The sequence below is a fragment of the Homo sapiens genome, chromosome X (genome assembly GCF_000001405.40).
Source record: "Homo sapiens chromosome X, GRCh38.p14 Primary Assembly".
Taxonomy (NCBI): Eukaryota; Metazoa; Chordata; class Mammalia; order Primates; family Hominidae; genus Homo; species Homo sapiens.
The window spans coordinates 134,368,505-134,429,452 of NC_000023.11; the positions used below are offsets into that span (position 1 = coordinate 134,368,505).

Genomic DNA, 60,948 nt, shown 5'->3' on the forward strand with positions numbered 1-60,948 from the left:
CCTGCCACAGTTGCTAGTTTCCTGAGCTGTGTCTATACCATACCCAGCCTCAAATTGCTAAACAAGGAAGAGATATCAACAACAAAGTACATCAGAGTCCCCAGCTCCTCAATTAGGTAGCTGAGTAGTTCCATAGGCTGGATAGAATTAAGAATGTTGACAGGGCACAGTGGCTCATGCCTGTAATACCAGCACTTTGGGAGCCCGAGGTGGATGGATCATCTGAGGTCAGGAGTTCGAGACCACCCTGGCCAACGTGGTAAAACCCCGTCTCTACTAAAAATAAAAAAATTAGCTAGGCATGGTGGTGGGCACCTGTAATCTCAGCTACTTAGGAGGCTGAGACAGGAGAATGGCTTGAACCTGGGAAGCAGAAGTTGCAGTGAGCCGAGATCGTGCCATTGCACTCCAGTCTGGGCAACAAGAGTGAAACTCCGTCTCAAAAAAGAAAAAAAAAAAAAAAGAATGTTATAAAGCCTCACCAATACAGTAAGTGAAAATTAAAAAATAAACAACAAAAACTAAGTAGACGCTGGGAACCAACACACTAGTAGGTAGATCAATCAGATGATATGACAGTTAAGGGATATATTTCAAAAAACCATCCTTCGTATTTGTTGGGACAAGAACATTCACAATCATCATTATCTCTCTTGTGTCTCATAACAACCTTGCAATTCTCATTTAATTGATGTGTAAATTAAAGCTAAGTGCAGCAAATGAATCACCCAAGTAACCTCTGCTAGTTAGTGGCAGGCCAGTGATTAATACTCAGGACATCTGAATCTTATACAGCATTTCATACAAATAAATAGCTTTTTTTCCCCCACAGAAACATTTAAAATGCTTAGTCCATCCACTTGAAAAATAAAGAATAAAAAATACAAAATGTATTCCATATACAAAATGCAAATACATAATACTTCATTTTCTTTTTGTATTTGTCATGTTTGCAAGTTTACATTTGTATATGTGATTACATGATTTAGGCCCATCTCCTCTACTACACCAAAATGAATCATATCAATTTTTATCTAACACATAGTAGGTGATCAACATGTATTTAATGAATACATGAGTGATCTATTGGTGTTGATTATAGCCAGGAGGCCACATGTAGGTGAATTTAGTTGTTGGTTTAAGCAGGAGCAGAAATGCTAGTGGTATCTTATACGGAAACACTGAAAATGGGCAAAGGAGTCACTTCCTAGTTGCTGAAGAGAATGATTTGCATGTACTGGAGTTGGTGATTTGAAGTCAAGAGCAGGGCTGATCTAAGCAGAGCAGATGCAGTTGCTAAGCATTGGTTTACAGGGTAGTGAAAGTCAAGAGGCTGTCTGAATCTAAAAAAAAAAAAAAAAAAGGCGGGGGCAGTGACAAAAATTCTGCACGTATAACAAGCTCTGTAGGTAATTCTCACTTCCAAAGTTTAAGAACTACTGGGCCTGGAAGGTCTAAGACTGTATCTGGGGAAGGGTCAGACTTATATTAATATTATAAAGTAAGAAGAAGAGAAACCTATGAAAGAAAAAAAGAGCAGCCAGAGAGCCAGAGTCAGGGCATTGTTGTTATGAGTCAAGGGGGGTGAAAGTTTAAGAACAAGTAGATGGCCAAAAATGTCAAATGTAACAGAGATGTCAAGAATGAAGACAGACCAGCCTAGGCAACATGGTGAAACCCAGTCTCTACCAAAAACAAAGTACAAAACTTAGCTGGGCGTGATGTTGTGCCCCTTAGTCCCAGCTATTCAGGAGGCTGAGGTGGGAGGATCACCTGAGCCCAGGAGGTCGAAGCTTCAGTGAGCTGTGATTATGCCACTGCATTCCAACCTACAGAGCAAGACTTTGTCTCAATTAAAAAAAAAATGAAGATAGAGAAAAGCTGTTGAATTTGGCAAAAAGATCAACTGTGGCCTTGGAGTATATTTTTTGTAAAGTTGTGATGATAAAATACAGATTTTTCTGGGCCCTGACCTGTCCTTCAAGACTCAACTAAAAACATTGCCTCCCAGTGATGTATTTCTTGGACTGAGTCCACCAATCCCTGTGGTAGATAATTCTATTATAGCAGTTCACCTATTATACTAAAATTCTGCTCACCTGTTTTTCTTCCTGATTAGACTGAGAATTTATTGAAGGCAGAAGCTGTGCCTTTTTTTTTTCATCTCTTTCTCCATCCCCAACCAGCTTTATTGAGATCTAATGGACAAATAAGAATTGTACATATTTAATGTATACAATTTGGTGTTTTGATAAGAAGCCATATCTTGTTCCTTTTCAAATCTCCAGGGTCTGGCATAATACCTGGCATACAGAAGATGTCTGTAAATGCCTGCTGAATGAATGATTGGAGAGCAATTGGAGGCAAAGGAGCAACTGCAGTCTGGCAGTGAAAGAAGATGAATCCCATAGTTTGAAGGCAAATGAGAGCAGGGCAGTAGATGCTGCTGGAGCAGGTAATAAGCAGGGAATCAGATCCTCCAGAGCATGGAAAAGATGTAATTAAAAGCACAGCTTTGAAAAGCTTTAGAAAGCAAGAGGGACAGCTCTTTCTCTGAGTATTGAAGGCAGCATGAGAGGGTAGGTGTATAAGATAGAGTAGCTTAGCTCAGATGGCCCTTTGCTAAATTAAGTCATAAAGTTAATGCCTTTGCTGAGAATGAGGTGGAAAAAGTGAGATCTGGAGCCTGAAGAAAAAAACTGGAAGAGTGTTGGTGAGAGTGTATTGGTGAATCAGTAAGAGATGACTAGATCTCATGCTATATCCCCAGGCATTAAGGGCATGTTATCACAATCCAATTCCTTTCTGTAGGCCTTGAAATAACAGGCTGCATCTATCAGCCATGCTAATTGGGACTGGCTACCAGACTTGGGGCCTGGAAGTAACTGGAGCCACTGATATCTCCCTCTCCTGAACTCTCTCTGCACTTCCTTTCCACCTTTTAAGGCACTCAGTGCACTTTATCTCCTATTGTAACTATCTTTTTCTTGGTAGACTGTAAACAATTGAAGGCAAGGGCTGTGTCTTAGTTACTGTTGTGTCATACCTCAGCATAGTGCTTTGTACATAATAGGCAGAAGATGTCTGTACCAGCCATAGTCTGTAATACAGCATTTATCACATCATACTGTGTATGTTTGCTTGCCGTCTCTTCTTTTTGACCATGAGCTCAAGGGCAGGGATTGAGTTGTATTGATCTAGGTCTCCATTGTGTTTGGAACTTAATAGTTTTGCAAGTGTTTATTGAATCAAAGTTTGTTGAAATGAATGCATGGATGAAATAATGAATAAAAGATAGCAAAATGTGGGGATTTGGGGGGAAACTTAAAAAGATGGCATACTGCATAGGCATTGCATTTTGTCAGTTACACAATCATCTGTCTCATCCTGGCATCAGTAAGTGTGTAAAGCTGGTAGAAAATGATGCTGGGGAACCTGTCTTCATATACACCATAAATGTTTGGAATACACATTCTGGATCTTCTTATGCAAATCTTTAGCCACTCCCTTTCACAGCATAGGGCCTTGGGTTAAAGGGCTAAGGGTTCCTTGCAGCTAAATGGCTGATTTGTCCACCCTTATTAGGTATCTATTTGAAGAGTTCAACGTCACACCACCATGGTCACTGTTTGCTTGGGAACTTACACTTTAAAGTTGACATTGCAGAGAAAAGTAAAAAGATTGACGAAACAGTATAGAAACAGCATTGGATCAAGACCGTGGAAATCCACCGCCACTACAGGAAAAATGGCTCTTGAAGAGCATCTTTAAATTTTCACTGGTTTAAGGCTTTTTTTTGTTGTTAAAGTCTGTGAAGCCCATAGAAAATAACAAAAGCTAACCCTTACATAGGGCATACTATGTGCCTAGGCATTATTCTGTGTGATTTACATATACTATCTCATTTCTCACAACTACCTTTTGAGACGAATACTATTATGATCTCCATTTTGGACAGGATGAAACTGAGGGACTGAGAGGTAATAGAAAGCGATCAAGGTCATAGAGCTAGAAGTGGCAGAGCTGGAGTTCAAACCCAAGCATGGCTCCAATACACCAAAGAGGAAAGCACTCGTCTAGGTGTCTGGTTTACATGTATAGATTATAAAGAAAATCACCCTATCTTTTCTGATTGTGATAATCCCAGCATTTATGGAGAGTCTGTTATATGCCAGGGATGCTAATAACACGCTTTAGTTGCATTATTTCATTTCTTCCTTACCACAAACCCGTGAGGTACTATTTTTATCCCCATTTTAAAGACCAAAAAAAAAAAGGTATAGAGGTTAAAACGATTCGCCCAAGGATTGAAATGCAGGCAGGGTGACTCCACTACAAGCTTCTCAGTCATTCCTGGCAATAAAACGAACGGAGGACCTCAAAGAGATGCCATGAGAGTACAATGAAATAATGGATGTGAAAAGGCCTCGGCGAACAAGTGCAAGGGATAAGGCCTGTCTACGTGAATCACTGTTGTGAACTGGTTACCCAGGGCCCCTGTCCAACGGTTTCCGTCCCAATCCTGCCCCTTCTCCGCCCAGCCCACAGCGATATCTTTGAATCTCTTTCTCTATCTCCTCTGATCCTGCCCCCAAACACTCGGCGGAGCGGCGGAGCGGAGAATAGAAGGTCCGCGCGCGAACAGGAGGCGGGGCCTGCCGCCTTCAGTCGTACAGGGGGTGGTTTCTGCACATGCGCTGTGGCTGTGCGGCTTCAGCTGCCCCCTCTCTGCGGCCAATCAGGGCCCGCGGCGCGCTCGGGACGTATCAACGCTCTGTGGGTCGTGTGCGTGCGAGGGGGGCGACGTAAGGGCGCTCCGCGAGCCCGTCTCTCCTCGAATGAAAGGAAACAACCTCCGGCGACAGAGCCCCGCTCTCAGGCACTGCTGGAGAACCGAGACCGACTTCTTTCTCTTTACCCTCATTGGCGCTTCTCTCCTGCAGTCCGCCTCTGGGCCCTGCCGGTGAGTCCCCACGGAACCCTGGGGCCCCCCATTCTCTCCCCGGCGGGAGAAGACAAGGAGGATGGCGGTGGCCAGGCCGCCGCCCCTGCCCGTTGTTAAAGGGGACTCTTGGTGGTCTCGCTTTATTGTCAGGGACCCCAGAAGCGCCGCTCATTGTAGGCGCTTGGCGGAGAGGCTGCTGAGAAAGTGCTTTGGAGGTGCAGAAGGAGAGGTTAGGCTTACGCCTAGACTTCGGGGGAGGGGGCGCAACATTTGAGGAGGGAAAAAACTGGGAATTTTTAGTTTTTGCCATTGCTTAGAACATATTTGGGAAAGAGGGAGACTCCCAGTTTGGGAAGAGTAAGAGGAAGAATTGTTAGGATGGCAAGAGAGAGAGCCTTACGGAATGAGGAAAAACTCCGGGGTGGGGGGAATTAGGGGTGAAACTGAGGTATAAGGGGAAGCTTACAACGAAGACTGTGAGAGGGCTAACTCTTGGGGGAGGGGGCATAAAGAAAGTGGTAGGATGATATTTTCCTAGATTCGGGAGGATTGGAAAAGGACGATTAGGGGACCCTGACTTTACGACGGAAAGGAACCTGCTGAAGTGTTTTAGGGGAAGATAGTTTTGTGACTTTAGCGCTTGATTAGAGGGAGATCTTGGGAGTCTAGTGTGTATTGGGGGAATAAATAACGGAGAGGATCCGGTACTTTATGTGTACCGTCTTTCATTATATGGATGAACACCACGGTATTCTTTTCCAATTTCCATTCGTTTTGATATTCTGCGTGGAAGTTAAAAAATCTTTTGTTTTTAGAAAATCTTTTATTTTCATCGCCTTACTACCTAATGTCAGGTCTTATTTATACTGTTCAAATTCTTTCTCTACCCTTGGGTTTGAAACAACTGGAAAATTCCTTTAGTTTCCTTTTGAATAACCGCAAAAAGCAGTGCGAAGCATGTAATAATATCGTGCAACCAAATTCAGGTGCCCTTCCGGTACATCTTATTCGTTTATTTCTGTCCACTGTAACTTTCCTGTTAGAAATACTGCTTCTTTGGGGAATCACGTTTGTTATCTGTTTTGATTTGTATATTTCAGCTTGCTTTCGCGTGGAATGTTTTAATCTTCCGGAACTGCAGTTTTTGTTGTTTTGTTTGTTTTTCTGTGAAAATGCTTTTTCAGATACCAGGCATTGATGAGCTCTGGAGTTGGTTCTTGAATGCTCTCTCTGATGTTTCAGGTTATTTCTACCTTGGTGCTTCGCAGCATCTTGGAAAATCAGAAATGCATTGATTGCTTCAGCTTAACTAATCTAGCTTTTATTTTTTTTCCAGGCATTTAAATTATGTATTTCACGCTGTTATTGTTGCCTCTTTATTTCTGCTTTGTAGTATTTTCCATAATGCGATGTTTCTTTTAAAGAAAAGCCTTCATTGTTGCGTGAAAGCATCAAACTTTGATCTCCGCATGGCCTGAAAAACCTTTTAGACTAAAATTAAAATGCCATATAGCTGTGGATCATTATGAACCCCTTAGTATTGGTCCTTGGAATGCCCTTATTCTGCTTAAGTAGAGACCACAAATGTGACAACATTAGATAAAAATCTGTACTTTTATGATAAAGACATTTTTGCTAGGAGTCATTGTTTCCATGATGTTCTCCACTTCATGTTTTACAAGGAGACTAAAAAAATTACCAAGATATGCGCAGATGTATTATTTGAATTTTAGTGGAAAAATCCATTTAGTCATTGCACATTGGGGAAAGTTTTTAATTGGTTTGGTGCACTTTTTTTGTGGCTCTTCTTACTTTACAAATTAAATTTAAGCTGATTACAGAAAAAATACACTAGAATATTTTTTAATGCAAAATAAAGTGTACCTTTTTTCTCTTTTAGATTTTTGGGGTCTTTGATATCTAGAAAAGCAGGTTCTCAAAATTAGGATGAGAAATTAGCCTGTTTATAAATTGGAAGAGGCAGAATTAAATATAGACAGAATTTTGGGGATGCCATTTCGGAATTAATTTTAAGAATACGAAGTGATTTTTTCCATTCTAGAAATTTTCTTTATCTTAAGCCAGCTTTATAGCCAGTGCTAGGATTGTATGGAAATTACACATTAAAGATGTCTGTACGGGATTTGATTTATACTGTGCCATCCTTTCAACTGGCCAGGATGACCGGGAGTAATGCTGAATACATTATTATGGTGATTTCAGAGTGCGTACTATTCATTGCATAGTAGTAAAGAAACTAATTTAGAACTCAAAATATAATAGCAAATTCTGATGCTATTTATGAATTTTGGTATTTTGCATAGTTAATTCTAAAAATTTGGGCAGGTATACTCTTGATAAAGCAACCGAACACAGATACTTGCCTGAGCAAATGCAAACACACTTCCCTTTTGTTTCTTTTGTTTCTCTGTTATGTCCTTTTTTTTTCTTTAATCCTAAAAGTATTTGCTGCCTGTTTTCAATCAGTTTCACGGTTTATAGCCAGTGCTATGAATACAGTACTATGGTAAAGTATCCGTTGTCATTTGGACGACTGAGATATTTAAAATTATAGATAGCATTAAGAGTTTGTTAAACCTATCAAAGCAGAGACTGTCAGGGCCTTTGAAGTTGTGTTAAAAAGAAAATTCTAGACATAAATGGATGAGAAGACATGTTTTCTTTGTGGCTTCAGGTGAAATTTTGATTAAGTATCTGAATTTTATATTGAAAAGCACTGAATAGTTTGTAGATATTACCTTCCTAGCATACAGCTGCTACTGTTCTTGTTGGTGAACGAATGCTTCTCAGCTGCAATGTAGTGTTAGACAATTTTTTTTCAACATAGTATTATGAAACTGTTCAAATGTATAGACAAATTGAAACAATTTAGTAAATTAATTTTAAGACAAAAGTTTGAGATTTTTCTTGATTGTGACGTGTGTTGTGGCAACCTGGATCTTGAACTGCTTAGTCCTGTTGATTTGGGAAAACTGTACAAATCAAGTAACTGGTTTTAAATTTCTTCTGAAGAATCCATATTAAGATTGATGATCTAAATCTGAAACCTTTCATGTTAGAGCTTTCCTTCCCTTTTTTTGACTACACTGTACTACCTATAATTAAAATGTGACCAAATTTAAGGCTCATTCAGAAAAAAATTTCTTCCTTTACACAATATTACTAATTTAAGTACGGAAGTTACTACATTTAGAAGACCACTATCAGTTTGTGACTTTAATTGATAAGCAGGCTTGGAGTAAATCTTAGTCATATAATATGGTTGTTTTATAAATAATTGGGTCTTAAAGTCTGCATTTTTAAATAGACTGTCAGAAGCCTAACTTTTTATTTACTTGAAAATGGAATAGAATAGCAAAAATTAATTTATTAAAGACATATTCCTGATTTTTTTAAACTCAGAAATAATTTTTAAAGTGCACCAAAGTCATAGTTAGGTAAATTCGTTTTACTTTTATTGTTTTATCAATATGTGAACTTTAAGAAATTGTTCAATTACAGAATTCTGTTCCCACGGAGTATTCTGAAGTTTCCTTAGTAGCTTTTACCGTGTTCTTAAGAGGTATAATTCTTTATCGCCTTGAAAGGGCACCTAGTTACACATGAAAATATTTTACATTAATTATGCCAGCAGGGGATAATTTAATATTATACATTGTACATTTCTCTCCACACAGAACTAGTGTCAGTTATTTCACATATCCTCCAATTTGGAAGCAGTTTGATTTTTCTCAATTACTCTAAACTTCATTTAGCTGTCTGTTATCTATCTATCTGTATTTATTACGGAGGCATCTTAGGTTTTAATGTTAATTTATGTATACTAAATAACCATTTAAAAATGTATATATTAAAACCTATGTCAAACAAACAACTTACATGAGTATGTATAAACTGATTTTAAAACAAAATGAACTTTGTTACCCTTCTTATTCTCTGTAGCATTTCTTGGGGCTTAGAGTGGCTTAATTTGTCTATACTAAATAAACATTTAAAAATGTGTATATTAAAACCTAGGTCAAATTTTTAACAACTTTCATGAATATGTATAAACTGATTTTAAAATAAAATTAACATTGTCGCCCTTCTTATTCTCTGTAGCATTTCTTGAGACTTAAAGTGGCATTCTAAAGGCAATTTAAAAATCATGTCAAGCTCAGTTGAACAGAAAAAAGGGCCTACAAGACAGCGCAAATGTGGCTTTTGTAAGTCAAATAGAGACAAGGAATGTGGACAGTTACTAATATCTGAAAACCAGAAGGTGGCAGCGCACCATAAGTGCATGGTAAGTATACCGGCAGCAACAGAGACCTTGAAACGATTCATGAGACTCTTAATAACACATGAATGTTCCTGAATACTAAAAAAAAAAACAAAAACCAAAAAAAACTCAGTTAAATTTTAAGAAATGGTTTATCACTAATGCTATGCCATTTTTACTAGAAAATTACCATTTAAATTTGACATCTTATTTACTGTTTTACTGTGATTAATTTATATATGAACCTTAATTTTTTTTAAATGTAATTTATAGCTCTTTTCATCTGCTTTGGTATCATCACACTCTGATAATGAAAGTCTTGGTGGATTTTCTATTGAAGATGTCCAAAAGGAAATTAAAAGAGGCACGAAGCTGGTAAGTTGGTATTTCTGCCTCTTGAGAATAAAAATTATTTAAACTCATTAAAGAGGAAATTGCTTATTTTAGAGTGTATTGCATTATTAACTGAGTATAATTTTAAATTGCAGGCTTTTCTTTTTTTTTTTCTCTGAGCCAGCAAAATCCAAGGCCGGGTTTATCTTATTTACCACTCAACAAAAAGGAATGAGTCAATATTTATACTATTCAATTTTTTTTGCTTTTCAAAGAGAATTAAAATCTTTTTGGAGGCTGTTTACTTAGAAAACAAACAGTTTGGTTAATTTGAGTATATATTGTGTTAAAGTCTTCATTCAAGTTTATTTTTCATAATTCTGATATGTTTTCATCTCCATCATAAAGTTATGGTCATTACAAATGAACATGACAGTAGCCTCTCAAAAGGAAAATATTAGCACTTGCTGAACAAAGTATTTTACTGTAGTTCAGCTGTATAACACAACATTTATGACTTTGGATAACTTTCAGTGAATTTCACAGGAGCTTTTCTGAAGCTGCGTTAGAGTAATGTTCCCGTAGTTGTCTTCACTACCAATAACCATATTAGTAAGATATTACATTGCTCTGTTGGAATAGTAATGTCATCTCAGTTGGTACTTATGACACATTATGGTTTACTTTGAAACGATTATTTTTTGTCTTTTTTGTTTCCTTCCTTTTTGTGGAGAACGGGATCTCGTTATATTGCCCAGGTAGGTCTCGAACTCCTGGGCTCAAGCTGTCTTCCCGCCTCTGCCTCCCTGAGAGCTGGGATTACAGGCGTGAGCCACTGTGCCCGGCTACTTTGAAACAATTAATGGGAAGATTTATTTTTATTTTTCTCATTTGAACACTTTATTAAAATTACATCCATAAATGCACCTTTAATAGCTTTGCTATCCAGTTTCATTTTTTAAAAGATGCGTTTTGCCAAACATATAACTGCGTTTGTAGTTACTAAATAACCTCTTATTTCACAAAGACTCTGAGATGGTAGTTTTTGGATGAAATGGTAATAGGAAGAGGGGGGCTATCATTTTGATGATCAGGAATAATATGTTTTGAAAAGTAGTCTTCTATTAATCGTTTTACATAAAAAGCAATATGAAGAAATATGGGCTCAAAAATGACATTTGGGATTTGCTTTAGGATAGTCTCAAATCCTAGTATCAGTATTAGTACAAATGAGAATTCAGAGGTCAAACCATTTCTGTTGTAGTGAGACCTTAACTGTGAAAATGTTTATCTTCCCCATCCCCAAAACTGTAGATATTAATAGAAAGCTCTGGGGTTTTTTTTTCCTTTTTCTTTTCTTTTCTTTTCTTTTTTTTTTTTTTTTTTTTTTTTTTTGAGACAGAGTTTCACTCTCGTTGCCCAGGCTGGAGTGCAGTGGCGCAGTCTCAGCTCACGGTAACCTCTCTCTACTGGGTTCAAGTGATTCTCCTGCCTCAGCCTCCCAAGTAGCTGGGATTACAGGCATGCGCCACCATGTCTGGCGAATTTTGTATTTTTAGTAGACACGGTGTTTCACCATGTTGGTCAGGCTGGTCTTGAACTCCAGACCTCAGGTGATTTGCCCAGTTTGGCCTCCCAAAGTGCTGGGATTACAGGTGTGAGCCACCACGCCCAGCCTAGAAAGCCCTGTTTTTCAAATGTGGATTTTATTTGGTGGTTTTAGGTTTCTTCACGTTACTGTGCTGATTTCTGAGAACCATAGCACTATGTTTTTATTTCCTAGTCCTTAAAATAAATGCAGATATAAAAAAGAATGATACTTACTTGAAAGTGATTGTGCTGTAAACCTTATTACCCCTTTATTTATTGCTTGACATTATGACTATCCCTGGAAAATATTTCTGTATCCTGACTTGTTAGCATTTTGTCACTTGACACAGCTTGTATAGTCAGAACAAAAGCAGTTTTGGTCCCTAATGTTGAAACATTATTAACAAATGCAATGCCTAGTGTTACACTACATGAAGCAACAGCATACATCTGTCAATATTGCGAAGTTCAGTGGAGATTTAATTTATTTGGACCTTTTTTTTTTTTTTTTTGACAGAGTCTCGCTCTGTCGCCCAGGCTGGAGTGCAGTGGCGTGATCTCGGCTCACTGCAAGCTCCACCTCCCAGGTTCACACCATTCTCCTGCCTCAGCCTCCCAAGTAGCTGGGACTACAGGCGCCCATCACTGTGCCTGGCTAATTTTTTGTATTTTTAGTAGAGACGGGGTTTCACCTTGGTCTCAATCTCCTGACCTCGTGACCTACCTGCCTCGGCCTCCCAAAGTTCTGGGATTACAGGTGTGAGCCACCGCGCCCGGCCTTGGACCTATTCGTTAAAGCATCAGAACTTTGTATGAGTTTTACTATTATAAATTGTTTTGATTAATTTTTAGTGTTATAGTGTAGGGAGATAATTTTTTCCCCAAATGTAGTGTGTTACAAATAACGAAATTTGTTCCTTGATCTAGGGAATGGAACAATACTGGGAATTGAGAACACAAGCTTTAGTGACAGACTTGAGTTTGAATCCCAGCTCTGTCATTTACTAGCTAGGTGATCCTGATTAAGTTATTTACTTCTCCAGGCCATGTTTTCCTCACCTGCAAAAGGGGTTAGATAATGACAGTACTTGCCTCCCAGAATTATTGCCAGAATTAAAAGAGGAAGTATATAGGATTTAAGGTGGTGCTGGGCACATGGTTAGGACTTGATAAATAGTAGCCACCACTTATTGTTTTTGTTTGTTTTTGTTTTTGAGATGGAGTCTTGCTCTGTTGCCCAGGCTGGAGTGCAGTGGTGCGATCTCGGCTCACTGCAGCCTCCACTGGGTTCAAGCAATTCTCCTGCCTCAGCCTCCCGAGTAGCTGGGACTACAGGTGTGTGCCACCATGCCTGGCTAATTTTTAATTTTTTTTTTATTTTTAGTAGAGACAGGGTTTTGCCACATTGGCCAGGCTGGTCTTGAATTCCTCACTTGAGACCGTCTGTCCGCCTCGGCCTCCCAAAGTGCGGGGATTCCAGGTGTGAGCACTGAGGAATAGTGGCAGAAGGGAAGAACTTTTGCTCCGTTTCCTTCCCTTAGAATGTCAGTTTAAACAACTTATATAGGGGATAGGAATGTAACATACGTTTAGGTTTGAAATAATTTTTGAAACTCCTTTTAGCCTTCAGTTTTGCTTCTTTCATTATATCATTTTTACATGATGTGCTATCAGGTAACCAAAATTCTAGATTTAAGTTTGATTCTCTACTATTCCCTGTGTCAATTTGTCTAAGCAATAAAAGGGCTATGAATCAAATAGGAGGGGGGAAAAAGAGTGAAGAGCTTAATGTAACTAGATAAACTGCATATAAACTAGGTAATCAGCTTCCCTAATTGACATTTTTTTTTTTTTTTTGAGATGGAGTTTCGCTCTTGTTGCCCAGGCTGGAGTGCAATGGCGCGATCTCGGCTCACTGCAACCTCCGCCTCCTAGGTACAAGCGATTTTCCTGTCTCAGCCTCCCAAGTAGGTCAGATTACAGGCATGTGCCACCATGCCCAGCTAATTTTTTTGTATTTAGTAGAGACGGGGTTTCACCATGTTAGGCTGGTCGCGAACTCCTGACCTCAGGTGATCTACCAGCCTCGGCCTCCCAAAGTGCTGGGATTACAGGCGTGCACCACCATGCCTGGCCCCTAATTGACTTTTTAAGGCATTTTATCCCGTGAGCCTGTTTGCTTTGGCTCCTGTTCATCTGGATTTCTAGGTGAAAAGTAGGTCATGAACACTCATTCAAAATCATCGAAAACTGGAGTACTGAACCCTGAGTGCTTTCAAGACAAATTTCAATCTGTACCTGGTGTTGACTCCAAAGTTGCTCGCTTGCCCCAAAGAAAAGAACAGAGAGATAAGGAGGCTAGGGCTTGAGGTTAAAGTGTACGTATCAACAGCCAGGTGGGTCAGAGTTGAGGATGAGAGGGCTCAGTAGAGCAGGAGGTGTGAGTGTTTGGTTTTTATGTTCTTGCTGCCACAGGCAATTTTCCAAGGTTCATGTCAGCCACAAGGATCAAAGGAGGAAAGCCATTCTGCATGAACATTTTCATCTCCTTTACACGGTCTTTAATTATATAGCACCAAGATGGACCAGGAAAAATTTGCCAGAGTACTAAGGCTTTTATGATTTGATGCCCTGTTTTTGCAGTTTAGACAGATATATATTTTTCCAGTATGATTTCCAGTTTCTACTGAAGCCATATGGAGATACCACATCTGTACCATCTATTCTTACTTAACTCCAGTCATCTAGCCAAGAAATGCAAATTTCCAAGTAAAATTATGAGTTAGCACTGCTTTTTTGAATTTAAGGAGATACTTGAAAGAAGGATATTTGAAGAATTTACCGTTTCTGGATGAAGCTAGCTGGTGAGATTACTAAGGGTATCTACTATCTACATTGGATAGCTATTCTTCTTTTTTTTTTTTTTTTTTTAAGATGGAGTTTCCCTCTTGTTGCCTAGGCTGGATTGCAGTGACATGATCTCGGCTCACTGCAACTCCGCCTCCCAGGTTCAAGCAATTCCCCTGCCTCAGCCTCCCCATTGGCTGCAATTATAGGCGCCCACCACCACGCCCAGCTAATTTTTTGTATTTTTAGTAGAGACAGGGTTTACCACGTTGGCCAGGCAGGTCTCAAACTCCTGACCTCAGGTGATCCGCCTGCCTCTGCAGATAGCTATTATTCTAATTGGTACCGGTGTCAGATTATATCACAGATTACAAGAAGAGAAAGAGTTCAGAAGGCCATTTAGTTCACCTGTCTTACCCCTATGCAAGATTTCCTACAAGCCACTCAAGATAAGATTTTTGGCCTAAGGATTGGCTGACACGTGTAATCCTAGTGCTTTGGGAGGCCGACTGGGAGGATTGCTTGAGGCCAGGAGTTGAAGACCAGCCTGGACAACAAAGTGAGACCCCTATCTCTACAAAAAAATTTAAAAATTTTGAAATGTGGCATGTTCCTGTAGACCTAGCTACTCAAGAGGCTGAGGTGGGAGGATTGTGTAAGCTCAGGAGTTCGAGGCTGTGGTGAGCTATGATTGTGCCACTGTATCCATCTAGCCTGGGTGATAAAGTGAGGTCCTGTCTCAAAAAAAAAAATTTTTTTTTGCCCTGTTTTTAAATATATCAAGAAATTGTAATTCTACCCAAGTAACCTGAAACAAGACCAGTAATATATAACACTCTTCAGAGTTGAGAAATTCATCCTTCTGTATAAATTAAGTATTTCTCTTAATTTAAAGCCATTTTAGATCTGTCTCCTTCCATTAAATAAATATTTGAGTTTTTTTTTATTATTAAAAAACCCTTCATATACTTGATGACTGTCCTCAGGTCACTCCTAAACGTTCCCTTTTTTCACACTAAATTTTACTCATGTCTTATGAAATCCTCTGAACAGTTTTCCTGCTTTTTCTAGTAGTAGAAATAGAAATAGCTAACATTTGTTAGACACTTAACATGTGCTAGGGACTATGCTAAGTTTTTTAATTATATGATCCTTTTTAATGCTGATAATCATGTTGTGAGATAGAGAAGTATTCTCATCTTACATGTGAGGAAATTGAGGCTCAGATGAGTTAAGTAACCTGACTGTAGCTAGTAAGTGGCAGAGCTGGGATTTGAATCCAGGGTCAGTTGACTCCCAAGCCAGAACTCCTAATCACCAGGTTACGCTAGACTATCTTTTAAGCTACCCACTCCAAAATCACTTTTAAAGAAACATAAGGATTACAGCTTAGCAGTTTTCTAATAAAGATGGAAATAGTACTGAATTTAGGACATAATCAGACTCCTATTAATATGTTCTGTTAAATAGTAATATCTTGTTAATTTTTAGGACAAAAACCCTATACACATCCTATGTAAGAATATTGTGATTATTACCCTCCAGATACTTTTTAGCCTCTGAAAATAAAAAGACCATTTCCACATAGTCTTCACTTTGTTATTTACTCAGTACCACTGGAGTACTTAGCATTTTAAAGAAACAGGGTGTCTTCTGTCTGGGAGGAGTCTTACCTATTGAGATAGTTCAGACTGCTTCCTAGAGCTGGTAAGGTTAAAAAAATGGAATGAGTCTAGGAAATATTAATAGGTTAGCCATACCAGAATAGGTCTTTGAGACCCATTCCAGTTGAGTAAGGTGGGATGATTGCAGGGTCTTCCAACATTAGAGAAGAATTTCAACTCAGATAGGAAGGGATGGGGAAGGGTAAAAGCAGGATTTTTCAGGAGACAGGTGATATACAATAGTCACTGTGGAGAATGAAGTATAATAATGGCAGCATATTTGTCTACTCTACATAGATGTCCTGCAGGCATCTTAAACTCAACCTGTCTTAAACCAGTATTCATTACCACCCCGCCCACCACGCCCACTCCCTGAAACCTGATTCTTCTTCTGAATCCTTTACCATCAACTCTTCCTTCTTCCATATCAGTCACGTCAATTCTATTTGTGGGATATCTCTGCCTTTTCTTCTTTCTTTCTTTCTTTCTTTTTCTTTTTTTTTTGAGACGGAGTCTTGCTCTGTCGCCCAGGCTGGAGTACAGTGGCACGATCTCGGCTCACTTCAAGCTCTGCCTCCTGGGTTCACACCATTCTCCTGCCTCAGCCTCCCGAGTAGCTGGGACTACAGGCGCCCACCACCGCTCCTGGCTAATTTTTTGTATTTTTAGTAGAGACGCGGTTTCACCGTGTTAGCCAGGATGGTCTTGATCTCCTGACCTCATGATCCGCCCGCCTTGGCCTCCCAAAGTGCTGGGATTACAGGCGTGAGCCACTGCGCCCAGCCTGCCTTTTCTTTCTTAATGCTACCCTATGTCCAGTCTTGCTCCTCCCACCCTTCCAACATACTACTGGTAGTTACTTGATCTCTGCTTTTAAAAGCTAATGCCACTCCCTAACTGGAAACCTTTCATGATTTCTTACTGCATACAATATAATGTCCAGAGGCCTCAGCCTGCCATTCAGAAGTCTTGTCTTAACCCACTTTTTCCATCCTTATCTCATTCTCTCTCCTCTAGGTTTTCCAAGCATCCTGTCTCTGTCCCCGCTGCGGTGCCTGTACTGATGTTCACCTCTGCTTGCGGCTCTTTTTTCCTCCTAGCTGCCTCTCAAAAGTTCTGTCTGTTTTTGAGATCCAGCTCAAACTTCACACTTCATTTCTGTCATATAGCATAACACAATATGCGTTGTATTTGATACACATGTGCAAGCCTTTTTTCTCCACTGTATTGTTGACTCTGGGAGAGTAAGACTGTATTCTCTTTGCCCAGCCTAGCATGATGTGGGGATAATGCATAGAAAACTCTTAATATGGTGCTTGATGTCTTCTTTGTACTCAATAGTGTTCTAATAAATAAGTGGGTGCTCATTGTTGGTGGACTTTGAAGATGGAAAGGGCTTCAGCTGGATAATAGTGTGAAGCCTTAATAACAGGCTAGGTATAAATTGAACAGGGAAGTCATGGCGTAGCACAAAATTCCTCTCTTTTGGTTAATTAGTATTTTAGTGTTGTTTACAACTTGAGCAGTTTGAAAAGGGAGGAGAGTAATTTAGAGGGAAAAATGACGTTGGTTATTTTTTTTCCAGAGAGTAGAGAGCTGTGTATGCCTCAAACATGAGAGTTTTCATGTTTCTTCAGCCTTCACTCCCTCAGTATGGTTTTGTGTTTGTTGTTTCCTTAGGTATTATATTTGTCAAGGCCCCATATAGTATAGAGTTTAGAATTCAACTGTTTATCAAATACTTTAGTGCCCACTTTCTACCAGCACAATGCTAGGTACTTTGAATGTAAACATGAATAAATATGGTTTAACCTTAGAAGTATTTAAAGAATGGCACAGGAGAGCTGGGAAAGAGGATCACAATTAATTATGAGAAGTCAGAAGGCTCCATAGAAAACGAGAGTTGAAATGTGTTCCACCAGGAGAGTGATGCTATGGAAGTCAAAGACAAACAATTTCAAGGAGGAAGAAGTGGTCAAAAAATATTAAATAAGTATTAAATGCCAGTGCTATTTATAGTAGATTGTGTGACTTACTTAGCGTTCAGTAGGGGCAAAATGGAATACCCACATTGTATAGAATGCTGCCACTTTGCTTTCTGCAATCACAGAAGCTGAAGATTCTGGATGACTATTGGTGCTACTAAATCGTTAGAGCAGAGGTACCTAACCAACTCTACTAAATCAGAAAAGGGGCAGGGGTGAGGGTTGGGTTGCAGGCACAATCTTTTGAAAAAGGTTCCCAGATGATTTTTTTTTTTTTTTTAGACTGAGTCTCACTCTGTCGCCAGGCTGGAGTGCAGTTGTGTGATCTTGGCTCACTGCAACCTCCGTCTCCCTGGTTCAAGCGATTCTCCTGCCTCAGCCTCCCGAGTAGCTGGGATTACAGGCACACGCCACCACGCCCAGCTAATTTTTGTATTTTTAGTACAGACGGGGTTGGGAGTTTCACCATGTTGGCCAGGATGGTCTCGATCTCCTGACCTTGTGATCCACCCGCCTCGGCCTCCCAAAGTGCTGGGATTACAGGCGTGAGCCACCGTGCCTGGCCTCCCAGGTGATTTTTGATGAACAACCCTGGTTATGGACCATTGCCTTGTGTCAGGGGTTGGCAAACTTTCTGTAAAGGACCAGACAATATTTAAGGTTTTGTAAGCTATGTGGTCTCAGTTGAAATCACAGACAATACACAAAGAAATGAGCATGGCTGTGTTTTAATTAAACTTTTTATTTACAAAAAGTTTTTTTGTAAATAAAACAAAGTTTGTAAATCCCGTGGATTAGGCCCACAGGATGCCTTCTGTAGGGAGGAAAAGAGGTAACTTTTCTTCCTGAAGATTTATTCAGTGGCCTCATTGTCATCTGTGTAGCTAAGCGTACATGCATTGTGAATGTATTCATATAAATGTGATTTTTTTTAAAAGCTCCAGTTATGGCATGCAGATTAATTTTAATGTATGCAGATATTTTACCAGTCATTTATATTAAAATGAACTTTACTTTTGAGGTGATAAAGGAGAATGAATGTAAGGTCAAAGAGAAACTTGGAAGTGTAATGATGGAGGAAATTGGGTCTTTGGCTATTACTGAATACATTTTTTTAATGCATAATTTTTTTATTTGCCTCCATTTAATACTTTTTGGTAACTGGGAATACTGTCAATTAATTTCATTATAAAATCCTCATTTATTTTTGCTAATGGAGGAGATCCAAAACCAATAATATAAACAAAATGTATTCTTGGTGTTGGGGGCTGTCTTGGTACTTATTTGAGCATAGGTGTGGATGAGGTGTTCTTCACAGACTAAATATAGCAAGCGGCATAGCAGTTTAGAGTACCCTCAGCTGGAAAAACCCATACACGAGAAAAGCTTGGACATAAAAATCTGAGCTCAGAAAATGTCTGTCTGAATCTTTCAGATACACAAAAAGAAACTTCAGAAACTCCAATAAGATAATTTATATTCCTCATCAATCATGATGCAGAAAGTCAGATAGAGTTGGAGTATGTGATATTCTGAGCAAGGTCAGGAGATGAGGTTAAGGCTTAGTTCATTTCCCTCCAATTTCCAAGACATCTGAAATAATCTATTCAGTAACTACTTAGATTTAGTCTGTTAAATCTAGTAAAAATTTAATGAGTACTTTTCAGTGGCCCTATTTTTTAGAAGCACCTGGAATTTAAGGTCCTAATCTGTTTTTCAAGCAACTTGTCACTTTTCAGTGACTGACAGCTTTCAGATTTCACTGTTTTCTGGCTTTCCATTTAAACCTTAAAAGTAGTGTTTAGTTTGTGTTCTTATGAGACCTCCTTCAAAATGCTGTATTTTTAAAAAATAGTAACTAAAGGATCAAACAGAAACAGTTATGAGTTCGTATTCCACCCTCCCATGAAGTGGCACTTTTTAAGGAATTTTTAACACATAAATTTAACAAATAAAAACTAAAACAGCAGTTAACCAGATAATTCAGAGCCACTCTGTTGTCTAGTTATTTGGATATGTGAGGTATTACTATAAATAAAGCAATGAAGCTGGAGTTAAGGAGCATTTTTGGGGCATCTCTGAAAACTTGCCCCTAACTGTACTGTCACTTTCTAGTTTTTATTGGAGGTAGTATTACCTGTTATTAAAACAAAAAGCCAAGCACCTGCGTAAAGTAAGCTGCTTTCACTTTGTTTTTGGCTCGTATCTCCTGTGCAAATATCCTCAGTACAGCGTTCCCTACTCCAAGAGCTTTTGGCATTTTTTTTTCTTTGCCTACAGGCTCAAGAACGTGACCTCTTTTTGTACCCTTCTTTGCCTTGTCTGTGCATTTGTAGCAGTTTTCTGGGAGCAGGTTTCTTTAGAACAGTTAACTGCTTGGCTGTGAGAATGTGTATCTATACACTGATAGTCAGTTACTGACAGACATATTAGATATAGGACAATGAAGCTGGACAAAGCTAAGTTGCAGACAGCCTTTCCTCCATCAGTTCCCTATGGCTCTATCTGACCATTAGGTTCCAGCTTTTCCCCAAGAGCCTTGTCGTAGAAGTTGGCAATCTCATTTTCATTTTACTCCCCTATAGTTACTGAGAAAGCAATATTTTTCCTTTTGCTCTTTAAGACTTCTTTTTGCAAACTGAATTTCAGTCCTGTCCTAGTTAAGTTGACTGAGGAGCAGGTATGCCCCAGCCTCTGGCTCCTACCCGACATTAGCTAAGTCTCAGTCCATTTAGTTCCTTGTGTCTCCTCTCATGCATGACTTAGTTCCTCTTTCATCAGTGGGTCAGCTCCTTGAGACTCTGCTTATGTTGCACAATTTAACCTTAAGTTAGTGTAGCTTCTAACAATACGATAGAGACGCCATGCAAATATCTGTAATAAGACAGGACCTCTTTTTCCAGTATCCCTAATTTGAAGCTGTTAATTAATTATTAAGGTTTACTAGGTCGACTAGGTAGCAAACTGAATAGGGGAGTGAGAGAAAAATTATTATTAATGAAGAAGTTTTCACCTCTATCTAAATCAAGAACTTGAAATCAGGATACAAGCAGGATAAGCTGAGAATTAACATGTATGCCTATGTTGGAGGCAGGAAATTAGCCCTCAACAGAATATCTGATACATGGGGCAGGCCTTTTTTGCGGGGAGTTGGGGAGAGGTCTTCCATTGTTTTTGAAAAACATGTTTCTGTCAGGTTAACTTTCATTTTCCCACGTTTGAGGGAGCCATGGATACTGTGCAAGCATGATGGTACATGGCAGCTGACAGTCATTCTGCTGAAGGCCCAGTAGGGACTGTGGTAAATTGGAGAGCAAATGTTTTGTGTAAAGGGAGATACTGGAGCCATTATTAGGGTATAACCAACCAGGTGCCTTGTGGTAGAGGGGTCCCCATTTTCCAGTTATTTCACCTTTTTCTAGGGAAGGCCTCTTTGTTTTATTTTTATTTCCTATAACATTTTTTAAGCTGGACTAGCCACCTATCTGGTTTCTCAGCTTCTTTAATTTTTCTTTTTATCTCATCTTAGTTTTCAACCTTGTTTCTAGCGGGGCTAATCTTTTCCCTGAAACATTCTTGCCACGTTCATTCTGTGCTCCTCCAACTGGATTGATCTCCCCAATTTCACCATTCCCAGTCCTAGATCAGAATGTTTAAATATTTTTAGAAGTAGCTGAAGATAATTATGTTAAATCTGCAGGTATTAGAAACATGAATGAGAAAAAATATGCCATAAGATTAAGATCTTCAATAATAGAGTATGTTTGCAATGACATACTTACTGAACAGTACTTTGTAAGGCACAGTGTTACTCTTCAAAAAAAAATTCTGTCTAGAATGAATTGATTGATAAAATTTATGTATTTATAATCAGCCATATAATGGAGTAAAATGATAAGAGCCAAAATGAACAGTATATATCTTGAGTCCCATAGGAGTTTAGAGAAAAAGGATTATTTTAGAGGTTGGAATATAGCATGGTAGACTAAGATAATTTTCCCTTTTTGTATTCATAGGTAAGCAAGCAAATGTAAACATTGTATTTTGGCTTTATTATGGATAATTTTTGCTATTTTGTTAGTACCTTGCCAGAAATTTGACTGCTTGTATGTGAATGCTGCATAAAATAGGTCCTGGGAATTCTAATTTAGCAAAATTCCAACTCCTAACCTTGTAAAGAAGTTTCCACTCCGAAAATATTTTTTATTGGTATGTCTTCCTCTTTCTTGTCTTTCTTGAGTGAAACTGACTATAAAAATAAAGTAAGCTTTAAAAAAATTATCTGTCCTGAGTTGCTGTAGTTAACTGGTTATTTGCAAAATGCATGTATTTCACCATAGCAGCTTAAAACCAGTTACTTTGGGCAGATTTAAATTTATAACCAGCCAAAAACTATTTTGGTATATTTTGGGTTTTTGGTTCCCATCTTATTCTCACCAGACTGAGAGACGGGTATTGAAAGCATTTACTAGAGTTTTCCTAATTTGTTTTTTAAATAATATTTTTGCATATAAAAGTACTTTTGCCCATTGTAGAAAAATCAAAATACAGGGCATTATGAAGAAAACCAGCCACCCAGAGATAGCCACTTAGCATTTTGCTGTTTTTACTTGCACCTGTTTTAAAGAATCTATGTTATAAACATAGTTGGGTTCATAATTCACATAGTTTTGTATCCTGCCTCATTTTTTTTAACTTAACATTACACATAGATCTTCCTGAGCCATTCCAATTTCTTTGAAAAGAGTGGCTGTAGAACATTCTCTCATATGTGTATACTATAATTTATTTAAACATTTTTCTTTTTCTTTTTTTCTTTTTTTTTTCTTTTTTTTTTTTTTGTGATGGAGTTTCACTCTTTTTGCCCAGGCTGGAGTGCAATGGTACAATCTCAGCTCACCGCAACCTTTACCTCCCAGGTTCAAGTGATTCTCCTGCCTCAGCCTCCCGAGTAGCTGGGATTACAGGCATGTGCCACCACACCTGGCTAGTTTTGTATTTTTAGTTGAGATGGTGTTTCTCCATGTTGGTCAGGCTGGTCTTGAACTCCTGACCTCAGGTGATGCGCCCGTCTCAGCCTCCCAAAGTGCTGGGATTACAGGCGTGAGCTGCTGTACCCGGACCTAAATATTTTTCAATTGTTGATAGGTGGTTTTACATTTTAGACTGTTCTAAATAATTCTACAATGAATGTGCTTGTGCATTAATTGCTTGAGTGTGATTATTTTTTAGACTAGGTTTATAGAGTAAAATTACTGGCTTAGAGAATACAAATTTTTTAAAAACCTTGTTGAATAAGGCAAATTGCATTCTAGAGAGTATGTACCAATTTCCAGCTGTATACAACAGTGCCCATCTTAACTGTATCTTGTCAATGTTGAGCTCAATATAGTATTTTAAATGGCACCTCTCTTTTCAGTTTTGCTCGCTAATTGAATTTAATATATTTTTTTCAAAATGTACCCATCTAAACCTGTTTTGGATGTAAGTTTCAAGATAAACTACTTTCCCTAAAGTTCTTAGTGAAGTGGGATAATGTTTGATGCGTTAAAAAAATAGATTGCAAAATAGTATGTGTAGAATTACGTTTCACTAAGCATTGTAACACTGTGAGGCATCTCTGCTTGGTGAGTATGAGTGATTTAAAATTTTTCTTTGTGCTTTTTTGTTTTCCAGAATTTCTTTAATATAATAGAACTTTGTAATTAAGCTACAGTTCAAATGCTGTACCTCCTTAAGAATTTATAAGCCATCCAAAAGCTTTGCCTTCTTGATAATTTGGCATAGTATTTCTTTTTACAGTAATACTTTGAAGTTTCTGTATTTATTTAAGGAAGAAAGGGGTATTTCTTGTATCAATAATGGGCACTGGCCCTCATGTTTTCTGGGAAACAGCTGTAGTGAGACTGTTTCTGTTTCTGACATATGAATATTTTTTAAATGATAGCCTGAATGAGAGTTTTAGTGTTTGACTTGCTTAGAGAAATGTAAGAAATTTTATTGGAATTTATATTAGCCTCTTGGTACACCAATATTGCTTAGAGGCCGAGTAATCCAAAAGTTAGGAATGCTAAGTGTTCTTTATGTTCAAATTAATAAAAAGAGGGATGAGAACACTTTAGAACAAGGTGTCCAGCAACCAAGAAGCAAATGAACAGTTTTTTAGATTTAGCTTGTTGTGAATCTATTTTGGCATGTCATGTACAGTTAAATGGCCTCATTATAAAAGTTCACTTGGTACAGTACATTATGATATGTTAATCAAAACCACTGAAAGTCATTGTTATGTAACTTTTTAAAGATAACTTTTTTCCTAAATGTAGAGCATGAGCTAGTTAATCAATATGAATTATCCATTAAATTCAAAAGGTAAGGTATAATAAAATACATTGAAAGAATCTGTTCTTTTATCTGTTTGCCTGAATTCATAGTGCAAGAGGTAAGTGACATAGATTAAATTGAAATACTGTGCATATTTTCATAATATAATCAACTTGACATCACAAAATAGTCTCAGAGCTCAAGGTATTAAAAAAACTACCTAATTCTTTCACCTTGTCTCCTTCCCTCGCTTTAAATGGATTTTACTAGGTTCTCAAATAGTAAGTTATGTGAGATATTTTTCCCACAGAGTCTCATTAATTAAGTGGATTTTTTTTTTTTTTTTTAGACGGAGTCTCGCTCTGTTGCCCAGGCTGGAGTGCAGTGGCACGATCTTGGCTCACTGCAGCCCCCACCTCCTGGGTTCAAGCAGTTATGCTTCAGCCTCCCAAGTAGCTGGGATTAGAGGCATGCGCCACCACACCCCAGCTAATTTTTTTGTATTTTTAGTAGAGATGGGGTTTCACCATATTGGCCAGGCTGGTCTCAAACTCCTGACCTTGTGATCTGCCTGCCTCTGCCTCCCAAAGTGCTGGGATTACAGGCATGAGCCACCGCACTTAGCAATTAAGTGGAAATTTTAAGGAAAACTTTTTTTTTCTGGTATGAGACATTTTCTCCAGTTACTTGTACCTAGGAAGATCTGGATTACATAAAAAGTCTCTTTTATAATGTTATATACAGCTCACATTCCTGAATTACAGTATTTCAAATTTTCTCTTGACCATAATGAAACAATAGACATTAATAACATTCTGTTAATTTTGTCAGTGTTTAACATGGGAAAAAATACCCCAGAAGAATTTTATTCCGGTTATTCTAAGGAGAGAAAACAAGAAAAGTAGCATTAATTACAAAACTTTTCAATAACCAATTTGTTTTCCTTGACAGAAATTGATATGCCTCTAATCTGATATACAGCCTTAGAAAGTCACATACTAATAATATTATTTTGTCGTTTTGCTGTAGATGTGTTCTTTGTGCCATTGTCCTGGAGCAACAATTGGTTGTGATGTGAAAACATGTCACAGGACATACCACTACCACTGTGCATTGCATGATAAAGCTCAAATACGAGAGAAACCTTCACAAGGAATTTACATGTAATTATTTAACTTCTCTTTAAGTTTTTTTTTTAACAATAATACTTTCTTTGGGCTTTTGTAAAAATTTTTCCCATTTCAAAGCATTTCATCATCATCATAAAGGGTGTTTTTGATAAGAAATTTAATACTTAGAGAAATAGTACAGGAAGTTTAATAATATATTTTGAATCCAGCTAGTGAATTGGGTGAAGTGTACTGCTCGTTTTCTTAATTTGAAAAGTGAGTTTAATTTAGTTTGCTTACTAATTTTTGATTTCTTCATTTTTTATAGGGTCTATTGCCGAAAACACAAGAAAACTGCACATAACTCCGAAGGTACATCATTTAGCCACGTTTCAGCCACTTTTCAGTTTCAAGAAGAAATTTGAGTACAGATTAGTGAATTATACTATATTAATTTTAACCATAAGACATATCTCAACATTCAGTACATTTAGAAGAATTGAGAAAAGTGTTAGGATAAACTAATGTGCATAGTGAAAAAGATCTGAACTTCTTTTTTTTTTTTTTTCCTGAAACGAAGTCTTGCTCTGTCGCCCAGGCTGGAGTACAGTGGTGTGATCACAGCTTACTGCAACCTCTACCTTTCAGGTTCGAGCAATTTTCCTGCCTCAGCCTCCTGAGTAGCTGGGATTACAGACGTGCACTGCAATGCCCAGCTAATTTTTGTATTTTTAATAGAGATGGGGTTTCACTGTGTTGGCCAGGCTGGTCTTGAACTCTTGACCTCGTGATCCACCTGCCTCAGCCTCCCAAAGTGCTGGGATTACAGGCGTGAGCCATCGTGCCCGACCAAGATCTGAACTTTTAAGAAAACTTTTACCCCAAAGTCCTTGTAAAGTATATGCTGAAAATCTATCTTTAGTAAGAAATTATGCTGGTGGCTGCGTGTTTCATTTCTTTGTGTTTTTTTTTTTTTGTGAGACAGAGTCTCGCTGTGTTGCCCAGGCTGGAGTGCAGTGGCGTGATCTTGGCTCACTGCAAGCTCCGCCTCCCGGGTTCACATCATTCTCTGCCTCAGCCTCCCGAGTAGCTGGGACTACAGGTGCCCGCCACCACGCCTGGCTAATTTTTTGTATTTTTAGTAGAGATGGGGTTTCACCGTGTTAGCCAGGATGGTCTTGATCTCTTGACCTCGTGATCCGCCTGCCTTGGCCTCCCAAAGTGCTGGGATTACAGGCGTGAGCCACTGCGCCCGGCCTCGTTTCTTTTCTGTTTTCTTTTTCTTTTTTTTTTTTGAGACGGAATCTCGCTCTGTTGCCCAGAGTGCAGTGGCACAATCTCGGCTCACTGCAACCTCTGCCTCCTGGGTTCAAGCGATTCTCCTGCCTCGGCCTCCTGAGTAGCTGGGATTACAAGCACCCGCCACTACGCTTGGCTAATTTTTGTATGTTTAGTAGAGACGGGATTTCACCATGTTGGCCAGGCTGGTCTGGAACTCCTGACCTCAGGTGATCCACTCACCTCGGCCTCCCAAAGTGCTGGGATTACAGGCGTGAGCCACTGTGCTCGGCCAGCTGCGTGTTTCTTTAAGGATGATAAATGGGATCCTTGATACTGTCATATTATAAATGATGTGAGCTTGGTAATAGTAGTACATTTTGTGATCACCAGGCTTTCTGTTATATTTTTATTCACATCTGTAGTACTTTAAAAAATGCCAATGTGTTAATAAGTAACCAAATTTAAAATACAAACTTTAAAAATTATTTAATAGTTTGTTTCTACTTAAATTTATATAAAACCAGGTTAGTCATGTTTATATATAGTTAGCCAAGTTGAACTTGGTCTGTAAAAAGTATGCGAAAACTCTGATACTGAGTTCTGACTTGTTTCAAACCTTTTCAAACAGATGGTTTTGATACTTTTACTAGCAATATAAAATGGCTTAGATGTAATCTGCGATTGTTCTATCCCTTCATTTAGATTAGAGATCTTTAAAATTTTTGTTCGCTTTTGAGAATATGTTGCTTAGAATTATAATGGTTTGAGCACTGTTGTTTTAGGAAGCTGTTTCTTTTATGAAGATTTACCTAATTATTGGTATTCGCATGTTAAAATTGGTGGCCCTTTTTGATCTCTAGATCTTGGCTTTTATAATACAAAACAATATAGTTTCCACTTCTGGACTCGAGATTAGTCCAGATACTTTAAAGTGTTGGTTAAAAATACAGTCGTTAGCAAAATCTAGTCTTTAAGGTAAACATGCTGGATAAATAATAATTTTTTTGAGGTGATAAAATATGACGGAAAAAACCTTAGTAGTGCTTTTCTTCTGTTTTCTCCTCACTGAATTCTAGAATTGAATTGGAAAATCCTTTGTGAAAGATTGAGTACGCTTTTCCACCTTCCATTATTTCAGATTTTAACAGTGCATTTATTTCATTCTCTTTAAGACTGTAGTGGCCCTATATGGTTTTTTTCTTAATCTATTTTTAATTTTTGTGAGTACAGAGTAGGTGTGTATTTATGGGGTACATGAGATATTTTGATACAGGCACACAATGTGAAATAAGTACATCATGGAGAATGGGGTATCCATCCCTATTTCAAACAATCCAAGTTAAGCTGAGGATTGAGACTATGTTATGCTGTATGTTAAGCTGAGAATTGAGACTCATGATCTGATGAATACAAGTATGAGCACACTGAGACAGGATATTTGAGATAATTAAGAAGGATGATTAATATATACTGATTATGTAGATAGCTCCCATTTTATTCCCTGGATTTCTGAAGCTGACAGTACCATCTAGTGGTAGGGAGAAGTCACTGCAAACTATATAAAGTAGAATAATTTTGGCCATGTTTTAGCACTGTGACACTTAATAGAGATCTAAATTCATACTTTTCAAGACAACTTTTCTTTTACTGTAACTGGCAGCATTATTATAACTTCAGATTTGTGCTACAATTAATTTGAATTTGGGATTCGATGTGTACGTCTATAGAACAATGGGCGGGGGGCTTGTATCATTTTTATATATAGTGTGTTTATACTCATTGTGGACCTTGAAAGAATAATTTTATAATTTAAAGTATTAAAGCTTTATATTTATTGATTTCTGGCTTTTATCACATTGATCTAGCTCAAATTTAGTTGATTTTGAGTGCTTTGTCAGAAACAGAACTTCCAATTATTCCATTGTTCTAATGGGAAACATATGTTCTCCTTTACGATCATGGTTTATGATGGGAGGTTATAGGATTGTATTTCAGGGACTGTCTTTTAAGAATTGTACTGCACTAAAAAAAAAAAAAAAAGAATTGTACTGCACTAGTCTCCAGAACAAAGATGAATTAATATCTATGGTAATGTCTTGGTCATTTGCCATCTGTGGCTCAATACTTACTTTGCTAATACTTAATATGATAAATGCTATTAATATATAATTCATTCTGCCATGTTAGCTTTATATAAAATGAGCTGTTTTGAAATATTAAATTTGAGAATAATTGCATAATATAGCAATTCAATTTTCCCATCACAAATAAAATATTATTGAATATTAAATACCTAAAACCTATGTCATCAGTTTTGCTTCAGGAAAAAATGGACTGTGAATTTGAAAAGCAATTTTAAAAATCTATATGGAGTTTATAACTATCATTATGTCACTAGGTTATTAGAATGCCCGTCCCAGGAACTGTATGTATTTACCTGTTAGTGGTGATGGGCTTAGATAAGTTGCCTATAAAATGATTCGAAACATATAAGAAAGCATTTCTGGGCTGGCACGGTGGCTCACTCCTGTAATCCCAGCACTTTGGGAGGCCAAGGCTGGTGGATCACCTGAGGTCAGGAGTTGGAGACCAGCCTGGCCAACATGGTGAAACCCCGTCTCTACTAAAAATACAAAAATTAGCTGGGTATGGTGGCACACATCTGTAATCCCAGCTACTCAGGAGGCTGAAGCGGGAGAATTGCTTGAACCCAGGAGGCGGAGGTTGCAGTGAACTGAGATTACGCCATTTGCACTCCAGCCTGGGTGACAGAGCAAGACTTGGTCTCCAAAATAAAAAGAAAGCATTTCTGATAAAAAAAATATCTCCCCTATCAATGGTGACAGTTAACTGAGGACAGAGTCCTTCCGGAATTATATACAAGCTAGTAAATATATTTCAGCTACTATTTTCCAGGCCTGTTAGGTAATTGGAGATATAGGGATAAATTAGATGGGTCTCTGCCCCAAAGAGCTTGAAGTCTAATATGAGAGATGTACATTAAATAAATAGTTGCACAATTAATAGGTTACAATTGTAATAAATGCCATGAATGAGAAATTAGAGTGCCATGAGCAAATGTTTGGGGGGACCTATGAGGAAATTTCATTTAAATTAAGTCTTAAAAGACTAAAGAGGATTGGAGGCACATTCTATGCAGAAGGAACAGGATCTTTGAAGACTTAGACAGGAAGGAACTTGATGCTTCCAAGGAATTGATAGAAAGCTATGTAAGTAAAAGATAGATAGAGGCAGGCATGGTGGTTCATGCCTGTAATCCCAGCATTTTGGGAGGCTCCAGTGAGGAGATGGCTTGAGGCCAGGAGTTTAAGACCAGCCTGGACAACATAGCGAGACCCTCTCTCTACAAAAATTTTAAAAATTAGCTGAGTATGGTGTGCACCTGTAGTCCCAGCTACTCGGGAGGCTGAGGCAGGAGGATTACTTGAGCCCAGAATTTCAAGGCTGCAGGGAGCTACAATCATGCCACTGCACTCCAGCCTAGGCAACAGAGTGAGACCCTGTCTCTTATTCAAACAAACAAAAATGATAGGTAGAGTGGCATATGAGGTTGGGAGAAGAATACATGGGCCACAATGGTAGGGATTTTGAATATTATCCTAAGAACAGCAAGAGGTAATTGAGGGTTTTAAGCAAAGAGAATGGCTTGTTGCAGGAATCCTGGTTAGTAGTGATAGAAGGCTTGGACTAGAGTTGTAACTACGGAGATGAGCAGAAGTAGACAAATTTGAGAGAGTGTTTGAAGATAGAATTGATGGGACTTAGTAGGTGCATCCAATATAGGGATAAGGGAAAAGAGATATTGGAGATGACTCCAAGGTTTCTGGCGTATCCAAATGGGTGACGGAGGGTGCCACTTGCTTAGATAACAGGAGAGGTAAAGTAAGCTTATGGGGAAAGTTGATGAGTTAAGTTTGAAAGATCAAGTTTGAGGTACCTATGAGCTAGCTAAGTGGGGATATCAGAGAAGCAGATGGATTGATTATATGGTTCTTGTTCTCAGAATAGAGATCTTGGCTAGAGATAGAAATTTGCCAAGTGTGAGTATAGATAATTGCATCCTTGTGAGTGGAGGAAAAATCCCCTAAGGAGAGCGTTCAGAAGAGGAAAGGGCCTAGGACTGAGCCTTGAGGAACTTTAACAATTAAAGGCTTGGTATAGAAGGATGGGCCTGCAAAGGGAGAGAAAAAGAATGGCTAGAGAGGTAGGAGGAAAGTCAGATTAGTGTTACATCCTGGAAACCAAAGGAAGGAAGAGAGTAGTTCCTGAAGGAACCAAATGGTCAACTTCGTGGGCTGTTGAAAAAGTATCCATTGGATTCAGTGACAACGGAGCCATGGGTGACCTTAGAAAATAGATTGGGTAGAGTAATAGGGGTAAAAGCCGTATTGATATGCACCTCGATAAATGGGAAGTGAGAAATTGGAGATTTGTGGCATGGCATGTTACATACATGTCAAAATCCATAGAATGTACCACACTAAGAGTACCCTAATGTAAACTGTGGACTTCAGGTGATAATAATATGCCTATATTTGTTCATCCATTGTAACAAATGTACCACTCTGGTGTAGGATGTTAATAGTAACACGGGTAAGCCTCCTAATATGTTTGCTTGTAAAGGGGCAGGGAATAGTTAGAAGGAAGTTAAAGGGTGGCTTTTTTCCCTTAATTAATAGACTTTATTTTTAGAACAGTTTTAGGTTTATAGCAAAATTGAGCACAAAGTACAGAGTTCCTGTATATCTCCTGTTCCCCAACCCCTAACATACACACACACACACACAGACACACACACACACAGACACACACACACACACACACACAGCCTATCCACTATTAACATCCCACACCAGAGTGGTACGCTTATTACAATGGATGAAGCAATATTGGCACATCATTATCACCCAAAGTCCATAGTTTAAATTAGTGCACTCTTGGTGTGGTACATGCTATGGGTTTTGACATGTGTATAATGACACGTACCTACCATTACAGTATCATACAGAATCATTTCACTGCCCTGAAAATCCCCTGTGCTCCACCTTTTCCCTCCCAAACCTCTGGCAACCACTGATACTGATACCACTGATACTTTTACTGTCTCCATAGCTTTGCCTTTTCCAGAATGTCGTAGTTGGAATCATACAGTATATAGCTTTTTTCAGATTGGTCTCTTTCACTTAATTGCCTTTTATTTTTATTTATTATTTTGAGACAGGGTCTCACTCTATCACGCAGGCTGGAATCCAGTGGCTCAATCACGGCTTACTGCAGCCTCAACCTCCCAGGCTCAAGTGATCCTCCCACTTCAGCCTCCTGAGTAGCTAGAACCACAGGCATGTGCCACCACACCCGGCTAATTTTTTTTACATTTTTTATTTGTAGAAACGGGGTCTTGCCACATTGGCCAGGCTGGTCTCGAACTCCTGGGTTCAAGTAGTCCTCCACCTCAGCCTCTCAAAGTACTGGGATTACAAGCGTTGAGCCACCCTCCCAGCCTTTGCCTTTTTTTTTTTTTTTTTTTTTTTTAGGAGGAGAATTAATTGATACATAGACCCCTTAAGAGAAGGGATGCTATGGGCAGGAAGAGATTGAAGGTAAAGGAAAAAGGATTCAGCACCCAAGCAAAACAATTGGCCTGTGATAGAAGGGCATTTCCACTGTAATAAGAGGGAACGAAGAGGATAAGTGGCTCCTTTCTGGTCTGCCTTCTCTGTGAAGGAGAATGTAGCAAAAGGTGTGAGGGTTGGAAGCTGAAGGAAAGAGAACCGTTTGAAAGAATAGCTCTGAAGACTGGGAGAGGAAGTTTGCCTGGAGAAATGTAAGGTTTCCAGAATAGGTTGAGGGCCCTGTTGAGGTTAGTACCCATGAGTTTATGTAGTGGTTCCCAACAGTCAAGTGATGTGACTTTTCCACCAGTAATTCAGGATCCTGTATGTGCATAGAGAAAGTGGCTAGTTGGGTAAATAAAAATTGGGATCTTGCCAAGTGAGTTTAACGAAGTAAAGGGATATGGGAGTTTAGGATATTTGCAAGAGAGCAGTTTGAGCAAGATAGGGAGGGAAGTGACAGCAGGAGAACAAGAAACAAGAAAGCATCAGTGGACTGGAGGTCCTAATAGGGTTGAAGAACAATGAGAATGAAAGTACTTAGGAAAACAAGCATTTGTGGTCCCAGAGTGTGACATAGGGATGTCAGAAATAGAACCATTTTATGTGATTATAAGGTTTTTGAGTGTGGTAAATTGGAGAGAGTAATGCCCAACTTACCAGTACACCAACGCTCCTCCTAGTATTCTAAAGCCCTGTCTGTCCCTTTTCTGATTGTCTTCTCTTCTTAACCACTGTTTTCCTCATCTTACATCTTCCTAGTTTATGCTCCATCTTCCTCCTCCTAAGTTCTCACATCATTTAACAGTGTGAAGTAGAAAGGGTATCTGGACAGAAAGTCTGAAACTGCCACCCACTAGGTCTTAACTTGGTTAACTTATTCACAAGGCAAAGTGTCCTCATGTATCAAATGAGACTAATAAATATATAATTTTTGTTTAGGGGGAGTGGGGGAGGACATAATTAAGTGACAGATATGTGACAAACATTAAAATACAGTGGTGACATCATGGCTGCATCTTACTCTTAAACCTTTCAGGAAAAAATGTGTATGGATATTGAGAGAGAATGAATGATAAAGCAAGTGTGGTAAAATATTATTTTTAGAATCTGGGTGAAGGGTATACAGGAATTTTTATGACAACTTTTTTTATAAGTCTGAAATTACTTAAAAAGATAAAGTGGTGATAAGTGTTAGAATTACAGTGACCACAAAATCCCATGCTTTCTGAGATGGTGTAAAGGAATCTTTTGTGCCTAACCTTGGAGGCTATAGTCTGTATTTTATTCAAGGACCTGGTGGATTCCCTAATGAACAGTTCTGAAACTTTATATTAGAAATTGCTTGTCAAATGATATAACTCAGTTTATGTTTCAGGAAATAGGGTCACCATAGTTATATTAAAAGTATCTTAAAAATGTTATAATTTATGTAGATTTGAAGCCTTTACCTGCTTTAATATTCACTTATTGGTTGTTTTTTGTTTGTTTGTTTGTTTGTTTGTTTGTTTTTTTGGTTGAGACAGAGTCTCATTCTGTTGCCCGGGCTGGAGTGCAGTGGCACGATCTCAGCTCACTGCAACCTCTGCCTCCCTGGTTCAAGTGATTTTCCTGCCTCAGCCTCCCGAGTAGCTGGGATTACAGGCAAGCGCCACCACGCCCAGCTAATTTTTGTGTTTTTAGTAGAGACAACATTTCACCATGTTGGCCAAGATGGTCTCCATCTCCTGACCTCGTGATCCGCCCACCTTGGCCTCCCAAAGTGCTGGGATTACAGGCGTGAGCCACCGCACCTGGCCACAGTTTGCATTACTTTTATTAAATGGAAATATAGGGAGATTCTGATGTTGGTATTAAGCTCTTTAAAAACCTTTAAGTTGAGTAGCATTGAATAGACTTATGAAGTACTGGGAAGGCAGTATTATACACTGGTTAAGAGTATGGGCTTTGAAATAAGGTCTGTATTTGAATCTTAGCTCTGCCACATCCTAGGCACATGATCTGGGACAAATTATTTGATCGCTCTCAGAGGAGAGCCTTAGATATTGCATCTGTAAAATTTGGGGGATTTTTTTAAAAACCTACCTCATAGGATTATTCTAAGGATTAAATGAAAAATAATGCGTGTACAACTCTAAACAATGGCTCAGTACAGGCATACCTTATTTTATTGCACTTCAGTTTATTGTGCTTCACAGATAACTGCATTTTTTACAAATTGAAGGTTTGTGGCAACCTTGCATTGAGCAAGTCTTTCAGCATCATTTTTTCCGACAGGATATGCTCACTTTGTTTCTGTCACATTTTGGCAATCTCACAATATTTCAAACCTTTTCATTTTTTTATCCGTTATGGTGATCTGTGATCAATGATCTTTGATATTACTATTGCAAATTGTTTAGGGACATCATGAACCGTGCCCATGTAAGACAGTGAACTTAATTGATAAATGTGGTGTGTGTTCTGGCTGCTTCCCCAACCAGCCATTCTCCATCTCTCTCCCTCTTTTTGGGCTTCCCTATTGTCTAAGACATAACAGTATTGAAATTAGACCAATTAATAACCCTCTAATGGCCTCTTAAGTGTTTAAGTAAAAGGAAGAGTTGTACCTTTCTCACTTTAAATCCAAAGCTGAAATTATTAAGCTTAGTGAGGAAGGCATGTCGAAAGCTGAGACAGGCCAAAAGCTAGGCCTCTTGTACCAAACAGCCAAGTTGTGAATGCAAAAGAAAAGTTCTTGGAGGAAGTTAAAAGTGCTATTCCAGGGAACACACAAATGATAAGAAAGTGAAACAGCCCTATTGCTGATATGGGGAAAGTTTTAGTAGTCTGGATAGAAGATCAAACCAGCCACAACATTCCCTTAAGCCAAAGCCTAATCCAGAGCAAGCCTCTAATTCTTCAATTCTATGAAGGCTGAGAGAGGTGAGGAATCTACAGAAGAAAAGTTTGAAGCTAGCAGAGGTTGGTTCATTAGATTTAAGGAAAGAAGTCTCCATAACAATAAAGGTGCAAGGTGAAAGCAGCAAGTGCTGATGTAGAAACTATACTGAGTTATACAGAGGATCTAGCTAAGATCATTGATGAAGTTGCCTACACAAAACAACAGATTTTTAATATTAATGAAACAGCCTTGTATTGGAAGGAGATGCCATTTAGGACATTCATAGCTAGAGAGATGTCAATGCCTGGCCTCAAAGCTTCAAAAGACAGTCTGAGTCTTGTTAGGGGCTAATGCAGCTGGTGATTTTAAAACCAATCCTCATTTACCATTTTAAAAATCCTAGGGCCCTTAAGAATTACAATAAATCTACTCTGTTTATACTCTATAAATGAATGATAGCACATCTGTTTATAGCATGGTTTACTGAATATTTTAAGCCCACTCTTGACACCTACTGCTCAGAGAAAAAGATTCCTTTCAAAATATTACTGCTTATTGACAATGCATCTGGTCACCCAAGAGCTCTGATGGAGATCTACAAGGAGATGAATGTTGTCTTCATGCATGCTAGTACAGCATTCATTCCGCAGTTCTTAGAGCCCGTGGATCAAGGAGTACTTTGGACTTTCAAGTCTTATTATTTAAGAAATACATTTCATGAGGCTGTAGCTGCCATACATAGTGATTTCTGTGATGAATCTGGGCAAGGTAATTAAAAACCTTCTGGAACGGATTCATAATTCTGGATGCCATTGAGAACATCTGTGATTCAAGGGCAGAGGTCAACATATCGATGTTAACGGGAATTTGGAAGAAGTTTATTCCAACCCTCACGGATTACTTTGAGAGGTTCAAGACTTCGGTGGAGGAAGTCACTGCAGATGTGGTAGAAATAGCAAGAGAACTAGAATTAGAAGTGGAGCCTGAAGATGGGACTAGATTGCTGCAATCTCATGATCAAACTTTAACAGATGAGGAGTTGCTTCTTATGGATGAACAAAGAAAGTAGTTTCTTGAGATAGAGTGTACTTCTGGTGAAGATGCTGTGAACATTGTTGAAACGACAACAAAGGATTTAGAATATTCCGTAAACATGGTTGATAAAGCAGTGGCAGGGTTTGAGAGGATTCATTCTAATTTTGAAAGAAGTTTTCCTGTGGGTAAAATGCTATCAAACGGCATCTCATTCTATAGAGAAATCTTTCACAAAAGAAAGAGTCCATCAATGCGGCAAACTTCAGTGTTGTCTTAATTTAAGAAATTGTCATGCCACCCCATCCTTCAGCCATCCACCACCTTGATCAGTTAGCAGCCAACAGCATCAAGGCAAGACCCTTCACCAGCGAAAAGATTACAGCTTACTGGAAAGCCCAGATGATTGTTAGCATTTTTTAGCAATAAAGTATTTTTAATGAAGGTACATACCCTTTTTTTATACATAATGCTATTATACACTTAGTAGACTACAATATAGTGTAAACATAACTTTTAAATGCACTGGGAAATGAAAAGATTCATGTGATTTGCTTTATTGCGATAACTTGCTTTACTGTGGTAGTCCGGAACCAAACCCACGATATCTTGAAGATGTCTGTAAATACTGTGTTCTATATCATTATTATTCCTTTAAACTTCCACCTGCTTTTATCACCATCTTTTCATGTGCTCTTCCTTAGATGACAATGGAATTTAAATTCTTTGTACTTTAACCTGGAAAATTTTAGTAGTGTATTCATATTGTGGTCTTCGCACCATGTAAAACTGACTCCATATTCTTTTTTTGTTTGTTTGTCTCATTCTGTCGCCCAGACTGGAGTGCAGTGGTGCGATCTCGGCTCACTGCAGCCTCCACCTCCCGGGTTCAAGCGATCCTCCCACCTCAGCCAAGTAGCTGGGATTACAGGTGCCTGCCACCACGCCCAGATAATTTTTGTATTTTTAGTAGAGACAGGGTTTTGCCACGTTGGCCAGGCTGGTCTCAAACTCCTGACCTCAGGTGATCTACCCACCTCAGCCTCTCAAAGTACTGGGATTACAGGCGTGAGCCACCGCGCCCGGCCGACTCCATATTCTTTCTGATTCACCCATGTGCAGAGTACTGTGTTAGGCATTGTGTATGCTCATCTGTGATTTAGCACACTGTACAAGCTTTCATTATAGGAAATTTCAAACTTAGGCAAAAGTAGAAATAACAGCATAACGTTTCATCTTTACCCCCCACTCACTTTCTTCATTTGGATTATTTCGAAGTAATCCCAGACATCAGATTTCATTTTAGCACACTTTAGTAATAATATATTTTGGGTGTATGTTACAAATTTGTATATTCATGTGTATGTATATATGCATGTTTGTGCATGTGTATGTATATATATATAATATCAAGTATATCAAGTAAATGATTTATATATATAAATGATTTATATATATATAAATCATACCTTTCCTGAAAAAGCAGGAAGCTGAGTTCACAAATGACTCCGCACATACAGAGTAAATGCACATCACATTTACACTGGAAAAGGCAGGGCGAATGTCCTCCAGTTTTCCTTTTGCAGCAACCATGAAGATTCAAAGCAGAGGTGGTGATGCTTGCCTCAATCTTAATGCCTGTCCTTTTTCTTTTTCTTTCTTTCTTTCTTTCTTTCTTTCTTTCTTTCTTTCTTTCTTTCTTTTTTTTTTTACTCTGACAAACATTTATTGAGTACCTACAAGGTGTGAGCACCTTGGAGAATTAAAGTCCCCATGTGGACAAAGAGCTTAGAGTCTACACAAGATATGCCAAGAGTATTAACTAACAATTAAATAGAATTTTATAGTTTACAAAGCATTTTTCACAAGTAATTTCTTAAAGCAGCCTTGTAAGAAAGGTATTAACATTAGTCCCATTTGACACATGAAGACACTTGTGAATGGTAAGTAACTTAACCAAGTTAAGACCTAGTAAGTGGCAATTTCAGATGTTCTGTCCAGATATCCTTTCTACTTCACACTGTTAACTGATGTGAGAACTTAGGAGGAGGAAGGTGGAGCATAAACCAGGAAGTTGTAAGATGAGGAAAACATTGGTTACTAAGAGAAGAGAATCAGGAAAGGGACAGACAGGGCTTTACAATACTAGGAAGAGAGTTGGTGTCCTGGTACGTTGGGCATTCCCCTCCCTATAGAGGCCATACCAGAGGAGAACAGAAGGGTAATAGAGAGGGGCCTGGCCATTCTAACGTGACACAGACATCTGCAAGCTGTGCTGATAAGAGGCTGGGAATGTTTGGTGGCTCGGGAAGGAGGACAACCCTATTTTGTCGCCTGCCTTATCAGCCTGGATTTTTAGAAATTGCAGCTGTGAATATAAGTGTAAAGTTTTACTTTTTATCGTATTTATTTTGAATAGATACATGAACATTGTACAAAAATCAGGCTTTCCTGTCACCCGTGCCCTTGTATCTGTTTCTGAATTCTTTTGCTAAAAGCAAACACTACTATCTGTGAGTTTCTTGTGTATCCTTCCAGACCAATTATGTGCATACATAAGCATAACTGTTCTTTTTCTAACATCCAGGAGCATATGGAAATGTGTATTTCCATGACAATGAATATTACTATTTTAAGAGCATACTTGTAGTTATTCACTGACATATATATTTGTCCCAGCTCTGCCATTCTCTAGCTTTGTGACCTTGGGCAAAATTACTTAACCTTTCTAAACTTCCTTATCTGTAAAACAGGGTGGTGGTGGGTGGAGGGGGTGTTGGGAAGATGACCGTTACAACTTTGTGGAATGATTGTGAGGCTCAAATGAGATAATGCATATAAACCACATAGCATATCTGGTATAGTGAAAACTTAAAAGCTCAAATGTTAGCTCTTACTATTCTATTTCCAACTTATACACACATATTTACAAATGAAAGCTGTTAAGATACTGTACAAGTGAGCAAAGATAAATGGAGAAAGTGTTCATCACATTTGTAACAGCAAAACCACTGAAAACTTACAAGTCATAACCATAGGGGGCTGGTTAAATACGATGGATTACTATTAGCTCTTATATGGAAGGAGGTAAATTCCTATATACTGACATGGAAAGTTGTCAAGCTATATTAAGTGGAAAAAGCAAGATGCAGAATAGTGTGCTTAGAATGCCATTTGTGTGTATATCATTTTAAAAAACGTGCATATGCAGAGAAAATAATAGCATTTATTGAAAGCATCTTATGTGCCAGGCACTGTTTTAAGTATTTTACATGCACTAATTCATGTAATTCATTTAAGAACCCCCTGACGTAGGTTTCAGGTCCAAAGATACACAGTATGTGGAAGATCCAAGATTCAAACTGAGGCTCTTATACACTGAGGTTGAGAAAAGAAGCAGTTAACAGTGCTTTTCTGGGTGGGAGGTCAGGAGGTCAGGGAGGGAGGCAGGTTAGGGAGACTGAGGAGCCAACCAGGAGCACAGAGCAGGTGGAAGTAGAAGGTGAAAGGAAGATTTTCACTTTTTTTACATTTTTATTTTGAGACTCGCTCTGTCTCCCAGGCTGGAGTGCTGTGGCGTGATCTCGGCTCACTGTAACCTCCGCCTCCCGGGTTCAAGTGATTCTCCTGCCTCACCCTCCCAAGTAGCTGGGATTGCAGGCATGTACCACCACACCCGGCTAATTTTTGTATTTTTAGTAGAGACGGGGTTTCACCATGTTGGTCAGGCTGGTCTTGAACTCCTGACCTCAAACAATCCACCCGCCTTGGCCTCCCAAAGTGCTGGGATTACAGGCGTGAGCCACTGCGTCCAGGCCTAAGGATTTATCTATTAATAAAATTGGTTATATCTGCTTCTTCATCATTACAAATAATACTGCAACAATTTCCCTTGTACATAATATACTTATGTACTTATACGAGTGACTCTGTAAGATAAAAGTCTTAGAAATGGGGTTGCCAAGTCAAAGGGTCTATGCATTTAACACAGGGAATGAGTACTGTCACGTGGCTTCTGAAACTGTTTACCCAGTTTATGTTCCCACTAACAGTGTCTAATTCCCATACCTGTGCTAGGTATTATGTCTTTAATTTTTGTCTGATTATTTCATTTAATTTTAATTTCCATTATCACTGGTGAGGTTGGGCCTCTGTTCATGTTTTTTTGTCATTTATGTTTCTTTTGTGAATTGCCTTTTCCTATGCTTTGTGCATTTTTCTCTTGGGGTTTGTCTTTTTAAAATTGATATACAGGTGTTCTCTATAATATAGATATTCTGCCACTATATGCAAATGATCTTCCAATTTATTTATTTATTTGAAACAGAGTTTCACTCTTGTCACCAGGTTGGAGTGCAGAGGTGCGATCTTGGCTCACTGCAACCTCCACCTCCCAAGTTCAAGCGATTTTCCTGCCTCAGCCTCCCTAGTAACTGGGATTACAGGTGCCCTGCCACCATGCCCGGCTAATTTTTGTATTTTTGGTAGAGACGGGGTTTTGCCATGTTGGCCAGGCTGGCCTCGAACTCCTGACTTCAGGTGATCTGCCCACCTCAGCCTCCCAAAGTGCTGGGATTACAGGCCTGAGCTACCGCACCGGCCCCAATTTATTTCTTTTAACTTAGTTTATGGTGCCTTTAGCTGTACAAAAGTTACTAATTTTTAGTCAAATATCCCAGTCTTTTCCTTTAGGGCTTCTTATATGTCCTGATCCAAGATTATTTTTTAAAATTCTCCGCTATTTTCTCCTATTATATTCATAGTTTACTTTACAATTAGATTTTTAATACATCTCCTAACTTTTTCATATAGTATGAGGTATCCATTTTTAAAAAATGGATATCCAGTTGTGCCATTATGTCTTTTCCACTCATCTGAAATGCCACCATTATCATATTTTCAATTTTCATGTGCACGTGGGTCTGTTTTCAAACTTGGAGATTCTCTTCCACTGATATATGTCTATTCTTGTGCCAGTGGTTTAACTGCTATTGCTTTATAGTATATTTTGATATCTTCTTTTCAAAAGGATACTCTTGTGTATTCTTTTTTTCATCTTGTGTATTCTCATCCATTTTCCAGAAAACCACAGAATCAACTTTAAGTTTCATTTCATTAAGTCAGATTAGTGAGAGCTGATTTTCTGTGTATCATGTTCATTCAGAAACATAGTCTATCTCTCCATTTAGGGGCACTTGTTTTATATTTTCTTTCTAACACGTATTTTGTTGGGTTTATTGTACCTTTTTTTTTTTTAACTTCAGATTCAGGGGGGTGCACGTGCAGGTTTGTTACCTGAGTATACGATATGATACTGAGGTTGGAGTATGAATGATGCCATTACCCAGGTACTGGGCATAATACCCAATAGTTAGTTTTTCAACCCTTGCCCTTCTCCCTCTCTCCTCCCTCTAGTAGTCCCCAGTTTCTATTACTGCCATCTCCATGTTCATGAGAACCCAGTGTTTAGCTCCCACTTATAAGTGAGAGCATGTTGCATTTGGTTTTCTGTTCCTGCCATATCCTTATTGCCACAAAGGACATGATTTCATTCTTTTTTATGGCTACAGGATATTCCATGTAGCAGGGTATTCCACACCAAACCACATTTTCTTTATCCAGTCCACCGTTGACGCACACCTAGGGTGATTCCTTGTCTTTGCTATAATGAATAGTGCTGCGGTGAACATAACAGTGCATGTGTCTTTTTGGTGGAACGATTTGTTTCCTTTTGAATATATACCCAGTAATGGTATTGCTGGGTCAAATAGTAGTTCCGTTTTATGTTGTTTGAGAAATTTCCAAACTGCTTTCCACAGTGGCTGAGCTAATTTACATTCCCACCAACAGTGTATAAACATTCCCTTTTCTCCACAGCCTCACTAGCATCTATTGTTTTTTGACTCTTTAATAATAGCCATTCTGACTGATGTGAGATGGTATCTCATTGTGGTTTTTATTTTAGCTTTTAATAACTATTTAAAGTCTGCTGTTTTGATAGGTGAAAATGATATATCACTTAATTTGCACTTTGATGCTGGAGAAGTTAAATATTTTTAAACTATACTTATTAACTACTTATATTCTGAGAATTATCTGATTATATCCTTGATCTGTTTTTCCATTTGGGTCTTAATCTTGCATGAGCTTATCATATCATAATGATACTAATTCCTTGTCAGAGGTACAGCAGAAGCAGATATTTTTCCAGTTTATTTTATTTTATTTTATTTTATTTTATTTTATTTTATTTTTGAGACAGAGTCTTGCTCTGTCACCCAGGCTGGAGTACAGTGGCATGATCTCGGCTTACTGCAACCTCTGCCTCCCGAGTTCAAGTGATTCTCCTGCCTCAGCCTCCCTAGTAGCTGGGTTAACAGGCACGCGACACCATACCCAGCTAATTTTTTTTGAAGTTTTAGTAGAGACAGGTTTTCACCTTGTTGGCCAGGCTGGTCTCGAACTCGTGACCTCAAGTGATCCAACTGCCTCAGCCACTGCGCCCGGCCTTTTTCCAGTTTATTGTTTGCCTTTTAACTTACCACTTTTTTTTTTTTTTTGAGATGGAGTCTTGCTCTGTCACCCAGGCTGGAGTGCAGTGGCGCGATCTGGGCTTACTGCAAGCTCCGCCTCCTGGGTTCACACCATTCTCCTGCCTCAGCCTCCCGAGTAGCTGGGATTACAGGCATGCACCACCACGCCCAGCTAGTTTTGTATTTTTAGTGGAGATGGGGTTTTTCCATGTTAGTCAGGTTGGTCTCGAATTCCCGACCTCAGGTGATCTGCCCATGTTGGCCTCCCAAAGTACTGGGATTACAGGTGTGAGCCACCACACCCAGCCCAAATTTACCACTTTTTAATTTATACTTTTCAGTTTGAAAGTCTAATATAGTTAAATATATGAATCTTTCGTGACTTTTACTATTGATGTTAAAGTTGTTAAAAATTTTTGTGGAATGATTTCATATTTAGAACAAATATGACATGTGGGAAACTAATCATGTTGGCTTGATAATGGAATCAGTTCTTAAGTAATTTTTATAGATGTTTAATAAATAACATTATTAAATGTTATAGATGTTTAATAATGTTATTTATTAAACATCTTATTTGTTTATTGTTATTTATTAAACAACTATTAAATGTTATTTAATAGTGTTATGTATGGTGTTAGTGATGCTTATTTTCATAATAGATAACTGAATATATTATGTGTATACATATGTATAAAACAATGTTTTATATATACATACACATAGATGTCTTAGAATGATTGAAACAGTTATGATTTTTCATTTTGAGAATTTTTAATATTTGGCAAGTGCAAGTAATTCTTTTTTGAGATGGAATCTTGCTCTGTCACCCAGGCTGGAGTGCAGTGGCACAATCTCGGCTCTCTGCAACCTCCGCCTCCCGGGTTCAAGCAATTCTTCTGCCTCAGCCTCCCGATTAGCTGGGACTACAGGTGTGCGCCACCACACCCGGCTAATTTTTTGTATTTTTAGTAGAGACGGGGTTTCACCATATTGGCCAGACTGGTCTCGAACTCCTGACCTCGTGATCTGTTCACCTCGGCCTCCCAAAGTGCTGGGATTACAGGCGTGAGCCACCACGCCCAGCCAAGTGCAAGTAATTCTAACAGCTTTTAGTGAAATTCCATGTCTTAAAAATTGTCAGTTTGAATATTTAAATTAAGTAGTGTATTCTGACATGAAGTTTGCTATCGTGTTAAGGAGAGAAAACATCTTTAATTGACTTCTGTGTCTTCACAGGAAGTTATTCACGTGAATTTATTTTGTTGCCTATAAAACACTATGCAATAACTTTTACCTTTTCCCCTTAACTCCCTCAAGTCCCACCAGAGCTATGTGAAGTTGCACTCATGTAAATTGTTATTAACTGTTTTGCAAACAACCTAATACTTGTAGTTCCCTTAATTTATATATATATTCAAGTATACCAACTGAATTGCCCTTTTCTTATAATAAATGTGCTTTCATTTCTAATAAACAACCTTCAAAGTAGTAGGAAAGATATTAACGTCTGAGCATAGGAGTTGATATGCTTTCTCATTGAGAAATTAGTCTCTAGAATTATAATCAATAACATGGTAAAGGAAAAAATGGCGAAAATATTAGAGCTGTGCCTAAAACTTTCCATAGTTTGAGCCTATGGCAAGTGAACATTTGGTTTTTATTACCCTTTTAAACACTAAATATTAATACATTATCTTATACAGAGGCCTTCAATAAATAAAATATTTATAGTAAACTACTGATGAAACACCTTTCATTATGGTAGAAATTCTTTTCAGATTACTGAGAAATGCAGTTCTCAAATTTCTGCGTAAGTTTTGCTTAATTCATTAAAGCATATGCAACTAACTTGCAACATACTTTTTTTACTGCTTGTATTAGAAATTCTTTTTGTACTTAATATTTGTTTAATTACTTGATCCATTAGTTCAATTGTAAATGACTTCCTTGTTGAATTTGTTCATTCAGTTTTCATGATCGTTTGAAGAGTAATCTAGACCAGTGTTATCCAGTAGAACTTTCCTGTGACAGTGGCAACAGTCCTGTATATGTGCTGTCTAATACAGTTGCAACTAGCCACATGTAGCCAATAAGCTCTTGCAGTGCGGTCAGTGTGACTAAGAAACTGAAGTTTTAATTTTATTTAATTATAACTGACTTAAATTTTTTAAGGCCACATGTTGCTAGTGGCTACTACATTGAATAGCACAGATATATCTACTTTATTTTCATTTAGTTTTCCAAGTTACAGTAAGTGTATTTTCTAGGTAAGTGTTCTAATTTTACAAACTCTTTGAAACCTATGGTAAAAAAAAATAATAATGCAAAAGCAAACTCTAAAAATTAATTTACTAAACTATTTGTATTTGATTTTTATTGCATTTATCTGAAACATTGGGTGGCTTTATTGAACATACCACAGACCATTTCTCCTCATTTCTGGAGACAGTTTCATTCTAAGGAGAAACATATGTCCTAAAGACCCATGAACTAATACTTATTTTGAGATTGGTCCATAAAAAGTTTTTGTTCATTTTTAAGCAGCTGATTTAGAAGAAAGTTTTAATGAACATGAACTGGAGCCCTCATCACCTAAAAGTAAAAAGAAAAGTCGCAAAGGAAGGCCAAGAAAAACTAATTTTAAAGGGCTGTCAGAAGATACCAGGTCCACATCCTCCCATGGAACAGATGAAATGGAAAGTAGTTCCTATGTAAGTAAAAAAAACTGTTGGATTCTTACTTTTGTTGCACCATGAATATTTCATTTAAACTATCTATAGGTAAAGTTCATCATTTGAAATGTTAAGTAAGCTTGAAATACCGATAGCATATTTTCATGATTTTTTTTAAGTTCGTTTTTTCTTTTACATTTGCAGAGAGATAGGTCTCCACACAGAAGCAGCCCTAGTGACACCAGGCCTAAATGTGGATTTTGCCATGTAGGGGAGGAAGAAAATGAAGCACGAGGAAAACTGCATATATTTAATGCCAAGAAGGCAGCTGCCCATTATAAGTGCATGGTAAGCATGGTTCTTTTAAGCCCAATTTTGTTTTTTTGTTGTTTGTTTTTCTTTGTTTCCCCTGTGATCTAAAGCCCAAATGATTTTTTTTTTAAAAATCATTTAGCTAGTAACCAAAAAATTTCCCCCCACCAGCATTAGTATTTTAGAGTTATAAACAGTATATCTTATAATCCCAAATCTTAAGTTTAGATTTTGTTAAATTATAGCCTTTATGTTTTAGTAGGATTTGAAGTAATTCTAATTATAGTTACTGTAGTTAGGATAATCTGTAATTAATTATTTCATAACTATAAAAATTTTGTCTTTATAAGCATGTCATGAAATATATTTTAGACTTTCACTATAACCTAATAATTATCTCTGTTGTACTTAACACTCTATATTACAATTATTCATTTATGAACTTATCTTCCCTAACAGACTCTTAAATTCCTTGAAGATAAGAATAAGTTTTTATCTTGACATCCTTAGGTCCATGCCTGACTTACAGTACACATAAATATCTTTGACTTAGATTGTATTGAATGACTCATCCCATTGATAAGGTTTTTAAAATTACATTATTTATGTCAGAGATTCTTAACCAGAGTGCATGTCAGATTTACCTGGTGAGCTTTTTCCGAAATATGTGCATCTAGGCACCCTGTGGAATAGATCTCGTATATGTCTAGTTTGAAAAAAAAAAATACGCGAGTGATTCTAATCTGCATCTATGGTTGAAATTTGCCAATTTAAACTATTTTTTAAAACTTTGTGGAAATGTAAAATAGTTGAGAATAGAGTGACATTGTTGAAATTTTCATTGCTTAAAGCAGGCTATTTAATCTTGGCTCCACACTGGCAGTCCTCATTTTATTTCAATGTCCATAATTTTGGTTATATTTTAATCAGACATGTAAATATATTAAAAATATTTGAGCAGATACTTGATTATTAAGGAAAGATTATCTTTCTTCGGAAATTAAATATAACACACTTGTTATCACATTTAATGTTTCTCTCATAAGGATTCTGAATGTTAATTTTCCTGCATTTTTCTTCTCTAGTTGTTTTCTTCTGGCACAGTCCAGCTCACAACAACATCAAGAGCAGAATTTGGAGACTTTGATATTAAAACTGTACTTCAGGAGATTAAACGAGGAAAAAGAATGGTCTGTAGTTTTTATATTTGTTATGCAACATTACACTTGATTTGCTGCTTTAAATTTAGAGTACATCCCAAATTTATCCAGTCATCAGAAAATTTAAAGTAGTTCGTATGTTAAAGCAAAGTATATATTTGACTTATTTGTAATATAATAAAGGATGCTGATGTTACTGAAACTTATTTCTCTATGTAACTTCATTACTTTAAGAGAATTATACTGAGAAGATTTATATACATTTCAAGGCATTTGCAAGCCGTTTAATAAAATAAATGAAGATATGAATGTGACAAACTTCATTAAGTTTAAAATGTTACATTGTGTAAGCTTGCTTAAAGGAAATTTTTTTCAGGGCTTTCTGTTTAAAGAACACATACACAGGGCTGCCTCTTAAAATGTTTGTCATAGCTTTAAGGTTTTTTAAATAAAATAATATAAAATACGCCTTAGTCTCATGTTGTTAAACATACTGAATTACCAACAAGTAGCTCTAAGAAATGTTGGCATCTTTATTGATCGCTTACTCCTTTAACACTTATGAATGCTATGTCGGTTATTTCTAGAAATTAATTTTTAAATTTTTTTGTTGGGAAAATTTTCAAACATACCGCAATTGGAAAGCCTAGTAACATGTATCTATCCATCATCTTGCTTCATCAGTTACCTAAATTTGTGGCGCTTGTTTCATATAGGCCTTTTATTCTTGTTGCTTGAAGTATTTTAAAGCAGACCTCAGACTTCGTATCACTATACCTCCATGTAGTTGAGTATGTATCTCTTAATAATTGGACATTTTCTTACCTAACCACAATGTCATTATACCTTACAATTTTTTTGTTTATTTTTTATTTTTTTATTTTTTTGAGACAGAGTCTCACTCTGTCGCCCAGGCTGGGGTGCAGTGGTGCGATCTCGGCTCACTGTAACCTCTGCCTCCCGGGTTCAAGTGATTCCCGTGCCTCAGTTTCCAAAGTAGCTGGGATTACAGACATGCACCAACACGCCTGGATAATTTTTGTATTTTTAGTAGAGACAGGGTTTCATTATGTTGGCCAGGCTTGTCATGAACTCCTGACCTCATGTGATCCACCCACCTCGGCTTCCCAAAGTGCTGGGATTACAGGCGTGAGCACCCGGCTAAAAATGAAACTTTCGTAACAGAGCCTGTAGTACTGAAAAAAGGAAAAACCACTTCATCATATTATTCAGAGCAGTGTTGTATAATACAGCTAAAGTCCAAACAGGTGACTAAGATAACAATTCAATTATCTTGCCAACTTATTGTTTACCTCTGTACCATTGAGGATTGGGGTAAACACTAACCTAGCATTTCCCCCAAGTGTGCTCCAAAGGAAGTTAGTCCATCAAGATGTTCCCCCACCCCTCCAGAGATAAAAGGGCATCTAGATTTCAATAAACTTGAAAACTGTTTACTCTGTGCCCCCTCCCTTGGAGAAAAGGCTGTGAGAAGTCCTGCAATAAAGTGATCTGCTTAACCTATCCTTTCTCAAACTTATTTGACTTGAAACCCCCTTTTCAACAGGTACCTTTTAATCTCCGAACATTCTTCAGGCAAGGTTTATCTAGGCCAAACTGAGAAGTTTTGAAAAGATTTCAGCCCCTTTAGTCTCCCTCTGTACTTTTGTCTACTGGTAGCAATTCCTCTGTGGGAGGATTGCTTTTCTGGTTTCTTATTCTTTCCCCTAATCATAATAGGAAAGGATCTGATCTTAGGGAAGAAAAGAAGCCAACCACTAAGATATACAACATCATTCTTTTTGTGTATTTGGCAGCATTGAGGAGAATCTTATCTACATTTAGATGTCAGACCTGGGATGGTCAGTAGTTTTTCTAATAAGCCAGCAGTTTATAAATGTTAAATAAGGGAAACATCAGGGGATGACAATATTAGAGGGCTTATCAAAGTATGGTTTAAGTTGCAGCATTATTTCAGTTATATGCTATGTGATAATTTCAGTGTACTCTTTTTCAATAGAAAATAGCTGCTGTTTTCTTGAAATACGGCTTACGATTATTTCTCTTTCCTTATACAGAAATGTACACTTTGCAGTCAGCCTGGTGCTACTATTGGATGTGAAATAAAAGCCTGTGTTAAGACTTACCATTACCACTGTGGAGTACAAGACAAAGCTAAATACATTGAAAATATGTCACGAGGAATTTACAAGTAAGAAAACAACAGTTGTCTATTTCCCTAAACATGTTAGTAACCGTCCTTAAATAGATGACATTAGTTTACTCAGTCTCTGTTCTTAAATGGTGTTTAGTTAAGTATAGAATACTGAGCACATTATGTAAGGAATGAGTACTACAATTGGCATTTTCCTCTGACTACATATCCCTGGATTAGCATTCATCCATCCAATATTAGTTAGGCTTCCTATGTGCCAGCCATTGTGCTTGAAGCTGGGCATATGCCAGTGATCAAAACTACATACACTGGGCCGGGTGCGGTGGCTCACATCTGTAATCCCAGCACTTTGGGAGGCCGAGGCGGGTGAATCACCTGAGGTCAGAAGTTCGAGACCAGCCTGACCAACATGGTGAAACCCCGTCTCTACTAAAATACAAAAATTACCCAGGTGTGGTGGCAGGCACCTGTAATCCCAGCTACTCGGGAGGCTGAGGCAGGAGAATCGCTTGAACCCAGGAGGCAGAGGTTGCAGTGAGCCAAGATTGCGCCATTGCACTCCAGCCTGAGCAACAAGAGTGAAATTCCATCTCAAACAAACAAAAAAAAAACACTACATATACTCTCCTCATGAAGCTTACAGTCTATTGGGAGAGACCTATTATTTAAGTGGCCAAATATGCAATTACAACATAGCAGCGTAAGTGTTCTAAAGAAGTTACAAAGTGTTATGAGAGCGTATAAGAAGGAAGAGCTAACCTAGTCTGTAGTGGGGAGTATTTAAAATGTTCTGAAGGAAATAGTGCTCAGCTTTAAGCTGAGATATTAAGGACAAAGGTGAGCCTTGGTTGGGGGAGGTATTCTGGGCAGAGAGAAGAGCATATGCAAGAGCCCCGGGTGAGACAGAAGCAGAGGTGGAAATGGGGAGATGTGTTAGGAGGCTAGTGCTGGTGGTCCAGGTGAGAATTATTGGTAGCTTAGAATAGGATATGGTAGACAGAAGGCAAAAGATTCTCTTGAGAAGATGGTGAAAAAGTAAAGTATGAAGATTTGGGATTGGGGGTCACCCTCTTTTTTATGGGTCTTCCACTTACCTGTGCTGCCTTGTGCTAGGTGGTGTTAATGTATATCTGTAATGGTTCCATTTGTTTAATCGACTGGAGTATAAGTTGGTAGGGACTCTTGAAGTTTTGATTTGCCATCCAGAGTTGTAAAGCACTTCCTTACTCTCACATGCCTAGAATGCAATAAACCAATGACTTCCGGGTCTAGTATTCTGTGTAAAAGACAATGTACACAAGCAGTCACCAAGTCATTTGGGTGCCTACATAAGGCGCTATGCTGTATAATAAAATTTGCCAAATTCTGTTTAATAATAAAGGCACAAATGTTTTCAAGTGAGTTCTATAAAGCCTTTAAGGAACAAATAATCCCAATGTTATTTAAGAGGTCCAGCACATAGCAAGAGATGGAAAACTTATTGATTCATTCTGTAAAGCTTACATAACTGTGGTACCAAACCTAACAAAGATACGTTAAAAGAAAAACAAACAAACTGTAGACCAATCTCCCCTTTTTTTTTTTTTTTTACTTTGAGACAGGATCTGACTCTGTTGTCCAGGCTGGAGTGCAGTAGTGTGATCATGACTCACTGCAGCCTTGACCTTCTGCCCTCACGTGATCCTCCCAACTCAGCCTCCCGAGTAGCTGGGACTATAGGCGCATGCCATCATGCCCAGCTAATTTTTTTTGTTTTGTTTTTTGAGGAGGAGGAAGGGTTTTGTTTTGTTGCCCAGACTGGTCTCAAACTCCTGGGCTCAAGCGTTCTCCCTGCCTCAGTCTTCTAAAGTGCTAGGATTACAGGCATGAGCCATGCCCAGCCACAATCTCACTTTTATAAATATACAAAAATTCTAAATAAAATATTAGTAAATCAAATCCAGCTCTGTATTCTAAGAATTGAAAGACTGTTCAGGCTGGGCACAGTGGCTCACACTTATAATCTCAACACTTTGGGAGGCTTAGGTGGGAGGATTGCTTGAGGCCAGGAGTTCCAGATCAGTGTGGGCAACAAAGCGAGACTCTCATCTCTATATAATTTTAAAAATAGAAAGAAAAAAGACTGTTCAAAATTAGGAAATATATTAATATAATTTATTAGAATTAGTAGAGTAAATAATCTTATCACCTTCCTTATAGATGGTGAAAAGACATTTGATAACATTCAACATCAATTTCTGAATTTTAAAGTAACGAGTGCTCTTGGTAAGCTAGGAATCTTAATAGGTGTTTATGAGAAAAACAACAGCAAATAACTTATTTATTATTAAAGTGAAGGAGCAATGGTTCTTAACCAGGAGTGAGCCTCAGAATCACTGTGGGGTGGATAAGGCCCTCTTTTAAAATGTTCATGTCTAAGCCCTACCTGTAGAGATTTAAATTTAGTAGGTCTGGGTTGGTGCCCAAACCATGCACTTTTCTGACTCCCCAGGTGATTCTTATGTTCCCCTCTAATTGAGAACCATTAGACTATACTTTAATTCAGATTAGGAAGAAGACAAGGATGCCAACTACTAGCATGACTTTTAACATTCTTCTAGAGGGTTAAGCTGATGCAAGACAAAAAGAAAGAGGCCCAGTGCATTGACTCACGTCTATAATCCCACACTTGGGAGGCCAAAGCGAGAGGATTGCTTGAGGCCAGGAATTCGAGACCAACCTGGGCAACATAGTGAGACCCCATCTCTACACAACATTTAAAAATTAGCCAGGCAAAGTGGCACACGCCTGTAGCCCCAGCTATACAGGAGGCCCAGACTGGAGGATTGCCTGAGCCCTGGAGGTAGAGACCAGCCTGGGCAACATAGTGAGACCCTGTCTCAATTTAAAAAATAAAAGAAGGCCGGGCGCAGTGGCTCACGCCTGTAATCTCAACACTTTGGGAGGCCGAGGCTGGCAGATCACGAGGTCAGGAGTTTGAGACCAGCTTCGAGATCGCCCCACTGCACTCCAGCCTGGGCGACAGAGCGAAACTCTGTCTCAAAAAAAAAAAAAAAAGAAATAAATAAATAAAAGTGTATAATAAAATGATCAATATTTGTTATTCATATCATTGTCTACCAAGAAAATTCAAAGGAATCAACTTTGAATTTATTAAAATTAGTAAGAGCTCAGTAAGATTGCTGAATATGAGATGACTTTTAAAAAACAATTCCAGTAATAACTAGTTAGAAAATGTAAAGGAAAACCGCCTGCCATACCCCGCCAAACACACATACACTAAAGATGAATTTTTTCCATTTAAAAAAAAAACACACAAAGCTTTGTTTTGGGGTGTGGTTGGGGAGACAGGGTCTCACTCTGTCACCCAGGCTGGAGTGCAGTGGCATGATCACGGCTCACTGCAGCCTTGACCTCCTGGGCTCAGGTGATCTTCCCACTTCAGCTTCCCAAGTAGCTGGGACTACAGGCACACGTGACCATGCCTGGCTAATTTTTGCTATTTTTTGTAGAGACAAGATTTCACCTTGTTGTCCAGGCTGGTCTCAAACTCCTGGACACAAGTGATCCACCCACCTGAGCCTCCCAAAGTGCTGGGATTACAGCTGTGAGCCACCATGCCTGGCCAAAAATTACATTTTACAAAGGACTGAAATGAGTGGTGAAATATATTATGTTCCTTGATAGAAAACTCAGCATCAAAAGACACCTATTCTCACCAAATGTATAAATTTAGTACAATTTTGATCAAATCCAAATTTTTTGGCAGTTTTATTTAGAAGGCTAAATGTGATATAATTTTCACTTTTAATGGTTGTGTTTACCTTATATAACAGAAAAAAAAAATAGCAGCTTAACAGGATAGAGGGTTGCTTTCTCACCTAAAAGACATGCAGAGGAAAGCAATACAGATGTGGTAGGCAATTTTTCAGTGTCATCAAAGACCCACATCACCATCCTTCTGCTCACCCCTCCTTAAGGTCTCCTTCCACATATGTGTGTGTAGGTCTCCTTCCACATATGTGTGTGTATGTTTTTGTGTATGCAGAAAAATCTCTAGAAACATATTCAACAAGCTTAATGGTTATATTACTTCTCATTAGTTGCATAAGGATGGAGGAGAAGAGGCAAGTTTATATTCTCCATGATAGGATTCTGTGGTGTTTGAATATCTTCATGAGAAGTATATTATTATTAAAGTAGCCCTTAACATTTTAAAATAACAGGCTGATTTTAAATATCCAAAATCAGATTGTATGGAGAATTATTGTATTTAAAAGTGTAACTTTTAGATGATTTTATTATAATAGTTTTAAATGGAAAATATTTAAATATTTCCATTTTCATTTTGGAAGAAAAATGGAAATATAGATGAGAAAAAATACTTAATGTCAACTTTAACTCTGCCATGCAGAGGTAATAATTTTAAATCTTTTGGAATGTTTTCTCTTAGACGTTTATGTGATTATGTGTGTGTATTTATAAAAACAAGATTTTCTGCTGCTCTGCCTATGGGGTAGCCATTCTTTTATTCGTTTGCTTTCTTTAAAAAAAAAAAAAAGATTTTCTTATCTATGCTGTTTTATAATCTCTTTTCCACTTACTAGATCAGAGACATTTTTGTGTGACATTAAACAATTTTACATCTTGTTTTTTGTTTGTTTGTTTGTTTGTTTGTTTTTGAGACAGTCTCACTCTGTTGCCTAGGCTGGAGTGCAATGGTGCGATCACAACCCATTGCAGCCTCAACCTCCCAGGCTCATGTGATCCTCTCACCTCAGCCTCCCAAGTAGCTGGGACCTCAGGGGCACCCCATTATACCCGGCTAATTTTTTTTGTGCAGACGAGATTTCACCATGTTGCCCAGTCTGGTCTCAAATTCCTGGGCTCAAGCGATCCACCCGCCCCAGCCTCCCAAAATGCTGGGATTACAGCATGAGCCATTGTGCCCAGCCTACATCCATTTTAATGATTGCATAATATTCCATCATATAGGTATATCAGTTTATTCTATTGGTTCCTTTTTCAGACATCTAGGTTGTTTTTGCTTTTTAGCTATTAGACAACCATATTTCAGTGACAAAACAAAAATATATGTACTTGGATCCATAATGATTTGAATTGCTCTTTTTCTTTTCTCCCATTGAGATGTGTTTCTGCAATCCATTTGTAATGTGGATTCCAGATAGACACAACTGAGTTCAAATGAGAGCCCATAGGTGGGTAGTTTGGGGAGAGAAGAAGGGACAAATAAGAGGAAATGCAGGGAGGAATATTTCTGAATGAAGTGGCTTCCCTGTCTCCTAACTATGGCTTTTCTTCCTTACCAGCCCTTTCTGGGTCCTGACTGTATTCCTATTCGAAAGACTAGGGAGGGATAGATAATAATTTTTATTTATATTTATCCTGTTTTATTGTCTTTATTGTATTTTTAACTATTTCAATATGGATTTTTTTAAAATGTCAGCCTCCCACCATAAAAAATGGAGTTCTGTGACAGCAGGGACCTTGTTTGACCAGTTGACACCTGTAACCTTAGCACCTAGACTAGTGAAGGCCATATAAGGGCCTATGGGAAATATTCTGCAAGTAAAAAATAATCCCATAAAATAATTAAAAGTTGCTCCAACAACAAAGCACTTGTCCTGTTAGAGGGAACTTCCTATTAAAAAGACGATTTTCAAATGTAAGCAAAAACAGAATAGTATAACAAGTCCTCATATCAGCAGTTAGCAAGTTATTGCCACACTTGCTTTATCTATTGTTTATTTTCCTGAAGTATATTGTTTATTTTCCTGAAGTATATATATTAAAGCAAAATCCCAGATGTCTTGTCATTATATAATTATTATTCCATTATCACACTTTGTAAAATTAACAATTATTTCTTAGCATCATCTTATACCCAATCCATTTTCACATTTGCCCAGTTGTATAAAAAAAATCTCATTTTAGACTTAATTTGTTGAAATCTGGATACATGCAAGGTCCATCCATTGCATTTGATATGTCTCTTAAGTCTAAATACGGACATACTTGTCCCCTTACTTATTGAAGAGCCTCGATAAATTGTCCTAAGTCCCACATTCTAGATTTGTCTCTTTGCCATTTCATGATGCCATTTAACTTGTGTCTCTATCCCTCTCTCCCATTTCTTGTAAACTAGAGGTTGGTTCAGAAGTTTAATTAGATTCAGGTTATATTTTATGGGAAGATTCTTCGTAGGTGCCATTGTGTAGGAATCTCACTCTTGATATTTAAACTCATGATTTAAAAATTTAAAAAGAGGTAGTTCCCAATGTGTAGTATTTGAAGTGTACAGATTCTCCCTAGCTTTTTGAAAGTTATTGAAAATGTTTTAAGACTAAAAAGAGAAATAATGAACAAAACTAGATTAAAGTCAGTTGTTATTGTTGTCCACTGTGTCCTGAACCCCACCCCTGCCTTTTATTCTACTCAAATATTAGACCTAGTTTAGATAATCTATTTGTAACATGTGAATTCCTAGATGATTTTTTTCATCTATTGCTGACCACAAGAGGGCATCCAGTGAACATGTTCTAAGCATTCTTCCATTGTCGTCTTATGTATAATAGACATAAAACTGAGGAATCGCCTTACACTCATAGGTGGGAATTGAACAATGAGAACACTTGGACACAGGGTGGGGAACATCACATACCAGGGCCGGTCGTGGGATGGGGGGACGGGGGAGGGATAGCATTAGGAGATATACCTGATATAAATGATGAGTTAACGGGTGCAGCACACCAACATGGCACATGTATACATATGTAACAAACCTGCACGTTGTGCACATGTACCCTAGAACTTAAAAGTATAATAAAAAAAAAAGAAAAAAAAAACTGAGCTCAAATCAGCCTGCCCTTGTTTGATTGTCCAAATCACCTATATTACGATTTTTATTTAAAACCTAATGAATTTTAAATATACAATCTGTATACCCAAATAAAAGGTTAGAACCAAGCATGATATCAAATTAGCACTCCAGAGATAACTTTCCAGATTTAAAGGGGAAAACCTACCTTTACAATGGAGATAGCTGGTCATCACCACTACTTTAACCAAATGATCAAACATAGTGTCACCCAGTAGCAGGACATTTTGAAATTAGATGCCTCCTGAAATATGCAGGATTACCTACAGAGTGTCTTGACTGAAAAAGAAAAGCTGAACCTGAAGCTAACCAAGCCTTTAGACCTTATTCCCAGTGTATAGGAAATACAGGGCGAGAGAGAACCAAATAAAACAGTACCACAATTAGACAAGTCCAGAATTTGCTACAGTTGACAGACTGTCTGGTCTAATCTCATCCTAAAAAGTCAGTGTTGTGTAAAAACAAGAAGTTGGAAGGACCAGTCTAGATTAAAAGAGACATAGCCAAATGCAGTGCCGGAAAACTGTTGGATGGCTCATGTAGGTATTCCAGTGAAGGCTAGGATGCTAATAATGAAAAACCATTTGAAGAGTTTGAGTAAAATTGTTTCATCAAATGTGAGCAGAAGGCAGCAGTATAGATAGAATATATATTTCCTGAAATGTGATTTTAAATTAAATATATGAAACAAATTTATAGAATTTGATTATTTCATCAATATACCTGAAGGTTGGTATTTTTAAGTTGGCCAAAACTTTGCTTTTAATCTCATTGGGCAAAATGAGGAATTGCCTTATGATAACTGTCATCCTAAACCAGAGATTTTGTTTCAGATGAACTTTTATTATCTCAATAATAGTGTGTTTTCCTATCTGTTAGATAAAAATGGGTCTGTAACTAATTGGGGAGTATTTTTTAAAGTGTGGATGAGGAAACCCATGTTTTAAATGGGCACTAGCCTCATCCACTAATGTTGGCAGGAATGTTCATCAGCAGTGACAAAGCATTTTGAGATTTTTGTCTTTCATCATTGTAGACTATACTGTAAAAATCATAGTGGAAATGATGAGAGAGATGAAGAAGATGAGGAACGAGAGAGTAAAAGCCGAGGAAAAGTAGAAATTGATCAGCAACAACTAACTCAGCAGCAACTTAATGGAAACTAGGTATGAAAGTTAATTATATGGGATCTGTTGTCAGGATACAATACACACTGATATATACATGTTGAAGTAATGGTATGCAGTAAGATTTTTTTTAATCCTATTATGTTTAGTTAAGAGCATGTTACTAAAATGCTGAGGATTTTGTAGGCTTGCATAGTAGTTGTTTTTTAACTAGCTGATTTTGTAACCATAAAAACAAGCTATCTGCTTTATCAATAAGTGTAGTTGTAATGTCAAATCAATAAGATATTCACACTCCTCAATAACATTATATTGATTGTGTTCCCCTCAAGCATCATATTTTACATTTTTTTATCATCTTTTAAACAGGTTCATGGGACAGAGTTAGAAAACTGGGAATGAATAAGACATCCATAACTACTATTCTTTTTTCACTGTTTTCTAAAATCAAAAAGGGTTTGTAACTTTTTACTGCCCAACTCTTAGATCCTTCATTGAACTGCCTAAAAATGTCTTGTTTGTTTTATGAGCCCTCACTAGAAGGCTGAGTTTGACATGTTGATATTACGTAGCTATAGTTTGCAGTTTCTGGGAAGCAATTGAAACACTATTAACCCTGTGTATAGTGTCAACAGTTAAAGCAGACGAAACGAAGTAAGCTATATTTCTGGACTGAACAAAGCTCTGCTGTTTAGAGCATTTAAGTTTGTTTAGTGGATCCATACTCAAAGGAAAGCATAAGCAAATTTTCCTTTACAATGCAAACATGCCACTGGTGGCAGCACATGGTAATTTGTGGATTTTTTTTTCATACTCAAGTAATGGAGGCTAGAAATGAAGAGAACCTTCTTTTTCTCTTGACTTTGACAGCACATGCTAAAAATCTCTTCCAAGAAGTATGCTAAAGCTTTTCATTTGGTTCCTGTTAAAGTTGTTCTCACTGACCAGCATGGACTCAGGCAACTGGTAATGATAAGCTATGAGCTCCAGTGCTTTTGCCAAAATTCTCTTGACAGCACACCTCCTCTCTTTCCATGTTATACAAAGGACTTCTGGCAAAATGATTGAGTCCTTCAAGTTTAAACTAACATTTGGCAACAGCAAATTAAACGTTTTTAAGATGTAAAGAAAGGGTTACCGCTTGCTAAGGACTTCAGACACCATGTCCGAAACCTGTTCCTCTCAAGTGCCCTGTTGTGTGGAACACTTCACATATTGGCGCACAGTACGTAAGGAGGTCTCATGTGCTGTAGGAGTAAAAAAGTCTTTGCATAAAACAGTATTTATTTTTACTTTTGTGACCACTATTTTAGAAACTTTATTTAATATTTTAATGTTTTCAGTCATTGCTTTGGTTATCTATAAAATAGGCTTTTGTGCCCTACTTTTCTTCTTGTAGGGCTTGGTGGTGTTTTATCGATTGTCAGAATTGTTTTTGAAAGCCTAAGAACCCAGCTTTTTAGAAAGGATTTTCACACTGGCATTTCTAGGTAGTGATATTTTCTTCCACTTACCTGCTGAAGCACATTTATGCATTTCTTTATGGCAAAACCAAATAACTTTAGTTGTGGTCTGCCTGATACTACCATAGCACCTCAGTACCAAGGGGAGGGATTTTGACTAGTTGAATTATTAAGCCACCACAATAAAGCAGATTTTTAAATAAGAAATAATAATGTTAACTTGACTGTACATTGAGATATTCTGCAGCTGATAGAGCAGCATTTTAAAAATGTAACAGGTGGAAAATTACACTGTGCTTAATGACTGATTTTTTTTTAAACTGCGAGTCCCTTAAGATCACGTTTGTCAAGTGTGTATTCACACATTTACTTAAATCAAGGGACTCAATGCTTGCTTTTATTTTAACCATCTTTTACTATTTTTAGAAGGAAACTAGCTTTAGTAGTGGGTTGCCCTGTATGTTTTCTCTTTTTGCTCTTAATATGCCATTGGGTTTTTGTGTGTATGTGATTTTCAAAATTCATGACTTGAAGTGCAAGGACAGATCTAGATGTTTGTTTACCAAGCTATGTGACTTCTCCCAAAGGATCTGTACTTTCTTTCCTTACAACAGCTTGAAAATCATTATTTTAAAATCCTTAAATCACTGTGTCTAGATCATTTTTTACATTGTGTGCCATAGACTTACCCATGGGACAACAGAGCTCCTTCATTTTTGGACAACTACTGTAATCATTTTTTTTTTAGGAAAAATGGAAGGTGCCGGGGGTAATCATGGCCAGTCAATAATTATATAAAGGAGTTCAAATACTATAGCTGTCAGTTGATGAATTTGTTATGTAGTAAAATGTATGACTTTGTATGGGTTTCTTCAGCCCTTTTTCTGCCACTAGCAACCAGAATAGCACTTTACCTTTTGGTTGGCTAGATAAGTGGCTGACTACCTGTTTTTCTCACTGTGGTGTGATTGGCTAAACAATCTCGCATTAAAAATTCAAATGTAAATTGAATTCACATGAAAAATCATGTTTGGTTGTAAACCTCCAATGTTTTGATTCTCTAATCATGTTTTCGTCACATGCTGAGTAAAAGTGCCTTACAATGTAAAAATTGTACAGTACTTATGTTCCCAAGTAGCATCATCATCTTCTGGGTAGTAATTACATTGTGGTATTAATATTTAGAAAAATGGACCTCAGCAGTGTATTTACTGTACATCTCTTAAGTCCTTAACTGTAGTTTTAATAAGCATGACATTATTTGATAAGTATATAACATTTACATCATTTCAAAAAATACTGCCGTTACTGTCTTTTATGCATATTTTAGCCTGAAATTTTGAAGCGTCTTTTTTCTTTCTTTTTTCTTTTTTTGTTTTGTTTTTTGTTATTGATATTAAACAGTGTAATCTTTGCAAGCGTATATTGAAGATTATTCTGGAGCATTTATTGCCTTACCAGAAATGTTAGTAGGAAATGTTCTTTAGAGTAGAAAGATAGACTTGAGTTTCTATACTTTTAAGAAGAGCTCTTTGTTCCTGGGGGAGGGGGGCAGGGGGTGAATTTTACTTTCATCTCAAGTTATTAAAAACCCACAACTGAAGTAAATTTTATTTCAAGAATCAGCAGTTTTAGAATTTCAGATAGTACTTGCTCAGAAGTACATGCTACTCAAGATATTAAGAGATAACAAGATCTGTAGATCTGCTATTGAATCAGAATCTGTGTACTTGAACAAATGTGTGAATCTCAAATATCTCAAAGCAAAAGAAAAAGTGTTCTAGAGTGTTGTTGCTTTTTTAAAAAAAGCGCTGAAGTTAGACCAAGGTATACAGTTTTGTTCTAACAGACATTTAGGTTAATTGTAAAGATAAGGAATGCATTATGGGTCAAAAATCAAACATTCCTCTCATGTTATGTATATTTTGTTCCTGTTATATTGGCTTTATTTTCAAAATTGTAGTTTGTAGTATTAGTTTCCTTTTATTGGTATTCTTGCATATACTATTCATTCAATAAATGACTTATGACTTTCATATTTGTTTGTCTTTTTTGTGAAAGTGTATACTGAAGCTTATTTGATAACAGCAATAGTATTGTGTTCCTTTTAGTCTTGCTTTATTTCAGAGTAAAATGCCTTAATAACTTTTCATTAAACAAGTATGGGAGGAAAAAAAGTGTGAATTTGAATTCAGTTCAAAGTTTCACAATATAAAAGTTTTATCATGGAGAGAAACTGCAATCTTGTAAGTACAATCGAACTGCATTACATCTTGGTTTTTTTATTACATGGTTCAGATGCCCATCGTTTAAATCAGATCCTCTGAAACCTAGTTAGAAGGTTATTTTGAAAATAAACCAAAACTCCTAGTACTATTTATCAGATTGGCAATATGGGTGCAGGATTAATATCCTTGTCATAAAGGGATTTTACCTTATATCTTTAAATGTACTCCCATTACCATGGACAGTGTGCTTCTAGTACAGTGCTCATATATTGAGGTTTGTCACATCCAGGGCAGAAATCAAGTTGTAATTAGTAGGATATGCTCATTCCATACACACAATTCCTAACCTGCAGAGTGGGGTAAAAAATCAAGTAACATGTTCTAATTAACTCCGGAACATAGGATAGTGTACTTCACTGCAAATGTTACCTAGTAGTGCCTGGCACATATGTGCCTGTGTGTGTTTAAAA

General features: G+C 37.7%; 1 protein-coding gene across 3 annotated transcripts, besides 1 other annotated feature; it reads left to right on the plus strand.

The window, feature by feature from the left end:
• On the plus strand, window positions 4,808-60,286 carry PHF6 (PHD finger protein 6). 3 transcript variants are annotated; one of them, NM_001015877.2, is made up of 11 exons: window positions 4,808-4,963; window positions 9,068-9,251; window positions 9,501-9,602; window positions 24,997-25,130; window positions 25,405-25,448; window positions 44,987-45,153; window positions 45,319-45,462; window positions 46,512-46,616; window positions 48,665-48,798; window positions 56,697-56,826; window positions 57,157-60,286. In NM_001015877.2, the coding sequence occupies exons 2-10, from the start codon at window positions 9,114-9,116 to the stop codon at window positions 56,824-56,826; spliced, it is 1,098 nt and encodes a 365-aa protein (NP_001015877.1). In that variant the 5' UTR covers window positions 4,808-4,963; window positions 9,068-9,113; the 3' UTR covers window positions 57,157-60,286. The 3 variants fall into 3 exon arrangements, with proteins under 3 accessions (NP_001015877.1, NP_115834.1, NP_115711.2); NM_032458.3 differs by having other exon boundaries at window positions 56,697-60,286; NM_032335.3 differs by lacking the exons at window positions 48,665-48,798; window positions 56,697-56,826; window positions 57,157-60,286 and having other exon boundaries at window positions 44,984-45,153; window positions 46,512-46,788.
• Window positions 13,001-13,201: a silencer, noted in NCBI's record as "fragment chrX:133515535-133515735 (GRCh37/hg19 assembly coordinates)". NCBI's record gives its function as "represses an EF-1alpha promoter that drives an FKBP-Casp9 reporter gene in an ReSE screen in K562 erythroleukemia cells {active_cell/tissue: K562}" and the evidence as "EXISTENCE:reporter gene assay evidence [ECO:0000049][PMID:32094911]".

Coding starts and splice junctions, on each gene's coding strand:
- PHF6 (NM_032458.3), top strand. CDS start 9,114: ATGTCAAGCTCAGTTGAACAGAAAAAAGGGCCTACAAGACAGCGCAAA. Junction 9,603..24,996: donor TTAAAAGAGGCACGAAGCTG/GTAAGTTGGTAT, acceptor GTTTTGCTGTAG/ATGTGTTCTTTGTGCCATTG. Junction 25,449..44,986: donor AACTGCACATAACTCCGAAG/GTACATCATTTA, acceptor ATTTTTAAGCAG/CTGATTTAGAAGAAAGTTTT.